This window comes from Dendropsophus ebraccatus, chromosome 2, assembly GCF_027789765.1.
Source record: "Dendropsophus ebraccatus isolate aDenEbr1 chromosome 2, aDenEbr1.pat, whole genome shotgun sequence".
Lineage (NCBI taxonomy): Eukaryota > Metazoa > Chordata > Amphibia > Anura > Hylidae > Dendropsophus > Dendropsophus ebraccatus.
The window spans coordinates 97,144,648-97,216,736 of record NC_091455.1 but is presented as its reverse complement, the minus strand read 5'-3'; the positions used below and the strand labels follow the sequence as shown (position 1 = coordinate 97,216,736).

General features: G+C 43.0%; 1 protein-coding gene across 3 annotated transcripts; it reads right to left on the bottom strand.

Annotated features, from left to right (window-relative positions):
• Positions 1-20,251: 20,251 nt before the first annotated feature.
• Positions 20,252-69,662, bottom strand: SLC35B3 (solute carrier family 35 member B3). 3 transcript variants are annotated; one of them, XM_069958040.1, is made up of 10 exons: positions 69,532-69,662; positions 47,566-47,821; positions 43,013-43,134; positions 41,213-41,367; positions 40,252-40,359; positions 34,768-34,865; positions 32,143-32,235; positions 31,491-31,602; positions 22,013-22,082; positions 20,252-21,764 (listed from the first exon to the last, which is right to left on the bottom strand). In XM_069958040.1, the coding sequence occupies exons 1-10, from the start codon at positions 69,603-69,605 to the stop codon at positions 21,614-21,616; spliced, it is 1,239 nt and encodes a 412-aa protein (XP_069814141.1). In that variant the 5' UTR covers positions 69,606-69,662; the 3' UTR covers positions 20,252-21,613. The 3 variants fall into 3 exon arrangements, with proteins under 3 accessions (XP_069814141.1, XP_069814142.1, XP_069814143.1); XM_069958041.1 differs by lacking the exon at positions 69,532-69,662 and adding an exon at positions 49,308-49,569; XM_069958042.1 differs by lacking the exon at positions 69,532-69,662 and adding an exon at positions 49,328-49,569.
• Between the last annotated feature and the right edge of the window lie 2,427 nt (positions 69,663-72,089).

Genomic DNA, 72,089 nt, shown 5'->3' with positions numbered 1-72,089 from the left:
GGCCTATTGCTTTTTGTAATGTGTATATCAACTCAAAACAGAACGGCACAACATTTTGTAAAGAATCAAAGGGTAAAAATTCATAATACATGAATACAATTGATAGTATGAGAAACTGGTCACCACTCCATGGATTTGAACTACAGTACTTGATCATTCTAAAAAAATGAACTGGTGATTTGACACAGTATAATACATATTGCAGGAGTAAATTTTTGATGCATTTAACCGTTTTTTTTGCAATGACTATTCAGACATCTTGGACAATTTACATACTTATGCAATTTACATTTATTCTGCTTCTACAGGGCCCCAGGATGCGCCATAAGTGTGGTCCCAGTGTGAGTGGTGGCTTGTCCAGAGAACAAGACCGATGCTATGCACCACGCCAAGATGCAGTCAGCAGGCCAGGTTGCGAACAGAAAAAATCCGAATGGTACCAGGCAGACAGGGGCGTTTTTAAAATATGTGGATGTGTGTTTGTTTGCAAATTTGGTAATTGTAGTGACCCAAAGAAAATATTTATTATGTTATGTTAACCACATGTTAAGTAGCATACATTTAGAGCGACTCTGTACCCACAATCTGACCCCCCCAAACCACTTGTACCTTCAGATGGCTGCTTTTAATCCAAGATCTATCCTGTGGTCCATTCAATAGGTGATGCAGTTATTGTCCTAAAAAACTACTTTTAAACTTGCAGCCCCGTGCCAAACGGGAGTATCTGTGCCCTAACTTTGCACCACCCCTCCGTACCTCCTCCCCACCCTCTTTATCATTAGGAATGCCACTGAAACATTTACTCTTGTCTGAACATTGCACAGGTGATTAACGATCCAGCCCATGTTCAGTATTCATACAGCTGATGAATAGGAGACAATCTGCCTGAAGCATTCCTAATGAATAAGAGGGTGGGGAGGAGGGAAAGAGAGGTTGTGGCAGCCTAATGCATACACAATCTAGGCCACACCTGTTGGGCACAGGGCTGCCAGTTTGTTCTTTTAGGACAATGACTGTATCACCTGCCGAACGGACCCAAGGAGAGATCTTGGATTAAAAGCAGCTGAAGGGACAAGTAGTTTGTGGGGGTCAGATTGTGGGTACAGAGTTGCTTTAATATGGCGGAAAAAAAGGCTATTTTTTTTCTATTTATCGCCCTAAAAAGGTTCATAAAAATAAATATTAAATTATGGACTGTGCTTCCATAATCTAGAAAAATGACTTTATTCTCTGGTGCAAAGTGTCAAAGAAGCATTCCCAAACTCCTAAAGTGCTAAAAGCTGTAACGCCTCCTCGCTCCCCATCCCAATCCAGGGTTGAGAGGGGGACTAAGCAACACCAGAGAATAAAACTTTTTTGTTACACGATAAAAGCATAGAAGAATATATGAAAGGTACAGTACCATGTATCTCTTTGACCTACTATGAGACACAGTTGATCCAGCAATCCAGTAAACTGAATAATTTTTATTCCAAATTAATCCAGATTAAATACAGACATAGCACACCACAAGGGTACACGCAACGCATTTCGAATGCACACATAGCTAATTCCAAAAGGTATTTAAGTATGTGTTCCGATTACAAATTATAAATCATGAACTGCTGGTGTGTTGCACGTTAAAAACTGGCACAATAAAAACTTTGTCTGGTATAGACATAGCAAGTTTTTAATGTGCAACACAACAGTAGTTTATTTAACAGCTGAGATTCACATTAAACCCACTCCCAGGACAACAATTCATACATGGTGTGTGGCCTTGGTCATGTTAACAAATTTTTAAAATGTTTGATAGACACTAAAAATATCAGCAGGACTGCTATTTTGTTTCACTGAGAACAATAAAACTAATCATTCTGCCATACATTTTGTGTTATCCCTTACTTTCTCCTAATAAGTCTTGCTGAAAAATGTCTAGATACAGTATGTTACAGATAAGGGACCTACGGAAGGGAGTAAGGCTGCAGCATGAGACTACACAATTTGTACATAATAACTAGACAACTCAGAACACAATACAAAATATTAAAGTTCAAGTCAAAATGCTTTTTTTTTTGCGCTTCATTGAAGCAATACAATATACTAGATATGGAGATGCATTGCAATAAAAATATATACACTGGGTGCTACAACACCATATAATCCTCCACGAGTTATGTGCACTTATTTGTAACCCCCCCTCTTATATGTAAACCTGCTGACAAGCTACTAGCAGTGAGCTAGCATCGATGGTCACATACACAGCTCTGTGCAAAGTCGCTATAATAACGTGAAAGATTTGGCGCTGGTTATATCTGGTGTATGTTGGGTGGGCCCCTAGAATCAAATTCCCTGGTGGGCCTAAGGTAACCCAGTCCGACACTGAATGTATGTTAAGAAGGCATTGACACACAAAAAAACAATATTCAAAATTGACACAAAATATGACACAAAAAGAAAATAATCAGATCAAAAACATTTAAAAAATATCCAACACAGAACCAAAGAATGGTATCAGTGGTCCCTGAGCCTGCACTGAAATAATCTTCACAATGCCAACCTCTCCTATATTGTGTACACAAAGAAATATATATACTGTATATATCATATATGGTATGGTACAGCAGTGCACAGAATAAATAACTACAGAAAAACTTAAAGTACAGATGCCAATGTAAAAAAATCACACAAACCATACACAGTGTGCAAAGTGATAAATAAGATCACAAACACAATGCACAAAATAACAGGCTGTTACAAAATATAAAGTGAAAGTGCAAAGTTGAACTATATATGCATTATGCCCAATGTGCATGTAAGTATAAGTAAACCAAATACATAACAGGGTAAATGGTAGCATGGAGAGGAAAAAGGGGAGAAGGGGGGAATGAAGTGCGGCCCTAGAGTGTGTGGCCTTTAATAACTTTTTTGCACTTACATATTGGTGACATTGTGCAGAATTGAATGGTGCCCCTCATTACGAAATTTGTCCCCCGTTCCTAACATATTTCCATCTTTTGAGCCAGTCTGGTGCACTGGAAATAGGCCAATTGACCCTATTGCAACCATTTCTCCTCCCGTTGCTGACATGCCTCATTGTTAATCATGTATGTAAACCTTTCAGGTCCTAGCCTGGGCGTACATGAATAATGAGGTGTGTCAGCAATGGGAGGGGAAATTGGTGTACTGGGGATGCTAGGCCCGTCTCCAGTGCACTAGACCTACTTATTAGCGTATACACAATGGGAATATCTTAGGGACGGGGGGGGGGCAGATTTCATAATAAGTGGTACCATTTAATTCAGCATGACGCTGTTGATCTGAAAGTGTAAGAAAGTTATTTGAGCAATTCTAAATTGACAACTGGGTGTACCGAAACACTTTCTATTGAGTGCAGACAATGTAAAAACACACACTTTTCACAAGGACAATGGTAACATCCTGCTGGTTATGTAGTTCTGAAAAATAAGATTGACAAAGAATTATGTTAGGAAAAAAAAAAAATTCTTGACAAGTCACATGCTTAAATGTAATTAATCTTTTATTACATAAATCATAATCAGTACGATTCACAATGTGCAAGAAACAACTATACTATATAATTTAAGGAAGACTCTGATAGTCCATCTGTAATCTTCATTCACCAAGCAGCAATAACAAGTAAGACCATGAGCATCTAACCAGTATAAATACGGACTGCTTGAAACACAGAGGACAAAGGTAATGGATGTGCTGCCAGTACTTCCCTGCTGTAGCAATTTTAAGAGGTTGATTCTTTCCATACAATTCTATTTGCTGTGGAGATGAGCTTTAGACACTCGCCATTATTTATTGCACAAGTTATAGGATGTAATACAGAGGTCACCGGCAGCTCCAGTAAATTAGATTATTCTGATGTAACAGGGAAGCTAAATAGGTAATAAACATTTCATTTTGTTCTCCATCCTGCTATTTTATTAATGTATGTATTCCTATCACGTTAGTAAAGACTGAAATAATGAAAAAAATTTCATGTACCCTGTGTGCAATGTGCAGCTCAACCATGGTTCAAATGATATGGACTTAACTATTCTTTCCTTTAAAGGGATATTTCTTTAAAGGGATATTGCAATGACTAGGGAATCGTTTGTACTGATCCAGTTCTATATGAAGACATGAAAAAACAAAACAAAACAAAAAAAAAAAAAAAATCCATATTCGGGACAGGACCCCTTGTTTCCTAGAAAGTAAGAAGCTTATGCCAGATGCTTGGCTAAATATAAATAGCATATTTTAAAGGGGTAGTGCGGCGGTAAGCTATTATTCACTAAATAACACACATTACAAAGTTATACAACTTTTGTTTTGTTAGTGAATGGCCCCCTTCCCCATATTTCCCCCCACCCACGCCACCCCCGGAAGTGTAGTGCTCTATACTCACCTGATTAGTGTTGACCCCTGTCCGCCATCTTGTGACAATGATGTCATCTTCAGGCGGCCAGCCGAACCGCTCCGACCGTCCCTCGTGCCGTCCGGCCGCCCTCTGCCGCGTCATCAGCTGCTCAGCCGCGATTGCTTGAGCATAACTGCTCAAAGCAGCAGTGCAATATATAGGCTGAGGCTAATATACAGTGGTGCCTTGGATTACCAGCATAATTCGTTCTAGGACTGTGCTTGTAATCTAAATCCACTCTTATACCAAAGCAAACTTTCCCATAAGAAATCATTGAAATGCAAAATTGGTTCCACACCCCGAAAATAATGATTTTATATTCTGAATAACAGGTTAGACAAATGAAATAAACATTTATAAAGAGCTGAATACATTATAAGTTACTGTACAGTATAGCAATCAGCATGTGGAGTAAAATATAAGTGCATAAACCTGAAAAACAGTAGCAGTTTGTATATACAGGATGGAACTGCAGATCTGCATAATGCCGTAGCGTAGTACAACAGGCTAGAATAGAGAAGCAGGGCTGCTGTTAGAGGTCTGTGTGGTCACATGACAGCAATGGAGAAGGGGTGTGTATTCAGCATGGACCAATTAGGACTGATAGAGACTGCAGGGAGCATGAAGGAATGAGCAGGGCAGATGTGGGCACATACATGCAGCACTCTCTGTCTGGGGAGAGAGGGGTTACAGCTATGGAGAGGTTACCTCCACAGTCCTGTCCTTTGATGCAAGCCCCAGCCCCAAGTGGATCTGCTGTGATTTGGAAGGTGGGGGAGACTTCCTGGGTCAGAGTACAGAGCTGTAGACCACCCTGTGCAGACCATGCCCCTCCCCAACTCACCTTTCCACCCAGTACAGGGAACTCTTAAACCAAAACAATGCTCTTAAACCAAGTCCCAATTTTGAAAAACTGTGAGCTCTTCTCCCAAAACGCTCTTAAACCAAGGTACCACTGTATATACCAAAAACCTTGCATTATTGTTTAGTAGGCGCTACACTGGATCCGATAGATGCAGCAAAGATTGATTTGGACATTTGTATTTGCATTTCCAAAGAACATTTTCTGATATATTTAAAAAAAGCTAGGGATTACCGGTAAAGTTTTCCAAAAAAAAGGAAAAAAAAAGGAAAAGGGGGATAATAATAGACAACAGAAAGGGTATATGCACACTGAGGAAAAGGTGAGGAATTAGGCGAGGAATTGAAGAGGAATCCGCTCTTATTTCAGCTTGAAATTCCTCCCGTAAAAATATGTACTGAGCAATGTCCTATTGTGTTTAATGGGATTTCCGTTCTTTTGTTCACACTGCAGAATTTCCAAGCAGAATTTTCTGCTGCTGATCCGTTTTCTGCCCAAAGAATTGACATGTCAATTCTTTGGGCAGATTCTGCTAGAGGAATCCTATAGAAGTCAATGGGGGCTTAAATTCTGCCAGAGCTGAATAGGCGAGGAAATTCAAGCAGAAAATTTTCCTCTACAATTCCTTAGTGTGAACCTACCCTAAAACAGTCACCCTGAAAATGCACCCTGTCCATAAAGGAATAGTGTACTATTAGGATTAACCCCTTCACGTCAGCCAAACGGCTATATACATTCCTGCTGCAAATACCCTGTGCAGCAGGATTGTATATAAATGTTCTTGACTCTAAAGGGGTTTTAATTAGAGCTGAGCGAAACAAAGCGCTTCGCTGGATCAGCGCTCCGCTCATCGCGCCGCCGGGCTTCCCGCACTGCTCCACTTCCTGCCACACCACTCTGGGTGCCAGGGAAATGCTGTATCCATTCCTGGGAAACTGGCAGAAGTTTCCCAGGATTGAATCCTGCTTTTTCCCGCATCCTGGGAGGAGTGGCAGGGAGCGGAGCAGTGCGGGAAGCCAGGCGGCATGATCAGCAGAGGGCCGATCAAATGAAGCGATTTGCTTTGCTTCGGTGAGCACTTTGGCTCATCTCTAGTTTGAATGTGTGCAGGGCCATTTCAATGCAATCGGCCCTGCACACCTTACTGTCCATAGACCAGGCATAATGACAGGAAGCTGCAGTCCCGCAGCTGCCTGTCATTAACCCGCTTAAACGCTATGACGCACACCAATTGCAACGTTTAAGGTAGTCTGTGACAGGACAAGGGCCTGTCACTGACTAATCGGGACCCCTGCAGCATGGCTGCGGGAGTCCCGATCACTTGTACCAGCAGGCGGGGTAAGACACTTACCTACATCCTGTTGGATCTTCAATCTGTAGATAGTCTCCTCAAAGACAGACTCTATGTAGACAATATGGCATAATATGCATGCAATGCAAAATGTGTAAAAAAATAGATAAATAAAAGTTTAATAAAATGCCCCAGTAAACATTTATATTACAGTGGTTGATTTAAGAGTAACTTGGATTAAGAACGCTTTTCAAGAAGAGCTCAGTTTTTCAAAATTGTAACTTGGTTTAAGAGCATTGCTTTGGTTTAAGAGCTCAAAGTACTGGGTGGGAGGGAGAAAGGGGGAGGGGTATATGTCTGCATATCGCGGTCTACAGCCTTGTAGTCTGACCCAGGAAGTCCCCCTCAACTTCCAAAACATGGCAGATCCACTTCAGGCTGGGGCTTGCATCAGGGGACAGGACTGCGCAGGTAATCTCTTCATAGCTGTAACCCCTCTATGTGCCCACATCTGCCCTGCTCATTCCTTCATGCTCCCTGCAATCTCTGTGAGCCCTTGTGTTTCCCATCCTCTTACACTCAGCCATTCACACTGTGTATAGAGCATTTTCTGGTCACTGTCCTCCTTAACAGCTATGTAATTTTTACTTCCTGTTTGGTTCATGCTGAACACCCCCCCCCCCTTCCCTATTGCTTTCATGTGACCACACAGACCCCTGACAGCAGCCCTGCCTCTCTATTCTAGCCTGTTGTACTACGCTACTGCATTATGGGGATCTGCTGCTGTTTTTTAAGGTTTATGCAGTAACAATACGTTATACACCACATACTGATTGTTATATTGTACAGTAACGTATAATATCACATGTTCAGCTGTTTCTAAATGTTTGTTTCATTTGTTTTTCATGTTATTTAGAATAAAAAAGTAATTATTTTTTGGGTGTGGAACCAATTGTCTGCATTTCAACTATTTCTTATGGAAAAAATTGCTTTAGTTTAAGAGTGATTTGGATTACAAGCACAGTCCTGGAACGAATTATGCTCGTAATCCAAGGCACCACTGTACTCCCTTTCCCATTATACAAATGAAAACATTAAACACATTAAAAAAATTACACATCGTAGCGTGGGGAATTGTCCGATCTATTAAACTATATCAATATTATTCAGTAAACAGCGGAAATGAAGACCGAAAAAAAAAATTACTAGCATTGCTTATTTTTTAGAATTATATTAGAAAAAAAATAAATAAAAAAAAAAATCAACTTTTTTCTCTTACACTAATATGTGTCCAATAAAAAAAAGAGAGATCATGGCGCAAAAAAATTATAACTAAACCAGCCCTGTCGGTGGAAACATAAAAGCGCTATGCTTCAATTTAACCCGGACATCCTGGCATCAATGACCTCGATCATGAAGGGGTTAATATTATCCCAACTTATTATTCCCCCCCCCCCCCCATTAAAAATTTTAAACCATGAAACCCCAAACAAATCTGTGACTTTTCATTATCCCCCTAGCTGATGAAATTGCACAATAAATTGTGGAAAGCTTTTTAGTGTTTGGACATATGGCAGAGTTTAAATAAGGTGGAGAAGGACATTTGTTTTTCGTTTATACCAGAAATTGCAAATGAGACATTCAAGTCACCTCATGTTATGTGCTTCACATGGATTTTTTTTTTGTCTTTTTTTTTTTTACCGATTACCTGTAAAACGACAAAAAAAAACCCTTTATGTTTCCAGTGTGACTTTAGCCCAGAAGGTTTCATTTTGTACAAGGACTACTAGGATAAAAAGCATGCCACAATTAAAAATGGTTTAGGCTACAATAAAACATTACTGTTTAATGTTTAAAGGGGTATTCTTTTTTATAAATCACTTAAATAAAGATATACAATTTTGCAATGTAACATTTTATATAAAAAATAAGCAAATGCCAGCAAAAATTGTGCACTTCATAGCAATGTGCTAAATCTTTTCCCTAGAATATCCTTTTTGTACTTCCTTAGGTAAGCACTGAAGAAAAAAAGAAGGGAAATTAATGTTGTTCTTTACTTACAAATACCTATGGTGCGTTCCACTGGGCTGCAAGAGCCCAGAAAAGCCTATGCCGCTCAGTGGAACATCCTGTGGGCTCATAAGGTTAATTTGCATATCACTTAAAAGCATGATATCTCTGTGTTACAGGATCAAAAATGTAAATAAATAGGTATACATGGATTTAGGTTAGAAGCCCTCTACAGACATGGCCTTAAGGCCCTATCACATCAAACAATTATTGACCGTACTTGGCCGATTAGCGACCCATAATCGTTTGGTGTAGTAGGTCATGTTTAAAGAGGACCAATCACTTAAATTTAACTGTCCCTGTTGTAAAAGTTTTCTCTCTCCCTAAGTCTATCTCTGAAGATACAGACTGTCTTTGCAGTCTGTATCTTTCAAATTTACCTAATCCATCCTAGCGGCGCAGGATATATTTACAAAAATTGATTAAAAATTAAATCTTATTAACCCTTTAAGGACCAGGGCAATTTTTATTTTTGCGATTTTGTTTTTTCCTCCTAGTGCATAAAAGGCCATAGCAGTTGCATTTTTTCACCTAGAAACCCACATGAGCCCTTATTTTTTGCGCCACTAATTGTACTTTGCAATGACAGGCTGAATTCTCGCATAAAGTACACTGCAAAAGCAAGAAAAAATTCAATGTGTGGTGAAATTGAAAAAAAACAACACATTTTGTGTTTTTAGTGGATGTGTGTTTTTACACCGTTCGCCCTGGGGTAAAACTGACTTGTTATATATGTTCCACAAGTCGTTACGATTAAAACGATATGTAACATGTATAACTTTTCTTGTATCTAATGGCCTGTAAAAAATTAAAACCATTGTTTACAAATATACGTTCCTTAACCCCTTAAGGACAGAGCCTGAAATGGAGACAAATTTTATGAATATGACCAGTGTCACTTTATTCATTAATAACTTCGGGATGCTTTTACCTATCCGGCTGATTCTGAGATTGTTTTCTCGTGACATATTGTACTTTACATTTCTGGTAAATTGGAGTCGATACTCATAACAAATCTTTATGAAAAAAAACCAAATAATGTGAAAAAATGTGAAAAAAAGCATTTTTCCAACTTTGAAACTTTTTTGCGTATACAGAAAGTGGTTATACCACATAAATTATATATTAAATAGCATTAGCAACATGTCTACTTTATGTTGGCGGCATTTATTAAACTATCTTTCATTTTTTTTAGACAATAGGGAGCTTAAAACATTAGCAGCAAATTTCCAAATTTTCTGTAAAATTTCAAAATCAGATATTTTTAGGGACCTGTTCAGGTTTAGGCTGGGTTCACACTACGTATATTTGAGGCTGTATGTTTGAGGCTGTATAGCAACCAAAACAAGGAGTGGATTGAAAACACAGAAAGGCTATGTTCACATAATGTTGTAATTGAGTGGATGGCCGTCATTTAATGGCAAATATGTGCTGTTATTTTAAAACAACGGCTGTTATATTGAAATAATGGCCGTTATTTACAGTTATATGGCGGTCATCCACTCAATTTCAACATTGTGTGATCAGATCCTTTCTGTGTTTTCAATCCACTCCTGGTTTTGGTTGCTATGAGGACCTGACATGAGGACCAAATACAGCCTCAAATATATACATAGTGTGAACCCAGCCTTAAAGTGTATTTGAGGGGCCTGTATGTTAGAAAGCCCCACAAAGCACCCCATTTCAGAAACTGCACCCCCCACACTCTGCAAAAGCATATCCAGAAAGTGTTTTAACCCTTTAGGGGAGTCACAGAAATAAAAGCCAAGTGTGTAAGAAATTTGAAAATTTTAATTTTCTGTGCAGAGATTTTATTGTAATCCAATATTTTTCATAATTATAAACCTATTACCAGAGAAATGCACCCCAATAATTATTGTCCCGTTTCTGCAGTTTATAGAAATACCCCATATGTGACCCTATTGCGCTATTTGACGCAACCACAAGCCTCAGATATAAGGGAGCGCCTAGTGAATTTCAACGCCTCCGTTATATTTGGTCATTTTTGACTGTACCACTTCAGGTTGGCAGAGGCTCTGGGGTGCCAAAACCTAAAAAACACCCCTAAAGGCACACCATTTAGAAAACTACACCCCTCAAGGAATGTAACAAGGGGTGCGGTGAGGATCTGGACCCCACAGGTGCGCCACAGATTTTCAGAACAATATGGCTTGAAAAAAGAAAATTTTTTTTTTTACACTAAAATGTTGTTCTAGCCTTCAATTTTTCATTTTCTTAAAGGGATAAGAGGGAAAAAAAGACAAAAAATGTGTAGCGCAGTTTCTCCCGAGTACGGAAATACCCCACATGTGGCGATAAAGTGCCAAGGGGGCGCAGGACGAGCCTCCAAAGGGAAGGAGCGCCAATTGGCTTTTGGAAGCTGAATTTCACTGAAAAGGATTTCAAGGGCCATGTCACATTTACAGAGCCCTCGTGCTGCCAAGACACTGGAAACCCCCCACAAGTGACCCCATTCTGGAAACTACACCCCTCAAGGAATCTAACAAGGGGTGCAGTGAGCATATGGACCCCACTGGTGACGGGCACAAATGTGGAACAATGTGACGTGAAAGGGAAAAATTTCATTTTTTCACTTTCATGGCACAAATGTGCCCGTCATCAAGGGGTCCATATCCTCACTGCACCCCTTGTTAGATTCCCTGAGGGGTGCAGTTTCCAGAATGGGGTCACTTGTGGGGGGTTTCCAGTGTTTTGGCAGCACGAAGGCTCTGTAAATGCGACATGGCGTTCATCATCCATTCTAGCCAAATCCAACCTCCAAAATCCAAATGGCGCTCCTTCCCTTCGGAGGCTTGCCCTGCGCCCACATGGCGCTTTATGTCCACATGTGGGGTATTTACGGACTCGGGGGGAAATTGCTCTAAACATTTTGTGTGTTTTTTTCTCTTTTAACCCCTTGTGAAAATGATAAATTCAAGGCTAAACCAACATTATAGTGTAAAAAATTTAATATTTCATTTTCACGCCACATTGTTCCACATTTGTGTCCGTCACCAGTGGGGTCCATATGCTCACTACACCCCTTGTTACATTCCTTGAGGGGTGCAGTTTCCATAATGGGGTCACTTGTGGGGGGTTTCAACTGTCTTGGCAACACAGGGGCCTTTTGAATGCAACATGGCCCCTCGAAATCCATTCCATCCAAATCCAGCCTTCAAAAACGAAATGGCGCTCCTTCTCTTTGGAGGCTTACCCTGCACCCGCATGGCGCTTTATGTCCACATGTGGGGTATTTCCGTACTCAGGGGAAATTGCGCTACACATTAAATTTTTTTTTTTTCTTTTAACCCCTTGTGAAAATGAAAAAATCATGACAAGATTAATGATTTAGAGTAAAAATTTTACAAAAATTACACTAAATGTTGGTCTAGCCTTGATTTTTTTCCATTTCCACAAGGGGTTAAAAAAGAAAATGAACACAAAACGTGTAGGGTAGTTTCCCCTGATTACGTAAATACCCCACATGTGGGCATAATGTGCTATATGGGCACAGGGCAAGCCACCAAAGGGACAGAGCGCCATTTAGAGGCTGGAATGGAGGATGGAGGCCATGTCGCAATTACAAAGCTCCTGTGCTGCCAGGTCAGTAGAAACCCCCGACAAGTGACCCCATTCTGGAAATTACACCCCATAAGGAATCTAACGAGGGGTGCAGTGAGCATATGGACCCCACTGGTGACGGGCACTTACGTAGAACATGTGCCGAGAAAATAAAAAATACCATTTTTTTCATTTTCAGGTCCCAAATGTGGCCGTCACCAGGGGGCCATATCCCCTCTGCCCCCCTTGTTAGATTCCTTATGGGGTGTAGTTTCCAGAATGGGGTCACTTGTGGGGGGTTTCTACTGTCCTGGCCGCACAGAGGCTTTGTAATTGCATCATGGCATCCTCTAATGGGAATGGTGGCCATACCTACTTAGCTGGGGAAAAGGGACAATTCTAATTTATTTGGGGGTATTAGGCCAATTATTAGTTTATAAGGTTGAAAATGACAGGTGTCCATCAAACTCAACCTGTGTTGATCCAGAGGAAGGCAAAAAAACCCTCGTGAGGCAGACGACAGTAGCCTCATCACAGGGAAAAATTCCTTCCCGACTCCATAATGGCGATCAGAATAATCCCTGGATCAACGTGACCCTTGAAATAGGAATAAGGGACAGAATTTAGATAATGTAGAACCCCAATGACGTGTAGTGCGCCTGGAAGCGATCCAGTATGCAGAGGCTGGGGCGATCAGGACAGGTGTCACACTGGAAAATGGTGTCCTTCCTGATCCCCCTGTTACGCCACACTCTGCACTTCTTCTGGGGTCTCCCTTTCTCCAGTGTGGGGGACGTCACCTGGAAAATGTTTCCCTGGTGAGATACGGGGTCCCTCATATCCAGAAGCGCTGGGTCCGCTCCATGGCTGCTAAATATTAGGGCGCTATTACTACTTCTGATATGTTCGGATCGTGCCGCAAGCTACAGTAGCTCGGGCAGCGAGGGACCGGAAGAGGGGGTGCTGGTATAAAAGTTATCCCCGTACAGGTGGTGACCTTTATCCAGCAGTGGGAAGATCAGTTCCCGGACGATCTTCCCACTTGTTCCGAGGATGGGGGGGCATCTGGGGCTGGATTCGTGTGTCCCTTCCTACATACACTCTAAGGGTACGTGCACACTGCGGAATGGTGAAGGATAACCCTTTGTGCATTCCGCAGTTGGCACCCGCCGGCGGACTGATGCAGGCGCACGTCTCCATCCGTGTCATAGACTCCATTCTATGCACGGGCGGATTCCGCTCTCCGTCCAACGTATTCATTCTTTGGACGGACGATGGAATCCACCCGTGCATAACATGGAGTCTATGACACGGGTGGAGACATGCGCCTGCATCAGTCCGCCGGCGGGTGCCAGCTGCGGAATGCACGAAGGGTTATCCTTCGCCATTGCGCAGTGTGCACGTACCCTATATCTGTAAGTGTACCCTGAGGTACGCTCACAGAGTTTGTAGAATTTCACGCCATACCGTCATCTCTTATTGGGACAGTACTGGCGGAAAAGACGTGTCTGGGGGGCAGCGTACGCTATGCTACCCCCAGACACGTCACTGGATGATGAGGATGAATGGAGGAAAGAAGGATCCCCCGAGGGGGCGTGGCCTGAGCGCGATGTGAGCAGCAGCACTGACCCAGAGCTCCCGCATCCCATCTCCTGATTAGCATCCTCCCCGTGGCGCTATTACAGCAGAAACTAACTGGTGAGGTGCTTAATATCTGCTGCAACCCACAAAGCACCCCGAAAACGAATATGGTGCTCGGACAGAGACGGGGGACTAGAGAGAAGAGCGGCGGCGCCGCTACACTGCGAAAGCAAGATGGCGCCGGGAGCACACGCGGCGCCAAGGGACAAGCCGCCAGCCGTTGCAACCTCGCCAGCACGGAGGAGTGGGCAGGCGAGGAACCGCAGGACGGGGACTCTGACTCCTCACAACAAGAGGTGGACACCGGGCGAGATGGCGGGGAGGAGAATGAGCCCGGTCAGAGCACCACAGGCCTGGAGAGACAGGCAGCGCCGCAAGTGTGGGGAACCATACCTGCCACACAGCTTCCACCTCCGGCCGATAACCCCACCATCAAAGATGTGTATGCCGCCCTAACACAGGTCAGTGCCTCCCTGCACACACATATAGGGAGTGTGAAGGAAGATGTTAATCTTGTGCGGCAAGACATGAGGAAAGTGAAAGAGCGTATTTGTGAAGTAGAGGGACGGGTCAGTGAGCTGGAGGACCAACTACAACCTGTGAAGCGTGACCTAAAGAGAGTTGTGCATAATGTGTCCCTACTTATCAATAAGTCTGACGACTTGGAGAATAGACTGAGACGCAATAACGTGCGTTTGCTGGGAGTCCCTGAAAAAGCTGAGGGCAAGGATGCTGTCACGTATTTCGAATCCTGGTTTAAGGACAAAATGGGACCTGATAAACTGTCCAGCCTCTTTGCCATTGAAAGGGCACACAGAGTGCCGTTCCGAGCTCCTCCGCCAGGGGCACCCCCGCGCCCTGTCATCATGCGTATTCTCCACTTCCGGGACCGGGATACCATACTCCGTCTTGCCAGAGATCATGCTGACCTAACCATAGAAGGAGCAAAAATTGCCATATACCCTGATTTCTCCGCTGAGGTCCAAAAACGCAGGGCACAGTTTGTGGATATACGGAGACGTCTGAGGGCGCTGCAAGTCCCCTACTCCACAATTTACCCTGCAAAGCTGAGAGTTGCTGCACTAGGAACTACACACATTTTTGATTCTCCCAAAGAAGCCCTGCATTGGCTGGATCGCAATGAGCGCAATCTTAGACAGGAGGGGTGAAGCTATCTATCCGGCTGCCAACAGTTTGCCTCTTTCTATAGTTGGAACTGAAGTTATACTCTGTTTAAGCTGCCTGCCTAACCTTCCAGGTTATGATGTTCTTCAGTTTTGCCACGGGGACACATTCAGTATGCTTATCTTATGCGAGGCGGGAGGCGGGATTTGGTCATGGTATTTTACATCGACATGATCTGTCTGCTTTGCACAGGGCTCAGAGTTTTTTCTAAAGCCTCACTGATTCTCTGGAAAGGGAATCCCGTCTTTGCTGTTTTCTTATCTTTTTTGTATCTTTTCTTTTTCTATGTTTTTCTCCGCGCAGTTGCGGACAATCTCCAATACCGGTACCATGTGGGAGGGGGAGGGAATTACATTATGATGAATCAGTGTGTACGTCTATATTTCCTTACTGTTATGCCATGGCTGTGTCACCGATAACTGTAAATGTGGTTGCGTGGAATATTAGAGGGCTAAAAGATGCCACGAAAAGGTGTGCTATATTCTCCTATCTCCAGCAATTCCAACCAGCGATAATATGTTTATCAGAGACACACTTGACCAAGGAGGATGTGCGACTGCTTCAGAAACCCTGGGTCCAGTGTGCAATTCACTCAACATACTCCACGCATGCTAGGGGAGTCAGTGTTTTGGTACACCGACGGATCCCATTTGTCTGCCACGCTTCCAAGGTGGACAGTGGGGGACGTTTTGTCTGCCTTCACTGTGATATACGTGGGACGGCTATGATTATAGTGGCTATCTACATTCCGCCCCCATATAACGCTGAGGTTCTTAAAATGGTCCTGGCTTACATTGCCACTTTGCCCGATCTCCCTGTGCTTATCATAGGAGACTACAATAATGTCCTCCTACCACAGTTAGACCGGCTCTCTGCAGGAGCTGTACAATCAGATGGGCGGCCAACGGCCCTGTCGCGCCTGCTGGAGGAGTGTGGCCTGAGCGACCTATGGAGAATTCGTAATCCTATAGCTCAACAGTTTTCCTGTTACTCCGGCTCGCACCGCACCCTCTCGCGGATAGACATGGCGATTGGTACGCCCTCACTACTGTCCCATATTGTGGATATCCAATACTTACCTAGGGGTGTATCTGACCATTCTCCGCTTCGGGTGTGCCTTTCAGTGGGTGTTGGGAGATGTGGGGGCCCCTTGCCATGGAGACTTCACCCGTTCTGGATGCAGCTGGTGGATGTGGACCCCTCTGTGGACATGGCCATTACTGAATTCTTCAGCACAAACGCGGGCTCTGCCCCGGTCTCTTGTGTCTGGGACACTCTGAAGGCCTACCTCAGGGGGGTTTACATACAAAAAATTAGTGCCCACAAGACCAGGAGTAGACGCCTCACAGAGGCACTCAGGGATCGGGTGCAAAAAACAGAGTGCATAATGATAACGTCTCCCAGTGATACAAATAGAAGTAGACGGGAGGAGGCGCAAAAACTGTACAATGACCACCTACTTAAAATTGCAGAGGACAAGCGTTTCTTTCAGAAACAGAGATTTTTCCAAGAGGGGGAGAGTGCTGGGCATTTACTAGCAACCATTGTCAAATCCCAAGAAGGACCTAACCATATTGTAGAGCTTAAAGGGGACGGGGGGCGACTGGTGACGGAAGACAGCGCAATCTTAAACGTATTATATGACTTTTACGCCTCCACCTACTCTTCCACCCTAACTCTGTCTGAGGAAGAGATTGATCACTACCTTGATCCTATTCCACTCCCTCAGCTGACAGCCACACAACGAGACTTGCTGGAGGGACCTCTAACGGTTGAGGAACTGGAAGACGCGCTCCAGTCCTTTTCTAATGAGAAGGCTCCTGGATGCGACGGGCTTCCAGCGGAATTTTATAAGAAACATCAATCTCTTCTACTTCCTCGGCTGCTGGAGGTCTACCAGGAATCCTTGAGGGAGGGCCTCCTACCCCCGTCCATGAGGGAAGCCATAATTGTGGTGATTAAGAAACCGGGCAAAAACCCTGCAGAGCCGGGTTCCTATCGACCCATCTCTTTGCTCACTAATGACGTTAAATTACTGGCTCGGGCCCTGACAAACAGACTGACGCAGGTAATCACATCCTTAATCCACAGTGACCAATCGGGCTTTATGCCAGATAGATCAACCTCCCTTAATTTACGTCGTCTCCAGATGAATTTACAACTAGGGGCCGATGGGGAGAGCTGTCCTGCGGTGGTCTCACTGGACGCTGCCTTCTTATGGGCGGTCATGAAACGTATGGGCTTCGGGCCGACTTACCTGCAGTGGGTCCAATTATTGTACACACAGCCGAGGGCACGTATTCGGGCTAATGGGGGCATGTCGGAAGTAAACGAGTGCCGAGCCGGGGACGGCGCCATCTTGGAGCGGTCCCCGGCCGGCTTCAGTTACGGAGATCGCTCCTCCGGGATAACATCCCGGAGGAGCGATCTCCCCACTAGACACCAGGGATGACGCTGCGTCCGGTAATCGGATGCAGCTGTCAAATTTGACAGCTGCATCCGATTACTGTATTAGCGGGTACGGCGATCGGACCGTGCCCGCTAATACCTGCGGTCCCGGGCTACAAGCGGCACCCGGGACCGCCGCGGTTCAGAGCGCGGCCGCCGCGTGGCCCCGCTCTGAACGTCCTTACCGACCGCAGGGCGTAAATATACGCCCGCGGTCGTTAAGGGGTTAAATAGAGCAATAAAAAAAAAACAACATTTGGCCGTGATTGGTTCTCTTTAACCCCTAGACGACCCAGGGCGTATAGTTACGCCATGGAAGTCTGTCCCCAGACGACCTAGGGCGTAACTGTAACGGCGGAGCGCGCTTCATAGGAGGTGGAAGCCGGCTGCAGTGAGCAGCAGGGACCTCCCCGGTAATGACACGCTGCAGCGATCGCGCTGCCGCGTGTCATTAACTCCTTAAACGCCGCGATCGTGGCGTGACCGCGGCGTTTAAGTGTAAGTGACAGGGGGAGTCCCCTGTCACTTACCGATCGGGAACCCCAGCAGTGTGACTGCGGGGGTCCCGATCGGTAAAACGGACTGCCGGAGGTCTCTTACCTGCCTCCGTGTGGTCCGATCGGCGATCTGCTGCACTAAGCCTGCACAGGCAGGCTCAATGAGCAGATCACCGATAACACTGATCAATGCTATGCCTATGGCATAGCAATGATCAGTGTAAAAATCCAAGTACTGTATGTAAAAGTCCCCCAAAGGGACTTCAAATGTGTAAAGAAAAAAAAGTTAAAACCACTTAACACACAACCCCAAAACCCCTCCCCCAATAAAAGTTGAAATCACCCCCCTTTCCCATTATATAAATAAAACATATAAAAATAAATAAACAAATTAACATAATATACCGTAGGGTGCGTAATTGTCCGATCTATTAAAATATAACAAGCGTCATTGCGAACGGTAAACGGCGTAGACGAAAAGAGGGAAAAAAGTGTGCGGATTACCGATTTTATGTTACATTATATAAAAAAAAAATTAATAAAAAGTGATCAAAACGTCCGATCTTCACAAATATGGTATTAATAAAAACTAGAGATCATGGCGGAAAATATTACACCACATACAGCCCCATAGGTGAAAAAATAAAACCGTTATAAGCGTCACAATAGTCCCATTTTATTTATAATTAATTGCCAAAAAAAAAGGATTTCATTTTAAAAAAATATATAACATTAGAGAATCTGTGTAAACCTGCATATGGTTGTGTTCGGGCTGACCTATAGAATAATGGTATCATGTCGCTTTTACCATATAGTACATTACGTAGACACAGGAACCCCATAAACGTTACCATATTGCATTCTTTTTTGCGATTTCGCCAATTTATATCTTCATAAATAATATATTTGGGATTCCATCATACATGTTATGGTAAAATGAATGACGCCATTACACAGTACAACTATTCCTGTAACAAATAAGCCCTTACATGGCCTTGTAGATAAAAAACTGAAAGTGCTAGAGCTCTTAGAAGGGGAGGAGGGAAAAACGGAAACACTAAGATTAAAATTTGCGCGGTCCACTGGGTCATTTTGGGCCTGGTCCTCAAAGGGTTAAAAGGAAAAACAAAAGGCAAAAATATCACTACAGTGATGGCCTGCTGCCCCTGCTCCTATTTCACGGAGTGACGAGCAGTAACAAGCCACTCTCTTCAATGGGGCACTCAGATAATCTAAGGATCGTCTGGGTAGCCCCTCCCACTCGTAGTCTATAAGTGTAAGAGCACAGACAGCGAGCAGGGAATAAGGAGGAAGCGAGCACCGACCTGACAGGTCGGCACTCACTTCCTCCTGACATCGTGCTGTGTAATACAGCCTTTAGTTTTTACACAAAAACCTGCAGTACAGGGCTCAGCTTTTAGCACTAGACTAACACTGGTCAGATAAGATGATTCGTTGAGCGAGATTGATGCTTGCTTACATAGATCAATGAATCATGAGGCTGGGACTCACAAATAGTGGTTGGAAAATGTAAGTGACCTATTGACGTATCAGTAGCCCATCCTGTTTAGATTATGTCTGATAATCGGCCCATGTAAAAAGGCCTTAAACCGATTGTACCATCAGGTACATTCACTTTAATTTGACCCACGGATAAAATCGGCGCCGGTGTAGGGAAGCTGGCTTTTTGAACCGCAGCCCGGTTCTATCCATGAGTACCGGGCCGGGGCTGAAGCACTGGAGGCGGGCCGGGAAATCCCCTCACCTCTACGACGCGGCTCCATTATAATCAATGGAGCCGCATCACAGAGGGGTGGGGGATACCGGCCAGGCCGCCTCCAGTGCATCAGCCCTGGCCCGGCTAGAACGGCACCGCACACGGGAACCGGGCCGCGGTTTAAAAAATGGACCGCGGCACCGGCTTCCCGGCACCGATTTATCCGTGGGTCAAATTAAAGCAAATGTACCTTATGGTACATTCGCTTTAAAGCACTGGACCCTGTGCAACAGTCAGTCAGCTCCAACCATGATGGAAAGCTGACAGGTGCCTTTTAACACTAACAAAATACAGTGTGTCACAAAAACCCCTCAGAATCACTTGGATAAGTAAACATATTCCCCCAAAGTGACATCAGTGCAATGGGAAGTTGTTCTGAGCCACACCAGGGATCCTTGTTACAGTATGTACACCCTCTTTAACCATTGTATTGGGGTAAAAAATATCTATAGCGTTAAAATGGGCTACATTAATTTAGGTGGATACACACATTACCACAATTCACTGGTGTTGTAGGTAATTTAGGTCGCTGTATTTTTACTGTAGTCTCCAGATGAAAATTTCATAAAATTCTCACATTACAATCATTTAACACACTGCTTTTACGCATGTGGGAAACCAATTGCTCCACAAGAACACATAGCAACAAAAATGGAACATGTATGAAATGCAAAAGCAGTTTTCTCTTTCATCTGTAGGTGGCTGTTACAATCTAATGTCAATAAGGCTTGGTCTTTGTTCACTGCATGTGGCAGTATAGTATAAATCACAAGAATTTAAAGGGAATTAAAGTATTAAAAGTAAAGGGAAGCAAATAAAAAAGTTGCAAAACTTACAAACTCCAATTCATCATTAAGATCTACAGATGAAAACATTTATTGGTTAAAGAGACCCCATGCACTAAACAAATACGTTCTATACCCATTGTGATTGAGGCTAACAATATGATCTGTGCATCATATACACCTATGAATAATATGGTGTTTGACAACTCCTTTTTGCAACATTGATTTAAAGCGTACCTGTCACAAAGTATGCAGACTCGGCGCATCTGAAATCCATTTGGACACTGGACGTTTTATTATCCATGAATACGATTACACCGGGTAAGTACTGTGCACAAGCCTAACTGGATAAGCAAGGGGGTTGTGCACAGTACCGACCCGGAGTGGTTATGTCCTTGAATACCCAAACTTCCAGCAGCCAAAGGGAATCCAAAAGTGGCGGGTCTGTGTGCTTGGTATACTCATCTGGGAGCAATCTAGCTTATCCACAGGATATGCCTTAAGTGTCCCCTAGATGTGGGTCCCACCTTTGGGACCCATACCTATTCTTCAGATCAAGGGCTTCACAAATGCCTCTGGCCTCTTTGCTACCGCTGTAGTTGGTCAGAAATCCAAAAACAAACTAATCTGGCAATTTCTTTAATTTGTGTAACTGGCATTGACTTTAATGGGAGTTGTGTAAATACCATAGCCCTCAGGGTAGGACCTGCATCTGGGAAACACATATAGCATATCCTGTGAATATGTCAAAATTGTCCTAGATGGGTATACCCCTTTAAGAACAGTAAAAATGAAAATGTCATAAAAAAGTCATGGTCCACTAGTGTGTAGGCCTCTAGCAGAGAGGTAATAGGTTCCCGAGTACGGTACATCATTTGAAGACACCATGCAGAGCCATGTCCAGTATAATGCTCATTTGTGAGCACAGTGGTGAATTCACCTCCTTGGCTTACACTTCAGCAGCAACAAAGCAGACAATATGCCTTCACCTTCTTGTTAGAGTATCAGATTCCCTTTGGAAAAATATAATCATTTAATGATTGTTAAGGAAAAAAATAAAAATAAAGTTAAAAAAGAAAGTCCTTCTATACAGTCTGTGAGAACGTCCTTGATTTTCCTTCTGTGCCTTTTTTCATCAAAAAATTGTACAGGTGAGGCAGTTTCATTTTGTCCATGTTTTTACTGTAGACATTTAAGAATATTCCAAGTACGACTAATAATCCGGACCATATATATCTGCAAAACAAAAGTTTATTACATTAGTTTATCTAAGCAAACTAATATCTTGAACAAATTACGAGGAAGTGAAATAGTATATTAAAAACATGCACAATCTTATAGAGTGACTGCAAATTATTAACATAAAACTAGAAAAACAACTAAAATAACATCCTACTGAATGAGTATATTACAATTGAATGCCTTAACCCTTCATGACCAAACAGGATAAAATTACTACATATGTATTTCTTTGTGGCACTTACTGGATGGTGAATGGTTTTGCAAAAAACAGGAAGGATAGCACAATGGTCATGGCCTTTCTTCCAGTTGTTACTGCAGAAATAAAAGTAAAAAGAGAATATTATTTTAGACTATAGTGCCCATACTGTAAATGAAAGCTTATAATCTGGGAACATTAACTGATAGATTTACATAAATTGATTACTGATTGGTTCGATATCAAGGTAGTCATCTGGATATTAGAGGTATCGTATTTCCTTACAAATAAATTAGGAAAACTGTTCTCAACCTGAAAGTCCTGCATACATTGGGTTTCATTTATGCACTATTTTAGAGTGAACTGCCAACTTTTTACAGGTTAGATAGTACAACAAAATCTATTCAATGTGGTTCTTCCACAAGCAAAGGATAAATGATATTACATTGTTATGTTTCCCACCACTAAATAACAGGGCAGGATGTGACAGTGATGGGTCCACTTTTATACAAGGCCAAATGGATCACAAAAAGACTGTATACACATTAGTGATGTCACAATACCAGAATTTTGAGTTCAATACCAATACCAACTTTTTTATTTCAATACTCGATACCATTTCGATACCTAATAACTTATAAAAAAAAACATAAAAATACAAATTTTGAGGGAGATTTATCAAACATGGTGTAAAGTGACACTGGCTTAGTTGCCCCTAGCAACCAATCAGATTCCACCTTTCATTCCTCACAGACTCTTTGGAAAGTGAAAGGTGAAATCTGATTGGTTGCTAGGGGCAACTGAGCCAGTTTCACTTTACACCATGTCTGATAAATCTCCTCCCTAAACTGCAGCTATAATTTTAATCTAACATGTTATCTATATTATTCAGCTCCTACTATTACAGTGATACAATTTCTGTTCTTTTTATTTTACAACTTTTACAACAATTGCTGTGCTCTGACTCCCATAGCTTTCTTATCTTTTGGCCTGTAGGGCTGTGTGAGGGTAATTTTTATACGCCATGATCTAAAGCTTTGATTGGTACCATCTTTGTGTATGTTTGTATATCTTTGTATATTTGTTACATTTTGATTACTTTTAATTACATTTTATTTCTGGGATGCTTAGTTGCCGTATCTAAATCTGCCTGACCATACAGTCTGCTGAGATTCTGTTTGATCCTACCATGGATGTAATCTCTAATGTATCTAAGCCTTTCTGCTGGGAAGGGGCTGCCTGTGTCATTTCTAATGTGTGGTGTGCTGTCCAGGTCCTCAATATAAGCGGGCTGCTGTACTATATGGGATGCAGGCACCATAAAAAAAATAGGGGGCTATATATAAAAATATAGCCAGTACATAACATATAGGGCAGAGGGAATAGCTTTGCCAAATTAAAAATGTAAAACCTCAAAGATTCTCAGGTACCAGCTTATTAGGAAAGTAGCAAAGACCAAGAATTAGACATGGAGCATTATTACTGGATAACAATAACCTGTTATCACTTGGAGGCTGCAGGATTCAAGTGCTGCTTCCCCATTGACAAGTTGGATTAGCCATGCTGATAATGTGTAAGCCAAGAGTAATATCCAAGTCCATATTGCAACTGTAAGTCCCATCCAACCAGGATCACAGGGCCATAAGATGGAGTCACTGTGACTTATTAGATCTGTGGTGAATGGGACCGGCAGCTGTAACAAAAACACAAATGCTAGAGACAAAAAAGTCCATTATAGCCATTGAAGAGACTCATCTCCAGCATTGTTTGTGACTCACTACTGTAGAAAGACTAGTGATGTGAATAAGTAAGAATCCATTATGTACTTTTATCTTTGAGCTCCGGTGTCCTGCTATGTCAATGGGTCGTGAGGGGGTTAACCCTCGGCCGTGCTGAGCTCCGGTGTCCTGCTATGTCAGTGGGTCGTGAGGGGTTAACCCTCAGCCGTGCTGAGCTCCAGTGTGAGGCGTCCATGTGTATCGCTGAGCATTATTCACCAGGTTATCTGGCAGTTACATGGACATGCTGGTGAACTCTGACCTGCTGTGCTGCGGCCCCAGCCCGGCTACTGCTCTGACAATAAGACAGATTCACTACGAAACACCTCCCCAGCACAGCGGGGAGAGGACGACAACGGGACCGGGCAGCATGGAGCAGCAGCTGATGACCCGGGAGGTAAAGGTTCTGCACAGCAGGGGGCAGCACACAGAACATGGCCGGCGCTCAGCTAGCCGTGTTCTGTGTGCTATACTTTATGTTAAGCTGCTCTATTGCACAGTTTAACATAAAGTATCGAATACCAGGAAATCCTGGTACCGAACTGTTTTTGCACCTGGAATACCGATAGTAGTATCGATATTTCGGTGCATCGTGCATCCCTAATACACATTGGCTGTCAATCACTTTTAAGTAAAGCCTTACTGTTGAGGTCTCTATTGCATGAGGTAATACTATTAGTTTATTGGCTCTGCAATATTTTTTTCACTAGGTGCTTTACAGAAAGACCTATGGTCAGCATTTTCTACATACACATTAGAAATAGAGACATATCCAGCAGGGCCTAACAATTTTAAATCTAAGCATCTCTTAAAGGGGTCCTCTTATCTGAAGAAGTTATCCTCTATCCTTAGGATAAGGGATAACAAGCTCATTGTTAACTGGACTACTGTTAGGACCCACACAAATCCTAAAAACGGGGACACAACTGTCCCTGGAAAGAATGATGACCTCTGCACGTGCACGACCAGTGCTCTTTATTTTCTATGGAGCTGCCAAATACTGCCGAGTGCTGAACTCAGAAACGTTTGGCGTCTCTCTTGAATGTGTAAATGCTGAGTGGGCTCTTTGCGTTCTTGGGACAATTTTGTCTTTGTGATCAGACTCCCACTGAATTAATAACTCCTTCAGAAGCAAATACCTTAACCCTTTGAGGACCAGGCCCAAAATGACCCAGTGGACCGCGCAAATTTTGATCTTAGTGTTTCGTTTTCCCTCCTCCCCTTCTAAGAGCTCCAGCACTCTCAGTTTTCTATCTACAAGCCATGTAAGTGCTTGTTTTTTACAGGAATAGTTGTACTGTGTAATGGCGTCATTCATTTTACCATAACATGTACGATGGAATTCCAAATATATTATTTATGAAGATATAAATAGGTGAAATCGTAAAAAAGAATGCAATATGGTAACGTTTGGGGGGTTCCTGTGTCTACGTAATGCACTATATGGTAACAGCGACATGACACTATTATTCTATAGGTCAGTCCGAACACAACCATATGCAGGTTACACAGATTCTCTAATGTTATATATATTTTTTTTTATGAAATCCTTTTTTTTGCCAATTAAATATTAATAAAATGGGCTTATTGTGACGCTTATAACTGTTTTATTTTTTCACCTACGGGGCTGTATGGGGTGTCATTTTTTCCGCCATGATCTCTAGTTTTTATTAATACCATATTTGTGAAGATCGGACGTTTTGATCACTTTTTATTGATTTTTTTTAATATATAATGTAACATAAAATCGGTAATCTGCGCACTTTTTCCCCTCTTTTCGTGTACGCCGTTTACCGGTCACAATGACGCTTGTTATATTTTAATAGATCGGACAATTCCGCACGCTACGGTATATTATATGTTTATCTATTTATTCATTTTTATATGTTTTATTTATATAATGGGAAAGGGGGGTGATTTAGACTTTTATTGGGGGAGGGGTTTTGGGGTAGTGTGTTAGTGTTTTGAACTTTTTTTTTTTACACTTTTGAAGTCCCTTTGGGGGACTTGTACATACAATACTTAGATTTCTACACTGATGAATGCTATGCCATAGGCATAGCATTGATCAGTGTTATCGGCGATCTGCTCATTGAGCCTGCCTGTGCAGGCTCAGTGTAGCAGATCGCCGATCGGACCGCACGGAGGCAGGTGAGAGACCTCCGGCAGTCCGTTTCAACGATCGGGACCCCCGCAGTCACACTGCGGGGGTCCCGATCGGTAAGTGACAGGGGACTCCCCCTGTCACTTACACTTAAACGCTGCGGTCACGCCGTGATCGCGGCGTTTAAGGGGCTAATGACACGCGGCAGCGCGATCGCTGCAGCGTGTCATTACCGGTGAGGTCCCGGCTGCTGATTGCAGCCGTCCCCCACCTGCTATGAAGCGCGCTCCGCTCCGGAGCGCGCTTCATAGCGGGAAAAACACCCGGGACGTAAGGTTACGTCATGGGTCGTCTGGGGACAGACTTCCATGATGTAACCCTACGTCCAGGGTCGTCTAAGGGTTAAAGGGACTCTGTACCCACAATCTGTCCCCCCAAAACCACTTGTACCTTCAGGTAGCTGCATCTGTCCTGGGGTCCATTTGGCAGGTGATGCAGTTATTGTCCTAAAAACAACTTTTAATCCTGCAGCGCTGTGTCTAACAGGCCGGGGCTTACATTTGTATATGCATTAGGCTGGCACCACCCTCCTCATCATTAGGAATGCTCCAGGAACATTTACTGCTGTTTGAGCTTTGCACAGGTGTATTAATGATCCAGCCCATGTTCATTATGCACACAGGTGGAGAATAGGAAGCAATCTGCCTGGAGCATTCCTGATGATGAGGAGGGTGGGGAGGAAGGACAGAGAGGGTGTGCCAGCCTAATGCATATACAAATGTAAGCCCCGGCTGTTAGACACAGTGCTGCAGGATTAAAAGTTGTTTTTATGACAATAACTGCATCCCCTGTCAAACGGACCCCAGGACAGATCTTGGATTAAAAACAGCTATCCAAAGATACAAGTGGTTTGGGGGGGGTCAGATTGTGGGTACAGAGTCGCGTTAAGGGTGGGTTCACATGTATCGAAATTCTGCATACCGAGTTCTGCAGCGAGATCTGTTTGCGATTCCTGGCAGTGTCAGTTTGAATAGGTTTATATACTTGCAGATTATTCATTCCACTGCCAATATGTAAAGCATCATCCCCCTTAGCCTGCCGCGACACAGTGAATACTTTACTTTGCCGGGAGCCACAGAAGCAGGCTGTAATGTGGACGGTAAAGTATTCACTGGGATGCAGCGGGTTAAGGGGGATGGTGCTCTACATACTCGCAACGTAATGAAAATTCTGCTGCAAGTATGTAAAACTATTCAAACTGACAGAGCTGAGAACCGCAGTGGATCTCGCCGCATGAGATCGCCTGCAATTCCGGTACATGTGAACCAACCCTAAAGGTAAACTATCAGCAGATTAGATGCCAATATTCATACATTGATCCTCAGCGCCTTTTTAGGAACTTTGGAGTTTAGCAGATATGTAAATGAGGTGGTTTAATGCTCTGGGGACAGGACTACCACCCTCAGTACACCGATCCGCCCAGGCCATCTCACCCCCTCTAATGAATATTGGAGTGGCACACTGCATGGACGTCACCTCACCACTCATCACTGCATATCGGCGGATAAATATTCGGAGGGTGGGCCAGCTGGGGGCGGATTGGTGCATAGAAGGGAGAGCGGTAAGGCTGACTTGAGCACATGGCCGCAAGATCTCCCCCTCCCCTCTCTCCCCTGCCGCTGTTACAAGCTTCTAACAGCGGCAGAGGACAAAAGGGGGAGGGGAGATAGGGACTTCAGCTTATGGAATTATTATGATCCCATATACTTGTCTCACTTAAAGGGGTAGTGCGGCGCTAAGAAATTATTTACAAAATAACACACATTACAAAGTTATACAACTTTCCCGTGTTCCCCGACCCCACCCGTGGACCCGGAAGTGTATTGCATTATATATACCTGATTCGTGTCGACCGCCGTCCGTATTTCTTCTGACAGTAATGTAATCTTAGGGAGGCCAGCAGACCCGCTCCTGCCGTCCCCCCTCTGCCGCGTCATAACTATGCTCAGCCGCGATTGGCTGAGCACAGTTATGCTCAGCCAATCGCGGCTGAGCACAGTTATGACGCGGCAGAGGGGGGGGGGGGGCGGCAGGAGCGGGGGTCGACACGAATCAGGTATGTATAATGCACTACACTTCCGGGTCCACGGGCAGGGGTCGGGGAACACGGGAAAGGGGGCCATTCACATACATAACAAAGTTGTATAACTTTGTAATGTGTGTTATTTTGTGAATAATTTCTTAGCGCCGCACTACCCCTTTAAGATGGTAATAGTTTTGGCGTGCTTTTACTTATCCAAATGATTCTGAGACAGTTTCTTTGTGACATATTCTACTTTATGCTAGTTGAAGATTTTAATCGATACATTCAATGTTTTTGGGTGAAACAACTTCAAAATTCTCTAAAAAAAAAAAAAGCATTTTTCTTAATTCTCTGCTTGTAAGAGTCATGCCACAAGTTAGTTATTAAATTTACATCAAAGAAACCTCTTCTTTACATTGGCATCATTTAATAAACATTTTTTTTTACATTTTAGAACATTGCTCAGGTTAGAAATTTAGCAGTAATGTACCAAAGTTTCAAGAAAATTTCAAAATCATATTGTTAGAGGCCACTTCAGTTTTTCAGTGGATCTGATGGGCCTGTATGTAAAAAATCCCCACAATGGTTTAAGTACAGCCATATTCTGAGAGCTGTATTTTATATAATGCTATTGTTTTATTGTTTTTTTTTTAAGTCTTCTTTTTTGTGTCAATAACTGTGATCCCCCCCCCCCTGCAGAGTCCAATCCAGCATGGTTGTTGTTTTCTTTCATCTACCCCTTAAACAGTCACATACAGTAAATGTATCCCACCTGTGCCACCGATATTCCGGATAAGTGATTGACGATCGGCGTTTGCTTACAGTGCCTAATACACGGCTCCATAATTGTGCAGCAAGGGCTGTATAGATATCATTAGCCATATTTGTGTAACCATTGCCTTAAGTGTAAAATAATAAACTGTATACGTACCTGTCCACGCTCCCTGGTCTTCTTCTCGCTTCTGTCTGCTTGTTGCAGCCACCCCTGGCACCTCTGAGCTGGTCTCTGAAGTGATAGGCTGCTCAGCCAATCACTGACCGAGATGGTACAGCGCTGTGGCCAGTGATTGGCTGAGCGGCCTCTCACTTCACAGACCGGCTAAGAATTTCCAGCAGCGGCTGTGGGGAGCAGGCAGAGGTGAGAGGGACACTACGGAGCGTGGACAGGTACGTATAATGTTTATTTATTTATTTTTACACAGTCATCAGCAGTGGGACACACATTACTATTAAACACAGCGATACACAGTCCCCGCCAATGATTTTTTAACATGTTGGAAGACAAAGATTAGCCTCTTTTCTCATGCAGTGTCAACACTTTTTCAGAGGCCATGCTACCTTGTATTCATGTATAGAGCCCCTACCATGTTGAACGCTCTCCCTCCCTCTACTGCTTAGCCCTTGCCACATTTTGACAAGCGCCCCCACTTCCCCTAAACAGATTGCCCCCCTTGTTGTGCTTGCACCATCAAGTAGTTGCAATTGTAGCTAAAGTTGTCTATACAGCTTACGCTAATGTCAGCTAAACATGCTAGCAGGTTTAGCCTATAGTATAAGGAGTATGGCATTAGAGATAAGGGTTGGGAGTGCTTGATTTTGCCCCCCCTCCCACACACACACTCTTATTTAGATAGATAGAAGATCAAATAGATGCATATACACAAAACAAACTACCTATAAAAAGTACAGATTATGGCATGAAACATTACGTCTTATTACATTTAGTTTTTTTTAAGGGCCTTCTAAACCCAAGGAGGAAAAAACAGAAACGCAAAAATAAAACTTGGCCTGGTCCTTAAGAAGTTACAGTGAATCTGTCAGCTTCAATTCACATTCTAAACTGCTGATACTGTGACAGCTGTTAGGGCAAGGATACATGGCATCTTTCATATATCCGTCTGTGCTCCTGTAACATAGAAAAATGCTTCCCCACCCCTGTATTGCTGCAAGCTGGAAAGCCTCCTTGCATCCCCAATCACCTCTGATTGACAGTCAGCTGGAATCTAATGATCCATTTACACAGAAAGATTATCTGATAGATTATCTGCCAAAGATTTGAAGCCAAAGCTAGGAACAGACTATAAACAGAGATCAGGCCATAAAGGAATGCCTGAGATTTCTCCTATTTTCAAATCCATTCCTGGCTTTGGCTTCAAATCTTTGGAAGATTATCTGACAAATAATCTTTCTGTGTAAATGGACCCTAAACCTTGCTTTCAAATCTTTCACCTGTGCACAATCTTTATGCTCAGTTTAGGGATGAGATTCAAAAACAAGGCTCAGCTTCCAGCTGGCTATCAAGCAACGATAGGGATTGGGGGGGGGGGGGGGGGGGGGGGGGGGGGAGGATGCTTTACTGCACTCAGCACGGGAAAGCCTCTTTGACACTTAATCTAAGAAAAATAAAGCATTTTAACATGTTCTGGAAGCACAGATAAATATATATGTAAGGTACCATGTGGGTCTGCTTGATCTGACAGCTAACTACCAGTCAGCACACAAATTGCAGATGACAGATTCTCTTTATTACTTTATTATCTCTTGCCAGGGACAGCACTACGGTCATGAGGAGGGACTTTGAGTAGGTGCCACGATCTAGGAACCTGGATTACTAAACTAACACAGAGTTCTGCTGGTGGTCATTTTCCTCCCACTCCTCAGCAGGCAGCAGTCCACACAGGTGTGAGCTCACATCACAGGGGATTTACTGCTGTTTGTGGGAGTATCTGACATACAAGTCAGCTGGGAGAGGGGATTTATTGGCATGGGAAAGGCTTCATACACTAGCCGAAACAGGCCTTACCTGTAACCCACTCGTTACAATTTGTTAAAGGTGAACTATCAGAACGTTTGTGTAAACGAAGCTGCCGATATCCCTCAGCAGCTCTTTGGCAGTGTTGTTATTCATTTTTGCGTGCGTCCTGGCAGAGCCAATATGAGGTGAAGGGCTGAGGTGAATCAGCAGGTTTGTTTACACCATAAAAAAACTTTTGAAATGTCAAAAGCTTTGATTGATCAGGGTCTGAATCTTCAGACTGCAACCGCTCGGTAGAATGAGGTGAGAGAAAGCTGTGCTCAAGGCATTCTTCTTCTTACTCTGCGTCAAGTGATCAGACAGACGCATAATGAAAGTCTATAGGGAATGCCTCTTCACACTGACACAGAGCGGGCAGCGGTAGGAAGCAGGGCTCCACTCCTTGAAAGATTGATCAGGGTTTGATAAAGTTTTTTTGGTGACAGAACTTCAATGACCTTGATGCTGCTCTCCTCTATTCCCTGAATTGCCTCAGATCATAAAGGAACAAATGGCATGGTAGATATTGGTAATATGCCATTTTCTTAATACAATAAAATAGTTATAATTCCATTCTATCAAATCTACTATTTTCCAGGAAACATTACTTTGGGTCTCTCTCCATTATAAACTATATAAATCTATTGCTGACAATGTGCCATTCATCATTCTCTTTACCTAAAATGGTTCTATCTACACCGAAACATATTCATATGTATGCTCGCAACACACCATAGTATAGGGATATTTCATTAAGAAAATTACCTGTCACAGCAACAAGAGCTCCAAACAATTTAATCAATGCGAGAACAAAAGAAATCCCAAAATAGCCAGTCAGGGAAAAAAAGAAGGCATAACCGTAGGTCTTAAATGGATACTAAAAAGGAAGAAAAAAAGTTACAGAAAAAAAGAAAATATAAAAAATATATTGTAATATATTTCAAAAAACGTAAGCGAGTAAATCCATTCTGCAGTGATATATTTTTTGTAATATCACAAACTCTCAAATTTGTTAATGTGAAATCTAGTTTTTTAAAGTGCATTTATCTTACATTTCCAGATAATCTAGACAAGGTTAAGATATTTCAAAGGATATAAGGTCTGGTGCATTCTGGTATATGTTTAAAACGAAAAAGGTGACATTCGAAAATGAATGCACACAGTAAATATACAACCTGACTGATGTGTTAATTCTCAATAAATAAAACATGCCATTACAGTGTTATTTTTTTTATGAAGGAAAAAAATTATTTGCAGAGCGAGTATACGGCTTGAAGGTAGTGCCTATTCAGCAGCCTCTGCATAACATGACATGTATATTTTATGCTGTCATGCACTATTGCCTTGCATTAATACAGTTCTCAGTCGTATACCAGCCATTTCCTTTTTTAATCAAGCTCCTCTATTCCACACTCACCTTGGAACAGAATGATACGGCGGGAGCCAATCCACTGGTAATGGCCAAGCCCAGTAAGATGTAAACAAATCCTATGGAATATGAATACAGAACCTAAAAATGATAATAGGAAATACAATATTCAAAATGAGAGACCCTTTAATTGAATCAGACTGGTAATACTAAGCAATAATAGCAATATGGGGAGGGGGAAAAAAGCGTGTGTATGTTTAAAAACACATAAATTTATATATATTTATACAATATAGATAAAGACATACACACAATATATGTATATGGAAATATTTAAATGGAAATATTTATAAAGGTTGTATTGTCTCTTAAGTAATGTTCCATGCCCCTGGAAAACGTCTAATGCATACACTAGACACACAGTGACCTAATAAAGTAAAGTGGCAAAAGGGTAATAAATACCATTTTGCACTTTGGTTTTTCAATGCAAGTCTAGGTATATGTCAAGAAATAGGTTTGTATATATATATATTTTTAACCCTAAAAATCCTGTGCGCACAGCAGGAAACCTACGGCATCTCAGAGCTGGAGTAAGTTTCCTGCTTATATTTACAGCAAAAAAAATTATGAATTAAGCGGACCTCGAGTCCGCCCCCCCCCCCCTCCCTGCCCCCTGGCGTACCTGTTGGAAAATGGCCCGCTGCGCAAAATTTATTCGCAAAACGGCCATTTGCGAAAAAATTTATTCGCATAGGGCCCATTTCCGACAAAAAATATGTGTTTTTGCCTTGATACATCTCCCACCAGTGTTAAAGGGGTATCCTCATTTTCAAAATGTTTTATATGTTATAGATAATTCAAAATATAAGCAATTTGGCCAATGCATTTCATTAGCAAAGTGTTTTACTTTGGCCTTCTTCTTCTCCTGTAGAGTTAACAGCTTATTGCCTAGGTTCCTGATGACTGCATTCTTCTCTGTGAGTGGTGTTTTTACTTCTTCTATTTCTCCTTCTAAGATGCCACAAATTTACAAGGCTTGGATTTTCCCTGGAGGCGTGTGTAATGTCAGAGGGAGACACAGCGATGAAGAGCTGATATATACATATCACCACTCTGTGTAAGGTGTTAGGCTGTATGTCTGTCAGATGTTGGAGGACTCCCAATGTATACCTATGACAAACGCTAATTAATGTCATTCTTCTTACATAGAGCCCTATCTTAAAAAAGGTACAATGTGTGGATCAAGCTCAACGGAAAAGTGAGGAAGTCTGTGCTAGTCCATCCAGCAAACCATGATGGATATGACCTGAAGGATGCAATTTTGGAGCATGTGGGTTAATGTGGTCTATGGATCAAATTTACATACGTGCCAGGACCTCTTCCAGCACTTAAAGCGTAACTGTCATTTCAGTTATATCAACAGTTCAAGCGATTTTAAGAAACTTTGTAATAGGTTTTATAAACCAAAAGAGTTTCCCTCTGTACTGAAAAAGCAATCTCCCAGCCTCCCCCCTCACTTCAGAAGAAGCAGGATTTCTGTGTCCATTATGTGGCTATGGAGAGGGAGGGGCTGTTAGGAGTGACTGAGCATGGAGGAGTCCTGCACAGCACAACACCCTGCAATCTTCTCTCAGTAAGTTCATAGATTAGCACTGACCTTTCTGACCCCTGAATCCAGCATTTTAGGTGCCCAGAGAGTCTACAAACAGCTGACCTTCATGTCACCTCTTCCTGCTCCCTCATCTCCCTCGGCCCCTCCCCCCTCCATAAGGATAGAATGGAGAGAGCAGAACCCGTCTTCACTGGCTTCTCTGTAATGAAGACGTGTTTGCCTGATAATGCACAGATAAGAAGTCAGGGGGGGGAGGCTGCGAAATTGCTTTTTGAGTACAGAAGGAGGCTTTTTTGGCTGATAAAACCTATTACAGTGTTTCTTAAAATCGCTTATACTACTGATTTCTGCAATTAAAAAAAAAAATATGACAGTTACGCTTTAAGTTAAAGGACACTGCTAAATGCCATCTGAGATGAGCCTTACACAGTCATATATACTGCTCTGTGCAATACAGAGGTAAGAAAGCAGATGCGGGGGCAGCAGAGGTACAGACATCAGACTGTCATTTTTACTAATAAAGTTCTGTCCATTCTTTTGGTGTGGGCATAAGTATTATTGGTGTTTTTCAAATACATATTAATAACATAGGATTAGATTATTATCTGGTTAGTAGGATTCTGACTGTTGGGACATAAGAATTCCTGTGTTACCACTTATAGATGGGTAACAGCATGTCCAAAGACTTCATTCTATGAGAGGGGAATGCAGGACGTTGAATGGCCCGTGTATGGATTTAGGAGTCGCACCTAAGAGCCCCAATAATGTTTTAGGGCAGGGGTGCGCAGCCCTCCAGCTTTTGCAAAACTACAATTACCATCATGTTTGGACAGCTTAAGCTCTGGATGTACAATCATCATGGGGATTGTAGTTTTGCAACAGCTAGAGGGCTGCGGATTCAATAGCCTAGCTCTAGGGAAAGTGGAGCATTATATAGCCTCAACATCCTCCAACTTTGTATGGGCCCACCTTAATAAAGAAGAGAAATGTCAGGAAAGAAAACATTGATAGGTGGCAAAATCTGGACTAGAGTCCAGACATCTTGAAGAATTTACCCGTACCATTTCTGAATTCGATCCATTGTGTAACTTCATAGCTTTTTCTTGCACATTTCCTATCACAGCATCAGCACATAGTGCAAGGGAAATAAGCAACACACCTTAAAAAAAAAAAAACAAAAAAAACAAACAAACCACATGAAACACCCCAGAAAAACTAAAACCTAACATTATCTATCAACTATTAATACAAACAGGAAAAGCATTCAGTAGTAAACACATTATCTTCCATAGCACTGCTGTGCTTACCCAAAGATAGTGGTATATGTTCTTAGATAAGGCCAAATTGATTAGCTACTAATTGATGACAACGGCCATATAAAAGCAGCATCTACAAACTAAAATTCTTAGAGCAATCTCTGCCTAAGCGCAAGGAAGCAGCGGAAACCCTCATCCAAGCAGGGGTTTATGATAGGAATATTTTTACGAGACAGCATAAGAGTATGCTTTGTTTATACTAGCTGAATAGTTTTGCTCCCTTTAGGCAAAAATGTCATCTGAATAGATTTGTCCCTCACAATGTTCAAAGGAATCTGATTAAATTATGTAAGTAGAGCTTCAGCTGGAATCAGACTAGTTTATGTATCAATGTTTCTGAGAAATTTATGAGTAAAAGTCAAGTGAAGTCAATTTGGCATTTAGTAACTAGCATCCAAACTGCTACCCTTAGGCAACTGAATCCTTAAGAATTTTTCATTTGAAAGTTAATATAAAATAGAGAAAGTAGTATGTTTTCTGAAAGCCTCTATGCCTGCAAGACTTTTGCTGGTTTATGCATTTATCCATGCATATGCTAGTGTCAATACTCATTTAACATATGTTACCTAATACACCGCCTTTGCAAAGAATAATATGTTGTAATAAACTCCAGTTCATAGCCTCCTTTTTTTCCCTCTTATTGTCTGTTCCGCTCCACTTTTATATACAAAGAGAAACACTACTGTGACTACAGTTTCTTTTGTTAAAACAGCATAGTGAGCAAATCCAATTACTGATATTTGCATACTGCATACACACACACACCCAACATTTCCTCTCAAATCTCATTTCAAGTAAAGTAATAGCTTTCAATTGCATAAAAGACAAGTACAGTAAAATAACTTCAGCCATACATTTTTTGCAACTAAACTTTAGAAAGTCAGAGCTGGCATAAAGTCAAGTGGCGTAACACCACACAGATAATCGGAAGAATCAGCTCAATTGTACAACATTGCACAAAGGAAATCATGGTTTTCTAAAGGAGTGCATATAGATTTAGTACAGGTATAGATTTAAGGCCCTGTTACACCAAACGATTATTGTCCGTACTTGGCCGATTACCGGCAATTCCAGCTAATAATTGTTTGGTGTAATACCACATGTTAAAAGGCCATGATCAGCCGACATGCACAGTGTCGGCTGATCATGGTCTTTCAACATGTTGAAAGACGCAGATCACGTCAGTGACAGTATGCTGCTCATGGCTCCGTGTAATCGGAGCGGCAGCAGCAGACCACCACTGACTTTAATAGGGATCTAAGAATTGTCCGGCCTACTCCTCCCGCTGTCCCCCACTCGCTATCTGTGCGTGTAATAGCAGGTCGTGCTTCCTTCCCCCTCATTATCTTGCCATGTAATATGGCCTTTAGTTATCATCATAATGCACAGAAAGCTAGGTGATGGGAAATAGAGACAGATCATATAAGACACCAACCTACATGTACTCAAGGAGTCTAGATATAGGATATCTGCAATTTTTAGATAAAAACAAGACTGCAACAGCTTTTTCACTGAATAATGAAAAGTGATGTAAGTGAAAGGCCCTATTACACAGGAATATTATCTACCAAATCAGGAAGAAATTCTGCTGTGTAATAGGGCCAGCGATCAGCCCATGAACAAGCTAATGCTCACTCGTTTGCTGATAGCTCAAAAAATAATCTGTTGTCGACTATGTATCTCCCTGTGTAATAAGAGATGTGTGGCCGATGGCTCACTACCCCATTGCCTCTACAGCCTGTTTTGGCTTAAAGGGGTTATCCAGCGCTACAAAAACATGGCCACTTTTCCCCTCTCTCTTGTCTCCAGTTCAGGTGCGGTTTGCAATTAAGCTCCACGTACTTCAATGGAACTGAGTTTGAAACCCCACCCAATCTTGGTAAACTTTTGTAGATACATTTAATTTTTTTTAATTCAAAATTCTTTTTTTCAAAGGTAGATAGTCATGCCACATGTAGTAATTATTACTGCAACATCTACAACATGTCTACTTTATGTTGACATAATTTACTTTTTTACCTTTTTAGGATGTTAGAGACCTTCAAAATCCAGCAGCAATTTTTCAAAATTTCTGGAATTTAAATTCTAATCTAATCTAAGAGACCAGTTCAGTTCTGAAGTGGATTTGTAGGGCCTGTATGTTAGTTACCCCCATAAATCCCTCACGTCTACGAGGAGTGACGAAGGGAGCTGATGTACTGCCATAGAAGGCTGTGGTGGCGCAGACTTTGGGCACTATGAGGTTAATTGACTGGGTAGGAGCGTGGCTCCTCTTCAGGCAGCTGCAGTGGAGTAAAGCAATGTGCAGCGGCCTCCCAATTGCTGGCCCACAAAGCAGGGGGAAGGAAGCTATGACTAGCCAGCTCATCATAATGCAAGAACTACCTGCATTCAATGACGAGCCAGTTCGTCATTATGTGGTAAAGGGTTAATGCAAGAGGCTGCACAAACAGCCCAATCTTGGGACTGTTCTTGCAGCCCTGGCCACACGAACATCGAGCCATGTAATATAGCAGATCAGTGCTTGTTTAGGCTACGTTCACACAGAGCAAAAGGAGCGGATTACGCAAGGAAATATTTCCGCCTGAAATCAACTGACGCTGAATTCCAAGCAGAATATAAGCAGAATGTAAGCAGAATCCCTGCGTATTCTGCTAGGAAAGTGTTCAGCTCGTAATCAGCTCTTGACAAATTCAGCGCGGAATACTCGAGGAATCCGCGCTGAATCTGCATGCATTCAGCACTGAAATTCAGCGAGTATTTGGTGAGTAAACTAGACTATACCAGAACATATACTAGAATTCTCCTCCCCCCCCTTTTCCCCATTTCTGCGCTGATTCAGCGAGTAATTTCCGCTTGTATTACGCTTGTATTCCGCGCTGAATACGCTTGTATTCCGCGCTGAAACAGAAAATCAGAGCCCCATTGATTTGTATAGGCTTCCGCTAGCGGAAGAATGAACATGTTCATTCTTCTGGCGGAAAGCGGATTAGTTCAGTGCGGAAATTCCACTGTGTGAACTGCAGAGCAGAATTTCCATTCAACACAATGGAAATTAGCTCTGCACCTATTTTTAGGCTACGTTCACACAGAGCAAAAGGAGCGGATTACGCAAGGAAATATTTCCGCCTGAAATCAACTGACGCTGAATTCCGAGCAGAATATAAGCAGAATGCAAGCAGAATCCCTGCGTATTCTGCTAGGAAAGTGTTCAGCTCGTAATCAGCTCTTGACAAATTCAGCGCGGAATACTCGAGGAATCCGCGCTGAATCCGCATGCATTCAGCGCTGAAATTCAGCGAGTATTTGGTGAGTAAACTAGACTATACCAGAACATATACTAGAATCCTCCTCCCCCCCCTTTTCCCCATTTCCGCGCTGATTCAGCGAGTAATTTCCGCTTGTATTACGCTTGTATTCCGCGCTGAATCCGCGCTGAATCCGCGCTGAAACAGAAAATCAGAGCCCCATTGATTTGTATAGGCTTCCGCTAGCGGAAGAATGAACATGTTCATTCTTCTGGCGGAAAGCGGATTAGTTCAGTGCGGAAATTCCACTGTGTGAACTGCAGAGCAGAATTTCCATTCAACACAATGGAAATTAGCTCTGCACCTATTTTAACGGCTGAAATTTCAGCGCTGATTCAGCGCAGAAATTCAGCTGCTTTTGCTCAGTGGGAACGAGCCCTAACGGCTGCAATTTCAGCGCTGATTCAGCGCAGAAATTCAGCTGCTTTTGCTCAGTGGGAACGAGCCCTTACAGTGCAGCTTGGCCTTATAGGGGTATGTCAGGCATACTTTTTATTATATATACTGCTAGGGCTGCACAGAAATAATAAACAGCTTATTCGCAGCTATCACGCTCCCTGGGGTTCCTAGTGTGACAATGTCAGACAGACTTGTCATGGCAGTGACAGCCCACTCGTTCAATTACTAACTAAAGCGGGACAGCACCCCAGCTACTGATTGGCCGAGTGGGCTGTCAGTGGCAAGATGAGTTTAGTGTGAACCAGGACATCAGAAGAGAAGGATTTAAAGGGGGTTGTACGGACAGAACATTTTATAGATTTATGCTCAGTGAGGGGGTAATAAAAACACACTCCTATCTACCCAGTTACTGCTGATACCATGGCAGTCCGGTCCTTGCCGTGCGGTGCTTCCAGGTTATTGGGCTATTACAATTATTCAGCGAGCAGGGCTACACGACTGATTGCTTACATCAGTGTCATCAGCACATTGCTTGCTTAAATAGGTCAATGTATGTGCCTGTACGAGGCACGATTAATCACAGGGTTGGGCCGCATGAACAATCATTTTATTGTTATGTGGCTAGTAAATGAGGATTGGCTGCACAGCCCCCATTTAGACAAAGATGTGGGGCTGATGACGATGATTTTGACAACCACACAAAAGATCAAATCAGCCAATGAGAGCATTTTCTGGCCCATCAGGTAAATGAGCATTCCTAGGAATGCTTATAATAGGTCAGTTTAAAAGGGCCTTTAGGTGTATGGCAGCCTGATCTGTGGTTTGAGAAAAGTGTCAGGTGTGCTGGATTTTCGCTGCCCGACCCCTTGTGTGTTAACCCTCCCCTCCTTAACCAGAATACATGAACATTCAGCACTACTGGATTATGATGTGTATGGGGGGGAACAGGAGAGTTAACTGTTGGCCAAACTATCGTTTGGCCAACAGTTATTAAAAACTTATGGCCACTTTAAGTCTTAGGAGTATGTCTATATTGTGCATGTGATGACGATGATTTTACCAACCGCAAAAACGATCAAAACAAAGCCAACGAGAGCCAAACTTACTTTTAAGCATAGCACTGTATGATTTCCCACCACCTGACACTTAAATAGTATAATTCACTTAACATCTCATACAGAAAAGTAATTTCTATAAGAACATTTTATCTGCTGGTTAGAATTCTCATGAACGTCAAGCGTACCTGTCACCAGCATTTTGATATAAAACTCCTGGCACCAAGTTGCAAATCATAAGCATATATTCCAGACATTCTGATGCTATGGCTATTTAAATAAAGTTTCTCCTTACACAATGTTTGTGGTGTGAGTATGTAAATACTTGTAAATTAGCTGCTAAGCCACTGCGCCTCTGCTCTCAGAGCACCTGTATTGCTAAGGGGGATTGGGATGAACTTCAATTTCAATCTGTTTTTTTTTTTTCCTGTTGACCAGAGGTGTGCATTTACAAAAAAAAACCTTACCTGTCAGGTTGAAGTTTGGTGCAACTGTACTGTCAGCCAATGTAAACCATATGAGACCAGCACTCATGCACAAAGCTGCACCTACATCCACAGCATTATACCGCTTTCCTTTAGACACAAAAAGATGATGAACAAAAACATCAGATTAGACCTTGTAGAGTTATGTTTGCACCCACATTTTGTATTTTATTTACAGTGGATGACACAATGCCCTTCCAGATCCATGCAACATAAGAAACTTTTATACAAAATATTGTTAGCATTGTAAGCTATAAGAAGGTAACACAATAGGATGGGCTGTCTTATCCCCTGTAAACTATTATTGACCTGCTACAACTCATTTACACAACTAGATTTTGCATATCTTTAATTGGAAATAATTTTATGATAATCGGAGACAGTATTATACACAGGGCAAATCTAAAAGGAGTGGCACGTAACTCACAAATAACCTGTTTACAACTGGCAAAACTAAAAAGACTGGAAATATGGCCTCAATATCAGATGTGATCTTTAAAGGGGAACTATCAACAGGTTAGACTAATCTAACCAGTTGATAGTTCCCCAGTGAGCACAGGGTGCTGAGGATAAAGTTATGTCTCTTATCTTCATCCTCAGCACAGTTTCTGTGCCGTTAGTTGGAAAATCATCTGCTTGGTAAGCCCGAGCACCGATGCAGCTCAACCATGTGGGGGCTGGGGCAACAGTCCCTGGCCGTCCCCTCCCTTCAAATGATTATCAATAGAGGGGGCAAGCTGGATCGGTGCTCGTGGGGCAGTAGCCCTGCCATTAGTGCTCCCAACAGCTTACCGGGCAGAGGATTTCACAACTGACAGCACGGGAACTGCTCTGAAGATGAATATAATAAACATACCTTCATCCACACCACCCTGTGCCCACTAGGGAGCTATCAGCAGGTTAGGTTTGTCGATAGTTCCACTTTAAAACCTTGAATTCCTACCTTGAATAAAGATGCCTCCAATCATGACTGGAATGAGCTTACAGCATTTAAAGATAACCTGAGTAGGATAATTCAGATAACCGAGGGAGGTGTTTGAAAGGCCCATGGTGCCCACTGTAAGGAAAGCTATCATCATGTAGGTTTTGGCAGGTATTCTGAAAGGATAAAATGAAGACAAAATTACTTAGGAGGATTTTAACCACTTAATATCTACAGAGTGTAGAGGATATGGACACTGTTGACTTGATTTTTTTGTGAGATGCTTCCTAAATGTAAAATGAAGAAACTTTCATTAAGACACCTTATCATTTTTTACTGTGGAGTCTGTGCAACTCCAGCACATAGCTGGCTGTGCTGCTGCTTCTGAAAACAGATCAAATGGCCCACTGCCCCAGCTACAGTCCTATTAATGTATTACAGGCCCAATTCTGGGGGTATCCTGGTTACGGTGCCATCTGTTTGGGTAGCCTCTTGTCCTCTGACCATACCCCACTAGCCAGTGGATGACGTCTGGTTTATTTGAGTACTCCACCTATTCAAGGGGGTCATATGCACAAAGCCCAAGGCGCTTCAAGCAAGGAGTCCTCTACTGCTTATTCCACTCTGGTTTTCCTCAGTCTTCAGGGCTGACCCTATATGCTCTCCCTTCTATCAGTGACAGGGATAAAATCTTTCACTCCCTTCAGGATCAACTCTCAGGAGGCCAATTGATCTCGCTGAACTACTCAAATCTGCATTTGTTCTTGACTTAGGACTGTATTACACTACACGATAGCGAGCACTGACCTGTCAGATCAGAACTCGCTTCCTCCTTGTTTCCTGCTTGCTGTCTGTGATATTACATGCAGATAGCGAGCAGGGAGGAGCGTGGATTGTGCATGTCAGTTGATCGCTGCCTTTTAACATGACCTATTACAATGAAAGATTATCGTCCAGAACGGCCGGTAGTCGGCCAAATACAACTGATAATCGCTTGGTGTAATAGGTCCCTTCCTGCTTTGTTGGTTTGTAACTCCCCACACCCTATACTTTAGTTTCTGAGCTCTGTTACCTTGCATCTGATCATGAGGAGTACATCAATATCTGCTATACAGATCCATGCATTTGCCTAAGTGTCTGTGTACATTTTACAGAACAGTTGCTGTCACAGTTCTGGGTACCCAGTGTTCCTCAAGACCCTGCCTTGACCCGCCTTGTTCCAAGTCAAGTTTGTTTCTAGTCTTTCTGGTACTAGTAGTACTGCTAAATTGTGTTGTTCTACTGATGTTCTTTTGCTCTTGTTCTAGGCCACGCTCCACATTTCTGTAACCTAAACCAAGCTTCCGGCCAGGTTTCTGGTTAATTCCTGGTATCTGTGTTTCTGTTCCACAGTTTTATCGCACCCTACGGGATAACCCCATTTAAGATCTAAACTACTGTTAAACCAAAGACGGAAAGGCAGGAAAACACTTCGCTTTATTAAAAAAACAAAACAAAAGCTGCCTACGTTATTAAAAAGTCAAACAAAGAAGACAATACTTTGGGAATTATAAAAAAACAGTATGAGGAATGAACATAGGAAAGGCTCACAATCCAAAGCAGGAATGATCAATGAAAGTGGTTCAGCGAGTCTCAGCCAGGGACAGGAACAGAAATTTCCACAATTTAAGCACCAATAACTAAAATGAAATGCATTTCTATTTTAATAATGCAGTTTAGTAACGGGCCTAATGATACGTGTTTTCATAGGAGTGCTTCTTTAAAGGAAACTAGTAAATACTGTAAAGCTCACAAATAGAATAAAAGCCCCATAAATCTTACCTTCTGCGTTTGTCTTGGGTTAGCTGAAGTTCTATTAATCCAAAAATAGAATAAAATCCAAACTGCACTAATGTCAAGTACCAACCAAATGGTTTAAAACCTTCAACGGAGAATATCAGCTCCTGTAAGAGAACCATCATCCATTTTCCTGTTAGATGCGGTGCAAATACAATGAGGTAAACATATGAACTATACAAAAAATAAGTGAACAATCAACACAAAACTGTAGTGTTATCAGCACCTAAAATGCTATTAACAGATTTTTTTTGTCCTGTAAAAACATGTGAGTCTATGGCTTCACAGTGACTAGAATCTGAAATCACACTGTAATTTCAATTATAATGCATTGGAAAACAATTGTAGGTAACTTTGTGACTATCACACAAGTTGTAATAAAGCTTACAGATTTTTTTTTTCTATAAGAAATAACTGGAAGTTACATTGTGGTCAGAATTTCAGGGTGACTTTCTGTAGAGTAGCGCTAGGGCAAAAAATCTTTTCTTTAATAAACAGGAATTAAATAACAGGACTTATGCCAACGTTACTACAGAGGCGAAATCCCTCTAAGAGCATACTTCTTCATTTAGTATGATTTATTACTTAAAGGGGTATTCCCCCCAAGAGCTAAAAAAATGAAATGCTCCCAAACCTAGCTGGCCTTACTCACCAAGTCCCCCTGAGTATTTTGAGACATCTCCCATCTTTCTAGCTGCTGCCGTTCCTGAGTTACAACTTTTTCTAAAACATGGTCTATATCCAAGATAGGAAACTACATTTCCCATCATGCAATGCTTCTGCCTGATGATGGTGAAGTAGCAGAGCTGAGACAATGAAGGAGATGATGACAGTGTAGCAGAACTGAGATGGCTGTGTCAGTGTAGCAAAGCTGAGTTGGAAGTGACGTCGTAGCAGAGCTGAATTGGCGGGGGCGCCGGTGTAGCAGAGCTGAGTTGGCGGGGACGCCGGTGTAGCAGAGCTGAGTTGGCGGGGACGCCGGTGTAGCAGAGCGGAGTTGGCGGGGACGCCGGTGTAGCAGAGCTGAGTTGGCGGGGACGCCGGTGTAGCAGAGCTGAGTTGGCGAGGACGCCGGTGCAGCAGAGCTGAGTTGGCGGGGACGCCGGTGCAGCAGAGCTGAGTTGGCGGGGACGCCGGTGCAGCAGAGCTGAGTTGGCGGGGACGCCGATGCAGCAGAGCTGAGTTGGCGGGGACGCCGGTGTAGCAGAGCTGAGTTGGGGACGCCGGTGTAGCAGAGCTGAGTTGGGGACGCCGATGTAGCAGAGCTGAGTTGGGGATGCCGGTGTAGCAGAGCTGAGTTGGCGGTGATGCGGGCGATTGTGAGGGGCGGAGCTTGTCGCGGGGGCGGAGCTAGTCGCGGGCGATTGCGGGGGGCGGAGCTAGTCGCGGGCGATTGCAGGGGGGCGGAGCTAGTCGCGGGCGATTGCGTGGGCGGAGCTAGTCGCGGGCGATTGCAGGGGGCGGAGCTAGTCGCGGGCGATTGCGGGGGGCGAGTGCGGAGGCTATGCTGCGGGCGAGTGAGGGATGCCACGGGTGATTGGGGGGGGGGGGGGGGGGGGGGTCGTTTGTGTGTGTGTGGGGGGGGGGGGGGGGGGGCGTGTGCTGCGGGTGAGTGCTGGACGGTGCCGGGAGGCTCTGGACACGGGGTGACCGGGTGGCTGCTGTTAGGGAGGGAGACAGTGATAGCTGCGCTGATCACTGTCTCCCTCTTTAACAGCAGCCAGTGTTCTCAGTCACTTCACTGTGCTGGGACTGAGGACACGTGATGCCAACACGGCGGGTGGGGGCCAGGAGCAGGGAGCGAGTCGGTGTGGACTGAGGTCTGATGATTCTCTGCAATCCCTGGGGGTGAATGCAGCTGGATAACAGCAAAACTGTGCAGAATCCATACTAACTTTATATTGGAAAGATGGAAAGCTACGGGTGGGCAGCGTATTAATGCAAAAATAATTTTGGGGGGAATACCCCTTTAATAGGTACCTATCATTTAAACAATCTTTTCACATGTCAGAGATCTGTATCGGTGGGGTCCGGGTGCTGAGTCCCCCATTGATCGCTAGAACGAACAGGCAGAATCGATAAGAAGCGCATGCTCTTCCCCTTCATCTCCACTTTCACTTCTAAAGTAACAGTGGACGGAATTATAATGGAGCCTATGAAACATGTGGCTATCACGTCTACTAGAAGTTCCATAGGCTGCCATTATAATTCCATCTACTGTTACTTTAGCAGTGACAGCAGAGATGAAGGGGCAGAGTGAGCGATGATGAGCATTTCTGCCCCTTCATTTTAGCGATGGTCAGTGATCTCAGCAACTGGACCCTGACCGATATAAACATCTGACATGTTGCTATGATATGTCAGAAGTTTGTTTAAATGTTAGGTACGCTTTAAAGAGAACCTGTCACCAAGAAGTACAGTACCACAGTGTTGACAGTGTTACATAGGTGTTGGGAAAAGGATACATATATTATGTTTCCTTTACCAGTATGTAACTTTAATGTACTAAAGAAAATGCTTTTCTATGCGGCAATGAAGTGCCACAGTGGTGTTACCCAGGTAGTTTAGAGCTCAGAACTGTCTGGGTTACACCTCTTTGGCACTTCACTGAACTTCACCCGCTGCGGATTCCGCAGCTCGCCCCCGCTGGTCCCATAGGCTTCATTCTATGGTTTGCCAGATTCCGCTGTCCGCCGGAAGAATGAACCCACTCATTCTTCAGGGGGAATCTGGCAAACCATAGAATGAAGCTTATGGGACCAGTGGAGATGTGTGCGTCCGCGAGCAGGGGTGAGCTGCGGAATCCGCAGCAGATGATTCGCTGGGATTCTGTAGTGTGCACACACTAAAAAGTACTGTTTTAGGGTAACAGAGAGCTAAAAGAATGTTATCTGTTTACACTTTCCCCAAGAACTATGTAACATTAGCACTTTAGTACTCAATTTCCAGGTGACAGGTTCACTTTAAAGTGGATGTCTGAGACAACTTTAAAACACTGTGCTTATTCTGATACCACCGAGTATTAAAATATAATAGAAGAAAAAAAAAAATAAACAAAAGCATCAATTTGTTTCCTTTGCATCCTGTTTGAAAAATGGAAATAAATAAAAATTTCAGCAGGATGAACTGCTAAAAGGAAATGATGATCTGCTAATCGCCAATGCATCTGAATGAGCGCCCCGTACTTATCCATTTCCCCCAGTGATATCAGCTAAATGGTTAGAGTTTCAGCAGCATCAATGGGCAAGGGTGGCATAATTTAAAATGGTTTTCCGGACAAAACGTACTAATGGTCTACTAATGGGCAGGATAGCTGAACAGTAGTTGATCGTCAGGGTTCCGACTCCAGGCACCCACGCCGGTCAGCACCTATTCATTGTGTAGTGCGGTGCTGGTCACCTAAACCTGAGCTGCAGTTACACATCACCACCGCTACACAATGAACGGAGACAAACAGTTCACTGTGTAGTGTGGCACCAAACAGCTGATCAAGGCCAGTGTTTATACCCTGCTAATCAGTAAATGTTTCACAGAAAATGCCTTTAAAGATGGGACATTCTTTAAAAAAAAAAAAAAAAAAAAAACACTTTTACATCTTATTTTCATTAACACTTCCTTTCCTGCCTTACAACTGTGTCTGAGCTCTGAATGAAAATGAACTGTCATATCTATGTCCTAGAGCAATAAAACATAAAATAAGGAATATCAGTATGGTACATATTTATCTTCTACTACACAATAGAAACATATGAGAAGTTCATACTAGTAAAGCCTTTGGCAAATTTCAGAGTGCAAAAAACAGCAATCTCTGGGGGTGCCAAAAGTTTCTATAGAGCTCTTTCTTTCTGGAAATCGGTGGTAGTCTGACATCACAAACTATAACATATTGATATTTGAGCCCTTAAAAATATGATCCTTTTACATGAGCTGAGCCCAAAATGTCAGTAATGCGGAGCAGGGAGGGAATGGGGAGTCAGGAGGAAAGCAATGCTATGGCACTTCAGCAGCCTTACCTGCCTCCTTGACACTTGCACCAACAATAAAAATTGGATTTTAAAACTTACAAAAATGCCATCAGTAATAAACAAATCATTTAAAGGGATTTTATGGCCAGGACCACTTTTTCAGAATGCCCGGAAAGGGGGTGGGGAAAAAAACATCCACTTACCTCCCTGGCTCCCATGCTGCCAACCACATTTTGCCGGTGTGGTCTTCGATATGCGGCCGCTTTCGAGTTCGGAGATGTGGTGTTGCAGGCCGCTCAGCCATTTTTCGGCTGTAGCAGTGTCTCACCTCTACTGCTGAATAGCTGAGTGGGCCTGCAACGTCACCTCTTAGAGCCTGTAAGCAGTCACCCACCGGGTACCAAAGTGGCAGAGTACGGTGGGAGCACGGGAGGTAAGTGGATGTTATTTTTTTCATCCACCCCCTCCCCAGGCATTCTGAAAAAAGATGTCCTGGCCGGACAACATCTTTAACAACTTCCATAACAATAAATTCTTAAACCACATTTAAATATTATTTCAACACAATTTTACCTGCAGATATCCATATATTAAATAGAAAACAAAAACTCCAGTAACACAAATGAAAAACTGCACAGGCTTCTGGAATTGGCTGAGATTGATGCCAAGAACCCGGATGTCATCGACAGACTTGATGTGAGGTGACATGGTGTCGGTCTTTGAAGGAATACTGATGGATATATACTTCCTTGAGTTGTTGAATTTCAGATCCATGGCGATATGTTCAGTGACAGGATCGTCTGGCTGCTTCTCTTCACCATTGGAGTCACTGAAACAAAAGAATCAATAGAAAATCCATTTTTGTTGATTAAATGTATACTACTAACTAGTCAGATGTACAATGACACCGAGGCGGGATAGTGCAGGACCATACCCGTTTGTCATACCCGCTTGTCATACCCGTTTCATAATATCCTTTTTATTCTATCAAAGGGCTTTGATGGCAAGGATACTGACCCTACCTTCTACCCTTTAGATTCCATTATGCAGAAATGTTTGACATAAATACCTTAAGGCTGTCATGGTATGAAACATATGTTTTAAATGGCTCATGACGAAAAAATATGAAATACAAGAAATAAAAAAATCTAACTTACAATGTTACACAGAGGAGCAAGTTAGGCCCAAAACTAGCATAAAACCATATAATGCTTATAATGGAGGCTCCAGTGAATTATAGATTGTTGGGTGTTGGGCTGAAACACAGCAGTAAAAGACCACCAGGTCCATCTAGTCTGCCCTTATATCATTTCCCTTATTATCTTATCTTAGGATAGACATTTGGTTATCCCAGGCATGTTTACATTCATTTATTGGATTTACCTACCACATCTGCTGGAAGTTTGTTCCAGGTATCTACTGCTCGTTCAGCAGAATATTTTCGCAAGTGATAGTTCCCTCGCCTAACCTTTGATTGTGACCCCTTGTTCCCCAAAGCCATATCCAGAACTTTCTTCTTATGAAAAGTTATGCACTATGTGACACTGCTTTGGATGCTGCCATTATAGGTGACATTCCTTTGTGACACTGCATAGGTGGCATTGCATAATGTGACACTGTATAGTCGGCACTGCATCATGTGACACTGTATAGTCGGCATTGCATCATAAGACATGCACCATATGACACCATACTGGGTGCCACTGCATCACAAACTGCAACACTGAACTGGGTGCCACTGTCATCGGTGGCATTGCACCATGTGACACTACACTTGGCACCACTGTTCTAAATGGCATTGCATCATGTGACACTGAATAGTTGGTACTGCACCATGTGACACTGTATGGGTGGCATCGCACCATGTGACACTGTATGGGTGGCACTGCACCATGTGACACTGTACAGGTGGCACTGCACCATGTGACACTATATAGGTGGTACTGCACCATGTGACACTGTATAGGTGGCATCGCACCATGTGACACTGTATGGGTGGCACTGCACCATGTGACACTGTACAGGTGGCACTGCACCATGTGACACTGTATAGGTGGCACTGCACCATGTGACACTGTACAGGTGGCACTGCACCATGTGACACTATATAGGTGGTACTGCACCATGTGACACTGTATAGGTGGCATCGCACCATGTGACACTGTATGGGTGGCACTGCACCATGTGACACTGTATAGGTGGCACTGCACTATGTGACACTGTACAGGTGGCACTGCACCATGTGACACCGTTATAGAAGACACTATGCACAGCTCGGTATACCGGGCAGAGATGTATGTAGCAGTAATACATGCCTGGCGGGGGTCACACGTACAGGAGGGTTAGCCGGGCACTGGGTCAGAGCAGGCGGTGAGCTGGCACGATCTCCCCGGGCACATCCCTTCTTCTCCCCAGCAGTCACTGGTCAGGAGCAGCCGAGCAGCCCCGAAAGCCGCATAGTGGAACACTCAGGGCCGGGACCACACACAGCAGGTCCGGTACCGGCCGGTAATAAGTGAGCACCATCCAGCCTGCACCGCTGACAGCCGCCGTTTCCGCGTTGTGACGTCATGCCGTGCTGACGTGTTACCTCACGGGACCAGGGCGGTTCCTCCGCTGTAGCGAGGAGTATTCAGCGCAGGTTGTGGAGCTTGGACTCTGCTCCCGGTGTCCGGGAATCTGCGGGCGGGGGAAATGGCGGGTCCCCAGGCTGTTCCCTATACAGGGGTCTCTACCACCATGAATCTCTGGCATCTGCCTATAATTGCTCTGAGAAGGTGGAAATCTGCCTGAGCCGGTGTAGCAGAAAGTGCTGCAGGCCGCGCTCATACACACTGTGCGGCCCGCACTGCCAAACCGCACACCATATACCAAACGTTGCTGCTGCGGCTCAGCGGATTATTGTGCCTGCGGGTCAGCCATGGCCCCTTCTTCTCAGCCCAATACAGTTCTGCAACCTGGAGGTGCTGGCGGTGTATGCCCTCCATCCAGCTGGATAACCGACTGCGTAGGTGTATTCCCGGGGTCAGTACAGTGGCTACAAGATATAGTTTGTTGTTGTGCGACCTTTCACCTCCTTAAAGGGAACCAATCACTGGAAAAACGCATATAGAGCTTTTGAAATGTGCTGTTAGAGCACACAGCACACTTGCCACACGTGTTTCCATAGCCTCCCTGCCTCCCCCCTGTAAGCCGCAAAGTAACTTTATAAAACTGGCGCCCTGTATGCTAATTACCTGAGGTAGTCACCTGGGCGGTGTTCGGCTAGCAGGTAGTCACGGTCCCCTGGGCGTTCTTCCGCTGTAATCACGCCCCTCTGGGCGTGATTCAAATGGCAGAGTGGCTGTGGCGTCATTCGGGAGCGCGCCGTGCCCAACGTCTGCGCGCTTACGCACTGATGCCGGACGCCGCCGCTCATGCGCAGTGCAGCCGCTTCCATTCCGGTTGGACTGCGCCTGTGCAGAATAGCCTCGAACTCCGGCTAACAGGCTATTCGAGGCTATTCTGCACAGGCGCAGTACCGCCGGAATGGAAGCAGCTGCACTGCGCATGTGCGGCGGCGTCCGGCATCAGAATGTCACAGCTACTCAGCCATTTGAATCACGCCCAGAGGGGCGTGATTACAGCGGAAGAACGCCTAGGGGACAGTGACTACCTGCTAGCCGAACACCGCCCAGGTGACTACCTCAGGTAATTAGCATACAGGGCGCCAGTTTTATAAAGTTACTTTGCGGCTTACACGGGGAAGGCACGGAGGCTATGGAAACACGTGTGGCAAGTGTGCTGTGTGCTCTAACAGCACATTTCAAAAGCTCTATATGCGTTTTTCCGGTGATTGGTTCCCTTTAACCCCATAAGGACGGAGCCCAAAATGGCCTTAAAGAGAACAAATCACTGCAATTTTTTATTTATTTTTATTTTATTTTATTCTCTCATTAGATCAGTAATTATGTAATTTTATGGTGCGTTTACACAGAAAGATTTATCTGACAGATTTTGGAAGCCAAAGCCAGTAATGGATTTGAAAAGAGGATAGGTCTCAGTCTTTCCTTTATGACCCGTTCCCTGTTCATAGTCTTCCTGGCTTTGGCTTCAAAGATCTGTCAGATAAATCTGTCTGTGTAAACGCACCATAAGTTTTAGCTATGGGCTTGCGCCGGCTCTTTTCCAAAGGGTCGGCGAGGGCCTGGATCTTTCCAGCATGCAGAGCGGCGGAATAGGATCCCATGATCCTTTTCCCGCCGATCTGTTAATTCACTGTGATGTTGCGCTATCCAGCTGTGTATTACTGTGTCCCTAATGTGTCTATAAGTGTCCCCAAATCTAACTATAAAGATACAGACTGCCTTTCCAGTCTGTACCTGATACTTTACCCGATCCTCTGTTCCCTGGCTGTTCCGATGGGCGCCGCCATCTTGTTGACATCACTGCGTTCCAGTGGTGGAACGCAGTGACGTCATCAAGATGGCGGCGCCCGCCAATACAGCCAGTTAGATTTAGGCACACTTATAGAGACACATTAGGGACAGTAGATAGCGACCCATGACATAACTGGTACGTCATGGTGCCGCGGGGGGTGTTCACAGCGTGGTCCTGCCGGGACCCCGCGCTGAACGGCGCCGCTCCCGGGTGTGATCTGGGGGGACTTCTAGTTCATGTGAAAAAAAGTAAAAAAGTGTTTTTATTGATAAAAAAAATCCCCTTCCTAATAAAATCCTAAATCCCCCCCCCCCTTTCCCCATTTTACAAATATAAATTAATAAATAAACAAATAAAGATATTTGGTATCGCCGCGCACGTAATCGCCCGAACTATTAAATTATCAAATTCCTGATCTCGCACGGTAAACGGCATCAGCGCAAAAAAATTCCAAAGTGCAAAATTGCGCATTTTTGGTCGCATCAAATCCAGAAAAAATGTAATAAGTGATCAAAAAGTCACATATGCGCAACCAAGGTACTGATAGAAAGTACAGATCATGGCGCAAAAAATGACAGCTCACACAAAGACCAAAGGATAAAAGCGCTATAAGCCTGGGAATAGGGCGATTTTAAGGAACATATATTTGTTAACAATGGTTTGAATTTTTTACAAGCCATCAGATAATATAAAAGTTATATATGTTATATATCGTTGTAATCGTAACGACTTGAGGAACATGCATAACAAGTCAGTTTTACCATAGGGCGAACGGCGTAAATGCTAAACTCTCTAAAATCAAAACCAATTCCTTTTTCTTTTCAATTTGACAGCGAAAATGATTTTTTCCCGGTTTCGCTGCATATTTTATGGAAAAATAATGCCTGTAGTTGCAAAGTACAATTGGTTTCGCAAAAAATAAGCGCTCATATAAGTCTAGGTGAAAAAATGCAAGCGCTATGGACTTTTAAACATAAAATGGAAAAAGCAAAAGCACCTTAAGGGGTTAAGGACCGCACCAATTTTCAGTTTTTCCTCCTCACTTTTATGAGCTATAACTCGTGTTCTTCCATCTACAGGGCCATGTAAGGTCTTTTTCAGGAACAGGTGTACTTTGTAATGGCGCATTTCAATCTACCATAAAATTAAAGGAGAAATCCGGCAAAATTTTTTTGTTAAAGTATTGTTTTGCCCCTCCAAAAGGTATACAAATCACCACCACACTTATTACGGGAAATGCTTATAAAGTTCTTTTTTCCCTGCACTTACTACTGCATCAAGGCTTCACTTCCTGGATAAAATGGTGATGTCACGACCCGACTCCCTGACTTGTGCGGGCTGTGGCTGCTGGAGAGGATGATGGCAGAGGGACACTGAGGGACACAGGGCACTGGGGAGACACTGAGCATCCCTCTGCCATCCTCCTCTCCAGCAGCCACAGCCCGCACAGCTCTGGTAGTCGGGTCGTGACATCACCATGTTATCCAGGAAGTGAAGCCTTGATGCAGTAGGAAGTGCAGGGAAAAAGCACTTTATAAGCTTTTCACGTAATAAGTGTATATTGGGGATTTGTATAACTTTTAGGGGGCAATACAATACTTCATTAAAATTTTCGCCTGACTTCTCCTTTAATGATAAAACCCCAAAATATCATTTATAGGGTTAAATTGGGGGGAAAAGATGCAATTTCCCAAATTTTGTAGTGTTTATATTGCTTTTCTAATGTCTTCCCTGATTTTTTTATTTTTTTTTGCAAGTAAGTATGATTAAAATGACCCTATTGTGACTCCTATAACAATTTTTTTTTTCACCTATGGGGCATCATTGTTTGCGCCATGATCTCCAGTTTTCATTAGTACCATATTTGTGTAGATTGGATGTATTGATCACTTTTTATAAATTTTTTAAAATATAAAATGTAATATAAAAATCATAAATCCCGGTGTTTTTAGTGCTTTTTGTTTACACCGTTCACCTGCGGGAATAATATTGTTTTATTTTAATAGATTGGACAGTTACGCATGCTATAGTATATAATATATTATCATCTCAGGTTATGGTCAGCTCACTGGCTGTATCTGCAATCGGTGCACGGCAAAGCCCGGAGCCAGGGCAACACATGCAAAAACAGAAAATCCAGCACCAGGATTGGCAGATAAAAGCAATGAAATCTTCTTTATTATAAACTTTACATCACAGGAAAAAACATGCGATTGTTGACGCATTTCGGCGTCTCTCACTGAGTCACCAGTGCAACCAGGCGGTAGGGAAAGCAAATTGTATGCTGGGGTGTATAGCTAGAGGTATAACCAGTAGGAAGAGGGAGATTGGGATCCCACTGTATAGAGCTCTGGTGAGGCCACATCTGGAATACTGTGTCCAGTTCTGGAGACCTCACCTTAAAAAGGACATTGATAAAATAGAACGGGTCAAAAGACGGGCTACAAAAATGGTGGAGGGTGTGAGGCATAAACCATATCAGGAAAGACTTAAGGATTTGAATCTGTATAGTCTGGAGGAAAGACGGGAAAGGGGGGACATGATTGAAACCTTTAAGTATGTTAAGGGACTAAATAAGGTTCAAGAGGGGAGTGTTTTTAGTAAAAAACTAAGCTCAAGAACAAGAGGACACAGTGAGAGGTTAGTTGGGGGAAAGATCAGAAGCAATGTAAGAAAATATTATTTTACTGAAAGAGTAGTAGATACCTGGAACAAACTTCCAGCAGAGGTGGTTGGTAAATCTACAATAACAGAATTTAAACACGCCTGGGATAGACATATATCTATCCTAAGATAATAAGAAAGGAAATACTAAAAGGGCAGACTAGATGGACCCAGTGGTCTTTTTCTGACGACAATCTTCTATGTTTCTTGTTCACAACATATGTTGCTATGTTGTGAACAAGGTGTGAGAGACGCCGAAGCGCATTAACAATCGCATGTTTTTTCCTGTGATGTGAAGTTTATAATAAGGAAGATTTCATTGCTTTTATCTGCCAGTCCTGGTGCTGGATTTTCTGTTTTTGCATTTATTTTTATATGTTTTATTTATAAAATGGGAAAGGGGGTTATTTAAACTTTTATTGGGGGAGGGGCTATGGCATGTTTTTTTTTAAACTTTTTAATTTTATATATTACTCTTCTTAGGTCCCCCTAGGGGACTTTAAATTTTCTTTTCTTCCGCATTGTGTAGATATTCCCTAATTGCCCCTATGCTAATCGGGTTTAGAAGCATTTGGAGAGTCACCCATCGGCCCTGGGCACCCGTTTGTTCCACCCAGCTCGCCCCCTCCTGTCCCACCCAATATGCATATCCATATATGCATAGTGACCTCTATTCACTGCGCATGTTCAGAGAAGACGTATCGTTGGAGATGGGTTGCTTCCCACACACATGCGGTAAGTAGAGGTCTTTATGTATGTATGAATATGCATAGTGGACGGGAGGGGGTGGGCTGGGCGAAACAAATGGGTGCTCCAGGCTGACAAGCGATTCCCCAAATGCTCCTAAGCCCCAGATTAGCATAGGGGCAAACTGAATATCTACACAATGTAAAGAAAAATAAAATAATTAACAGTGATAAAGTTAGAAGGTAAAGAGCTTTTGGGGCATATCAGCAGGTTCATTGGGCAGAACCTTCTGATAGTGCCCCTTTTTTAATCTCCTCTGCTTGGCTCTCTTCTCTTCTATATACAGTGGTGCCTTGGATTACGAGCATTATCTGTTCTGAGACTGTGATTGTAATCCAATTCCACTCTTATACCAAAGCAAATTTTCTTATAAGAAATAATTTTAATGCAGACAAATGGTTCCACGCCCCAAATATAATGATTTAACAGGTAAAACAAATGAAACAAACATTTAGAAACAGCTGAATATGTGATATTATAAGTTACTGCACAGTATAGTAATCAGTATGTGGAGTTTAAAGGGGTAGTGCGACGGTAAAGAATTATTCACAGAATAACACACATTACAAAGTTATACAACTTTGGGCTGTGTTCACACTACGTATATTTCAGTCAGTATATTTCAGTCAGTATTGCAACCAAAACCAGGAGTGGATTAAAAACACAGAAAGGATCTGTTCACACAATGTTGAAATTGAGTGGATGGCCATCATATAACAGTAAATAACGGCCATTATTTCAATGTAACAGCCGTTGTTCTAAAATAACAGCAAATATTTGCCATTAAATGGCGACCATCCACTCAATTTCAACATTGTGTGAACAGATCCTTTCTGTGTTTTTAATCCACTCCTGGTTTTGGTTGCAATACTGCCTGAAATATACTTTATGTAGTGTGAACCCAGCCTTGTAATGTATGTTATGTCTGTGAATAGCCCCCTTCCCCGTGTCCCACCACCCCCACCCGTGTACCCGGAAGTGTGGTGCGCTATACATACCTGTCACGTGCCGACACCCGTCTCCGATCTTCAGTCAGTGACGTCTTCTTCGGCCAGATGGCGAACAGCTCCGGCTGTTCTGAATGCCGGCCGCCCTCTGCAGCGTCATCCGATGCTCAGCCGCGATTGGCTGAGCATAACTGTGCTCAGCCAATCGCGGCTGAGTACAGTTGTGATGCGGCGGAGGGGCGGCGGCGGCAGGGATTCGGCCGGCCGTCCGAAGATGACGTTTGGCACAAAATGGCAGACGGCCCTCGACACGGATCAGGTACTGTATAATGCACCACACACTTCCGGGTACACGGGTGGGGGTGGTGGGAAGGGGGCGATTCACAGACATAACATACATTACAAAGTTGTATAACTTTGTAATGTGTGTTATTCTGTGAATAATTCTTTACCGCCGCACTTCCCCTTTAATGTATAGTAAGTGCATAAACCTGATAACCCAGTAGCAGCTTGAAGATACAGGATGGAGCTGCAGATCCCCATAATGTAACAGCGTAGTACAACAGGCTAGAATAGAGAAGCAGGGCTGCTGTCAGAGGTCTGTGTGGTCACATGAGAGCAATGGGGAAGGGGTGTGTGTTCAGCATGGACCAATCAGGAAGTGAGAATCACAGGAGGACAGTGACAGAAACTTTTCTATACAGCAGTGTAAATGGCTGAGTGTAAGTGCAGGCACATTATAGCAGTAGTAAGTATACCTGAGTGTAAGTGCAGGCACATTACAGGAAGAGTGGAGAGGATGGGAAATTCAAATGCTGACGGAGACTGTAGGGAGAAGGAAGGGATGAGCAGGACATATGTGGGCACATACATGCGGCACTCTCCGGGGAGAGAGGGGTTATAGCTCTGAAAAGATTACCTCCACAGTCCTGTCCCCTGATGCAATCCTAGCCTGAAGTGGATCTGCTATGATTTGGAAGGTGAGGGAGACTTCCTGGGTCAGAGTACAGTGTTGTAGACCAGTGCTTCTCAATTCCAGTCCTCAGGCCTCACCAACAGGTCATGTTTTGAGGATTTCCTTAGTATTGCACTGGTGATACAATTATACTCAGTGCATCAGGTATTATCACAGGTGTGCTTTGTATGGGATATCCTCAAAACATGACCTGGTGGTGAGGCCTGAGGACTGGAATTGAGAAGCACTGCTGTAGACCCTGCTATGCATGCCATGCCCCTCCTCCACTCGCGCTCCCACCCAGGGCCGTTTCTTGTGCCGGGCGACGGCACGGGGCGCCGCCAGCTAGGGGACGCTAGTGGCGCTCCCCGGGACCTCACCCAGCCGGCTTGGATAGTGTGCCACGCGCCCCGCACCTCCGACCCGACCACCGACACACGCCGCCCTACACTGCGCTCTGAGCGCCATTCCCCTGTTCAGGGTGCCCTCTGTCCGTATCCTGGCTGCAGCCCGCCCCCTCCCCCGCACATCACCTGGTCAGGCCGCTCTACATCCTGTCCGTCCCGCAGCCGCCATCCGCATTCCCTGCCCCTGCACTTAGCTGAGCCCACATTACATCCAGGCTGCCGCCTGCCATTCCCTGGCCTAGACGTGATCTCCCCCTCCAGCAGCCGCACTGCTGGAGGCTCCGTCCCCGCGGTGACAAGAGAGAAGATCCGGAGACAGAGGGACCCGCTCCATGCCTGGATTAGGTGAGTATATGTACTTTTTTTTGTGCTGGGGACAGTGGGGCAGTGTTACAGTGAGGACAGCACAGGGGGACAGCGTTACAGTGAGGACAGCACAGGGGGACAGTGTTACAGTGAGGACAGCACAGGGGGACAGTGTTACAATGGGGACAGCACAGGGGGGCAGTGTTACAATGGGGACAGCACAGGGGGGCAGTGTTACAGTAAAGACAGCACAGGGGGACAGTGTTACAGTGAGGACAGCACAGGTGAACAATGTTACAATGGGGACAGCACGGGGGGGCAGTGTTACAGTGAGGACAGCACAGGAGGACAGTATTACAATGGGGACAGCACAGGGGGACAGTATTACAATGGGGACAGCACAGGGGGACAGTATTACAATGAGGACAGCAAAGGGGGACAGTGTTGCAATGGGGACAGTACAGGGGCACAGTGTTACAATGGGGACATTACAGGGGGACAATGTTACAATGGGGACAGTGTTACAATGCAGACAGAGCATGGGGGGACACTGTTACAATGGGGAAAGCATAGTGGGACAGCGTAACAATAGGGACAGCACAGGGGGACAGCGTAACAATAGGGACAGCACAGGGGGACAGTGTTACCAGGGGGACAGCTTTACAATGGGGACAGCACAGGGGGACAGTTACAATGGGGACAACACAGGGGGACAGTGTTACAATGGGGACAGCACATGGGGACAGTATTACAATGGGGACGGCACATGGGGACAGTATTACAATGGGGACACCACACGGGGACAGTATTACAATGGGGACAGAGCACAGGGGACAGTATTTCAATGGGGACACCACACGGGGACAGTATTACCATAAGGACAGAGCACAGGGGGATGTTATTACTGTATGGAGGGCACAGCAGTAGGCATTATTCCTATATGGGGCATTATTCCTATATGGGGGCACAGCAGGGGATCCTATATACAGGGGGCAACACACATACCCACTGACTAGTGCACATGACACAAAATGTGGAAGGAAGTTGTATATATATATATCCCTTCTCCTATGAAGGCTATGTGCACATGTTGTACAATATGTTGTACAATATGGCCGTTCCACCATGAATGACCATTGTTTAACACTACCTACCATGTGTACAGTGTGTAAACATAGCTTACGGGTACAAACACACACACCGTATACACAGCGTATTTTCTGCTGCGATACGCAGCAGATTAGATCTAAATAACTGAACACAGCATCAAATCTGCTGCGTATACGGTGTGTGTGTTTGTACCCTTAAAGTTTAAGCAAGAGGCGCCAGTAACCAAACAACACCATGAAGACCAAAAAGATCTCCAAACAAGTCAGGGACAAAGTTGTTGAGAAGTACAAGTCGGTTGGGTTGTACCAAAATATCAAAATCTCTTATGATTCCCCAGAGCACCATCACCATTGTCACTAGAGATGAGTCAGCCGCCTGAGGTTTGGGTTAGTATGAACCTGAACTGTTGGCTTCTGATTCCCACTCTCTGCCCGCTCTGTGGAGAAAGTTGGATACAGCATGAGGACCACCTGAAAAACTGGCATACAGTCATAGGTCATAGACTGTTTCTTCGTTTTCCAGGCGGTTCTCAGGCTGTATCCATTCTCTCCACTGAGCGGAGAGACCGCGGCAATCAAAAGCTTCCAGTTCAGGTACGTATGAGCCTGAACTTCGGCCGTCTCGCTCATCTCTAATTATCAAATGGAATGAATGTGGTACCACAACAAACCTGCCAAGAGAGGGCCTCCCACCAAAACTGTCAGACCAGGCAAGGAGGGCATTAATCAGAGAGGCATAACAGAGACCTAAGGTAATACTGAAGGAGCTACAGAGTGCCCAAGCAGAGACTGGAGTATCTTGATATGAGCATAAGAGGCCATATACTCCATAGACCTGGGCTTTAGGGAAGAGTGCCCCCCAAAAAAAGCCTTCATTTGCCGGCAAAAATAAGAAGGCTTGTTTTGTGTTTGCCCCAAAAAATGTGGGAGACTCCCCAAACCATTTGGTGACACACCATCCTGAAAAACACCATCCTGAAAGTGAAATGAGGTGGCAGCATCGTGCTGTGGGGATGTGTTTCAGTAGCAGGCACTGAAAAATCAATGACCCAAAGCATACTGCTAAAGCAACACTCGAGTAGTTTAAGGGAAACATGTAAATGTATTGGAATGGAGTCAAAGCCCAGACCTTAACCCAATTGAAAATCTGTGGTAAGACTTAGTCACACTGTCACGCCCTTTTTTCATTATGACTTCTCTTTGGAGGGTTTAAGAGATTTTATACCATACATCATGGTGCTTGTTCCAGTAAAAAGTGATCTTTTATCATCTGGTGATTGTGCTATCTGGACGGGGCTTCACAGCCAAAGCACCACTTAGCCCCGCCCACAATGTCACAATTGGCCCTGCCCCCTAGGCAGCCATTGGTATGGACCGACCTAGAGGGGGTGGGGTCTAGACCTTTAGGCTGGCCTGTCCCAATGACAGTGTCACTTTAAAGAATGATGTTTTAGGCAGCAACTGTGCTGCTGGCTGTCATTATAGGGGGGAATACTGGCTGTCATAATAGGGGGCACTATGGTTGGCACTGTTATCGGAAAACTCCAGCTGGCTCCTTTATAGTCTAGCACAATGTACTTTTCACTCCATGTATATATTCTTCTTGATATAATTGTATTAGTAAGTCTATGCATCCCCAGGCCCTTCAGGCTACATATTTACTACAAATCCAGGCATGCCAAGCTACAAACCCCTATGTAACACTTCCTCTGTACTTAATACACTCACCTACATATAACAACATCATGACCTGCACATGTCACATCCTCAGTGCTGTATACACAAGCAATACCGGTTACCACTCTGTATGCAGAGCCCGCCAGTGTCCAACTACTATTCCATCTTCCGCCCTTTCTCATCACAGCTCATAGCTAAGATACGCTAGCACCACAGTAGTATCTTACATCATAGGTTTAGACTGAGACTGCGTTTTTTAGAAAAAAAAAAGTAGGCTTAGATATACTGGCTCAGTAGACAGCATCACACATAATGGGCATAATATAAATTAGTACTATCACACAGGACATGAATAAATACAGCTTCTCAGCTGACAGTATCACACAGGGTCAACTGGATCGGCTTAGATACATTTGCACTGCTGTTAATATAGTTCAAGATAGACTTAGATACACCAGATATGCAGACTGTGGGGGAGATTTATCAAACATGGTGTAAAGTGAAACTGTCTCAGTTGCCCCTAGCAACCAATCAGATTCCACCTTTCATTTTCCAAAGAGTCTGTGAGGAATGAAAGGTGGAATCTGATTGGTTGCTTGGGGCAACTGAGCCAGTTTCACTTTACACTATGTTTGATAAATCTCCCCCTGTATCATTAATTAAATATGTAAACACAGGCTTAGATAAGCTTAGATACTGCAGCTGAGCAGCTAATAAAACTGAATGGACAGTATCACTCATGAAAAGTCCTTCTCCTTCACCCTGTCTGTACTGCAAATTCACTTACATGCTGCAGCATACAAAGGGTTAAACATGCTGTTTAACCTTTTGTGTGCCGCAGTATGTAAGTGATACAGAGCTTAATCATGCTGCAGCACAGAAAGAGTAAAAGAGGAGAAAGACACTACAGTTGTGTCTCCGCACAGGATTCTACTCATTTATTTGTTTTTTTAAGTCTAATTTGCAATTTTCTAAAATAATCAAATCTTTGAATCAATTTGATTGGTAGCCCAGCCCTTCTTGCAGCTGTAATTTATGCAAAAGGTGGCTCTACAAAGTACTTAGGGAAGTGAATAATTATGCACACTGAAATTTTCTGTTATTTTGTCCTATTTGTTGTTTGCGTCACAATAAAAAGAAAACAATGTTTAACCCCTTGCTGCAATATGACGTTTGGGAAACGTCATGTAAAGCAGGTAGTTCCTGCATAATGACGTTCCCCCAACGTCATCCTTTTCCTGTGTCACACAGCCTTCTCCTGCTGCTAGAGCCACGCTCCCCCCGGGCAGGTAACCCCATAGGCGCCGCAGTCTATGGGGAATCCAGAGGAAGATCTGCTCCCCCCGGAGCCACGCAAATGATCACACGGCTCGTGGGGGGGAATTACCATAGCAACCCAGACGCTGCTTAATGCGTCTGGGCTGCTATGGTTAGAACGATCAGGACCCTATAATACATTATAGCACAGATCATGTCCTGTAATGTATTATATATGTACCTGCAAAAGTTAAAACACACAAATACATACATACATAAATAAATACACAAATAAATGAAATAAATTAGTAAATTAAATAAATATAAATAAATAAATATACACATTCCCCATCCACCTTTATAAATGACCCCCTATAAATGAGATACATATATTTGGTATCGCCGTGTCCGTAATGACCCTGTCTATTAACCCTTTACATTAATTATCCTGCCCGATTAATGCTGCAAAAAAATAAATAAAAAACTAAGCGTCAGCATCCCATTTTCACTGATTTCTGCCATGTAGCCCGACGTGCGGCTAAAAACGAGATATGAACATGCCCTTATGCCACAAAAAAAAAAAAAAAGCCCTCACATAACTCCATTGGCGAAAAAAATTAAAATATTACTGCTCTTACAATATGCAAGACACAAACAGTATTTATAGTATAAATGCCATAAACTATAACAAAAGCTATATAAAATGGATATCACTGTAATCGTACCGACCTAAAGAATGACAATACCATGTCATATGTGCCGTTTAGTAAACAGAGTCCCAAAAGAATGGTGAAAAACAGCTGCTAAATTGTGTTTTTTATTCACACCCCCTCATAAAAAATTTAATAAAAAATGATGAGGGTGTCACATGTCCCCCAGAATGGTACCGATGGAAACATCAACTTGTCTTACACAAATATTTTGGCACTGCAAGTCCTCTGTGACATGGTATAATGGCTAAAAAAAAACTGAAATAAAAAAAAAAAGGCCACATAATTCACTAGGTCTCTGTCATGTCTGCAGCCTGTGGTTGAGTCAGGTGATGCACTGCGGCAACATATGGGGGATTTCTAGAAACACTGGAATAAGGGGAATAAACAGGGAGTGGTATTTCTCAGTATTTGCTGTGTTAGAGGAAAAAATTAATTAAAATAGAATATTCCCCTCCAACTTGCTTAAATTTCAGCGAAACACCTAAAGGGTTAATAAACTTATGAAATGTTACTTTGAATACTTTGAGGGGTGCAGTTTTTACAGTGGAGAGATTTATGGGGGTAACTAACATTCATGCCCCACAAATCCACTTCAGAGCTAAACTGGTCCCTAATAAAATCAGAATTAAAATTTTCAAGAAAATTTAAAAAAATCGCTGCAAAATTTCGAAGTCCTCTAACATCCTAACAAGTTAAAGGACGTTCACCAAATGATGTCACCATAAAGTAGACATGTTGTAGATGTTGCAGTAATAATACGTTTATGTGGCATGACTATCTTTCTTAGGAAAAGAGAATTTTGAATGTAAAGAAATGTAGATTTTTCAAATTTTTGGGCAAATATGCTTTTTACAAAAAAACTACTGTGTGTATCAACCAAAGTATACCACAAACATAAAGAGCAATAAGTCATGAATAAACTATCTCGCGATAATTAAAAGCATCGCAGAGTTATCACTACATAAAGAGAGACAGGTAAGATTTGAAAAATAGGCCCCGGGCATTAAGGCCAAAACAGGCTGCGGAGGCAAGGGGTTAACAATATGTCTAAGACTTTTGTTTCAATAAATTGATATGAGGAAATCACCATTGCATGCATCTACTTAAATGCCCTACTTTCATGATATAATATCACAGTAGCGTGGACTTTTTGCGCTTTCCATAAACTTCCTCCTCAAGCCAAATATCCCTGACGTTTTGCCAGTAGTGTATGTATATTGTAAAGTCAACCACTTGAGCCTTTGTTAAGAAAGTAATCTAAAGAGTAGCTCTAGTTTTTATCATAGACCGAACACAAAGGCATTATATAACAATAAATAACAAATTAAGGTATAAAGTGTCATTAAAAAGATGCACAATGTTTAAGTGCTATACAGAAATAATCAAGTTTGTTCATTTTATATACTGTGAAAGTAAATAGCTGCTGTTAATGAATTAGACTTTAATGTCATTATAATGAGGCACATCAAGATTAATAAAAATCAAATAATGGTAAAAGTAATTTTTTCTTGCGGGGTAGAGTTCTTTAGGTGTATGATTATTCTGTAGTTGGCACTGTGTTTAAAGTGTACTTGTCATTATGCTCATGTTACAGGACATTTGGGTAAGTGGACACAGCACGCCTGGTCGGTTCCATGCAGGATCCCTACTAAATCAGAATGGGGTTAATGCACACAACCGACAAGTTACCTGAACTTATGGTGGTAGGAGCGACTGCTTGCTGATCAACAACCAGGCTTTGTAACTCATATAAACAGTTGATGAAAAGCTTAAAGGGGTTATCCAGTGCTACAAAAACATTGCCACTTTCCCCCTACTGTTATCTCTAGTTTGGGTGCGGTTTTGAAACTCAATTCCATTGAAGTAAATGGAGCTTAATTGCAAACCGCACCTGAACTGGAGACAACAGTAGGGGGGAAAGTGGCCATGTTTTTTTTAGCGCTGGATAACCCCTTTAACATGCAAGCATTTGTTAAAATGGGCATTAAATTCTGTATCCATACTAAATGTCTGCAACAATTAGCTGTCATGCTGCCTTAACCATGAGTCATTTGGGTGGTCTCCATTGGCTTCTGCCTTTCCCACTGACCTTGACTAATAAATTTGTTGCTTTACTCAGACAGGGACACGTCTATTAATCAAAGCTGATGGGGTGTGGAAAAGCTACCAGAGACCACCCAATGACTTGTAGTTCAGCCAGCATGAAAATTATGACAGGTTCCCTGTAATACACCCCTTGTTAATAAATCCTTTTTTTTAAATTTTATAGATTTTAAATGTACAAGTTCAAAAAAGGCAATGCATATATGCTTAACTACATGAGCCTCACATGTGTCGGATATTCCTTTCAAAAGCTACCCTCACTCCGTTCTCCGACATCTGGTTAACGCTGCCCGAGCCTGTATTCCCACTCTCTGGCGTCAACCTGACCCTCCTAGTATTTCCATGTGGATCAGGAAATTGAGGACATTAAACGCATGGAAGACCTCACTGCACAGCTGCATGGCCATTTCTCCCATTTCTTCTGGGCTTAGTTTTATTGGGATCGATAAAAAAGGCATCCTTAGTATTGACCATCAAAGTTGTGTTGAATTCATTTACTTATGGTGCGTTTACACAGACAGATTTATCTGACAGATTTTGGAAGCCATAGCCAGTAATGGATTTGAGAAGAGAAGAAATCTCAGTCTTTCCTTTATGATCTGTTCCCTTTGTATAGTCTGTTCCTGGTTTTGGCTTTAAAAATCTGTCAGATAAATCTGTCTGTGTAAACGCACCATTAGGTTGAATTCTTAGTGCATCATATAGTTTTCCTCAGAGGTATACCTCAGGGGACTCCCTGACTTGTACCTCCAATGTATTATCTTTGACAGATACCACTTTAAAGAAGACTGGAACAGCACAAACATTAATCCCTTAATGATCATACTAAGTAGATCTTTACGTTACTTAATGACCAAGGTCCATTTTTAAAATTTTATCCGTTAATTTTATGTACTAACAATTTTATGATGAGCTAAAAAATTCAATTCTCCAAAACCGAGCTGATCTTACTCCCCAAGTCGAGTATTTTGAGCCATCTTTCGTCTTTCTAGCTGCCGTCATTCCTGTGTTACAAGTTTTTCTAAAAGCCGATCTATATCCAAGATGGTCCTGCCAAGGAAACTACATTTTTTATCATGCAATGCACCTCAGGGCAAACTGCCAAGTATTTGCCTCATCTTGTAGTTTCTGCCCATCGCTGAATCACCCTGCTTTTGCTTTACACTGTAAACAAAATCTATCTACATAGATAGATTAGAAAGAGAGAAAGATAGAACAACTGTGTTTCCTTTCCCCTATTCTGCTTAGGTGGCTTTAACTGTTTTGTTGTGTCTCCTTCCCTTGACCAGGTGCTCACTGATTGGGGTGATGTCATTGGTTGGCGGGGTTACAGATGAGTTGTTACAGCTTGCTTGGAAACAGAAGAGACAGAGATGAAAAGGGAGGGGGAGGATGTATGAGCCCTAAGTGTGAGTTGTCTGCATCTTTAACTTGTCTACTTTATGTTGGCACCATTTGGTAAACATACCTTCCTTTTTTAATACACTTGAGGACTAATAATTAAAGCAACAAATTTTTAGGAAAATTTCCATAGGTTTTTCTTGAAGCGAATTTAAGAGACCTGTATGCTAGAAACTGACATAAATCACCCCATTTTAAACACTGCACCTCTCAAAGAACTCGCAATAAAACTTAGGAACTTTGGTAAATGGAAGTGAAATTTAGGTCGTAAAAACTAAAATAGACCTTTTTTTTAACATTAGTACATTTCTCTATAAATGACTCCCCTAGGAAACAGAGGGGAATTTGCAACCGAAAACTTGTTAGCAGTATCCCATATGTTACCAGAAACTGTCATTTAGGCACACAGCAGGGCTCAGAAGGGGAGGAGTGTCATTTTTGGTGCAGATGTACAGTAGCTGGATTGGTTTTAGGGCACCATGTGCATTTGCAAAGCTACATTGCATGACCACAGTGTAACCCCCCCCCCCCCCCACCCCACACACACACACACAAATGACCAATATTGGAAGCTACACTCCTTAACTAGGGTTGTAATGAGCTTTTAGACCCCACAGACATTGGAGGAAAGTTTGGCATTAGGCAACAAAAAGGAACATTTTCCCATATATGTACATTTAGCTCAAAATCACTTATTTTCACAGATGTGTTATGCAATTCTTCCTGAGTAAAACAGTACCCTATATATGACCATGAACTGCTGTTTGGGCAACACAGTAGAGCTTAGAAGAGGAGGAGTTTAATTTTAAGGGAGATTTTGATTCAATTGTTTTAAGGTTCCATATATTTAGAGCGTCATATTTGCACAAGCTCTAAGGTACCGGCAAAGTGAGGACCCCTAACAAGTGATTACATTTTGTAAACTACACCTCTCAAGAATTTTTTAGAGTTATAGTGAACATTTTAACCCCAAACCCACAGGTATGCCATTTCAGTGCATCAATAGATGCACACCCCAATAATTCAGTTCTCCAGGCACAAAAGTTATCAATCTCTGACTGTAATCCACTGCCTATGTTGGCAATTGTATTTTTTTTCATCGCCTCCTTATAAGAGCCATCATTTTCCCGATAATCTAGCCGTATGAACATTTGTTTTTTGTGGGGCAACTTGTATTTTTTAAAGTTATTATATAGTGTAATTTGGAGGACAAAAGGAAACGACTATTTTGAGGTTGTCTTTGTGCTATAACTTCATTTTGTTGGTGGATGGTGGATTCATTCTATAGTAGTACCACTTTTTAATTGGAATTACTACTTTTGCACAATGAAAAAACCTAAACGGGCTCAAGACTACAACTTACCACCCATCTACAGCATAGGTGATAAGTGGTTGTGGCGGTCTGACTGCTAGAACCCCACCAATTACAAGACCTGTGGGGGTCCAGAGTGCCCCTGTATTAGTTAAACGGCAGCCATGTGTGTGCACTCTCACTCTGTTTAAACTCTAGGGGTGTGATAAGAAAAGCCCAAATACAGTCCTCAGCTATCTAATGCAGTCCTAAAGTGTACGAATGAAGCTGTGGTCCAGTGTTCATACTGCTGCTCTATTCACTAAGGGGAACCCAGTAGCCCCATTTTTGTGGTCGGACCCCCACCAAGTACTTGGATTCTTTCCTTTTGACATGTAATATATTGTAATTTTGGAACAACCTTGTTAGGGTGCCTTCACACAGGGAAACTCGCAGCGAAAATCTCGCTGCAAGTTTTGCAGCGAGATCCTTTATGAGGTAAGGTCCTGGCAGGCCTCAAAGACTGCTGCGAGTATGTAATCACTCACCCCCTTAACCAAATCGGCTCCCGCTGTCTGTATACATTACCTGTCTCCTTGCTGCACAGGGTCCCGGCTTCCTGCTCTCCTGCCTAGCCAATCAGTGGTTAAGGGGGCGGGTGAAGGGGGTTAAGGGGGCGGCTGCATTACATACTCGCAGTAGTTTGAAAGTCACAGGGACCTGCCAGGACCTTACCTCTTAGCAGATCTGCTGGTGCGAGTCATCCTGTGTGAAGGCACCCTTTAAAAGTCCTTTGTTTTTGTATATATTGCCAACCATAACTTTTTTATTTATCGTATGGAGTTGTGTGAGGACCTGATTTTTTTGTAGGAAGAGCTGTAGCTTTTATTGGTAGCATTTTGTGGTACATTTTGATAAATTTTTATTACATTTTTCAGTGAGATAAAAAAAGGTAATTGTGTCATTTTTTCTTTTTCTGGCTTACATTGTGTGTTATAAATTATATGTTTATCTTACAGGCCAGTATAATTACAGCATTACCCAATTTACTCCCTTTGCACAATGAAAACAGTTTTTTTTTAATTTCTTGATGACAGAGAAGTGTCAAGACTTCTTTTTTTTTAGGGACGTGCTGTAGTTTTTTATTGGTATTATTTATGCAGTACGTGCAATGATTATTTTTCTTCTGCTTTTTTGGGTAAGGTGACCAAAAACAACAATTCAGATTTTCTGTTATGTGTATTGACTTTGTCGCGGAGGGGCGATCCTTGCTTGATGCTGCAGCAGCGGAAAGCAATCCAGTGCCGATCTCATTGATCTATGCAGTATAACTATACAGCATAGATCTCAATGAGAGATCAGTGCATATACTAGAAGTCCCCTAGGGGAAATAACCCTAACCCCAGGGGGGCTTCTAGTATAAGTGTAAAAAAAAAAAAGTGTTGTTAATAAAAAAAAACAAAACCCTCCCCTAATAAAAGTTTGAATCACCCCCCTTTTCCCATGTTATAAATAAAATTAAATAAATAAATAAACATGTTTTATATTGCCGCGTTTGCTGTAGTGTAGTAGACGCTCTGTGCTGGAGTTCTGTTGTTTTGGCCCACAGACCTCCAACACAGAATGTCTACTACACTACAGCAAATGTTTAATACCCGGTTACTGCTCCTGGCTGTGCAGGAACATCCTTCTCTGCATGTGGCCCCATACTTCTCTGTATGCGGCCACGTATCATCGAAAGTGGCTGTGCGTGTCAGTGCTCACACGCGCGTCATAGGTTCACGATCACTGGAGTAGGCGGATGTGGCAGGAGCTCAGCTGTCTATGCCAGCTGAGCTACTGTTGTGATCACGTGTATACTGGGCAGTATACATGCAATCTCAAAATGATTATGATGGGGGAATGTGCATCAGTCATTAAGGGGTTAAACATGCACAGCTAAGGGTCCATTTACACAGAAAGATTATCTGACAGATTATCTGCCAAAGATTTGAAGCCAAAACCAGGAACAGACCATAAACAGAGATCAGGTCATAAAGGAAAGCCTGAGATTTTTCCTCTTTTCAAATCCACTCCTGGCTTTGGCTTCAAATCTTTGGCAGATAATCTGTCAGATAATCTTTCTGTGTAAATGGACCCTACAATAAACAATGAAAAAAACAAGTTGCTAGCTCATTAGAATTACATTGTAGTTATTAGAGCAGTGTCTTGTCCTAGATATGTTTTCATTCTCTTATAGTAAGCAGTGAAGGTTCCTAATGACTGAAAACAGAGATCTTAAAAACAAACTGGAATTGAACTAAAAATTGTGATGGAAAAGTCAGTCTCCATTATTAAATGATTTCTTTTTGCTGAAATTGTAATATACCTTTAACTTTGAGCAAATCTTTTAAAATAATATTGACAAATCAGCATTTATGAAATTGCTATGTATGCCTTCCTTGTTGCTACATGTACTAAGTCTAAGTGCAGTGGTGCATTTTAAGTCTTCCCATATGTTAAATCCAATTATTTTTATGTTGACAATATATATTGGTGAGTACCTTTCATTATTGCTGTTTTGCTGTTGGTGGCTTCTGCTATTTGAAGATGGTTGTGTCTTGTTTGCAGTAAACATACCCTTATTAAAAAGAAAACAAAAAATGAAACCGAGCTGCTGTAGCTGATGTGTTGACTTCCTTGTTCTCTGATCTTGTTCTACTTGATAGACGCTGCTGGTTAACTAGGAAGTATTTAACACAAGTTATTTGACACCATTCACATCCTGTATACATATGGAAGAAAAGCCAAACAATACTGCAGCGAGCCTGTAGAATTAGTGACAATATTACTAGCATATAATCCTATATAGGTATATAATCGTATATATACATATAAAAAGAATGTATAAACATGATAAAATCTGTGACATCTAGAGTTTATCTAATTAACATTTATTCATAACTATATATAACTTGTTTCGCCCATTAGCCTATAAGACAACTGTTGTCTTGATATTGTGTGTTTTTGTGAAATTTATATTCTGTAAGAACTGTGTTTATTCTGCCTCATTCAAGTAAATGGACATGTTTTTTTTTACTTATTTTTATATTATTTTTACTTTGAAGGGTATAATTTTTTTTTATTGTAATACATTTATTCTCAAACTGCTCGCAACTCAAACTGTATTTTCAGGGAAAGTTTACTTTGGTTCTCAAACTCTTGCTCAGTTCTCACTTTTCGGGCACCCAGTCTTGAAGTACAGTAATACCATGGTATTCAAACAAAAATTTACCTGCAAGTAACGTTTAGGTATCTGAATGTTTTTACAAGTGTGGATCGTGGGTGGTACCTGGTGAGTTTAGCATGGTGAGGGTTCACATACAGTACTGCAAGATTGTTGGCATGCATATACAGTACAGTAGTAGTACAATCAGTGAACCACCATCTCCCATTTGTTACAGTGCTGGGATGGGGGGACTCTATACAGTAAAGGATGAGTGAGGAGTTGATGACTACTGTACTATAATTGCTGGTTTTGTTGAATGTTTCTTGTTTAAAATGTACTGTACAGTATATAGTGATGATCTGTACTGTAGTGATTATACTGGGAACTTTTTAATGTAATATATGGGTACTGTAGGTAATTATTGGTTGGTGCTGGAACCAATTAAACACATTTACATTATTACTGCTCGATTCTCAGACTGCTCGGATCTCAAACTGCCTTCCTGACCCAATTAAGTTGGCGAACAGTGGTACCACTGTGTATATGCGCTTAATAGCAGGACTTAATCAGAACAGGGGTCTGGGATCTTGTGTTCCCCACACAAATTGTTGCAGCAAAGGGGCTCATATCACCCCTACTGCTGCCATTCCACTTAGAAACATAGAGACATAGAAGATTGTCGGCAGGAAAAGACCACTGGGACCATCTAGTTTCCCTTTTAGTGTGTTTAAATTCTGTAATGTAGATTTACAAAGCAATCACATAACTAAGGTGTCCCTTTGCAGGTTAAGGCTATGTTCACACTACGTATATTTGAGGTTGTATTTGGTCCTCAAGTCAGATCCTCATAGCAACCAAAACCAGGAGTGGATTGAAAACACAAAAATCTCTGTTCACATAATGTTGTAATTGAGTGGATGGCCTTCATTTAATGGCAAACATTTGCTGTTATTTTAAAACAACGGCTGTTATATTGAAATAATGGCAGTTATTTACCATTATATGACGGCCATCCACTCAGTTTCAACATTGTGTAAACATAGCCTTTCTGTGTTTTCAATCCACTCCTGGTTTTGGTTGCTATGAGGCCTGAAATATACAGCCTCAAATATACGTAGTGTGAACCCAGCCTAAAAGAGTATTACAGTGACTAAAAATGTATGTCTTGTCCGCAAGTTAGGGGATAAGTGTCTGATCGCACCACAGTATAGGGCAATGATGTGCAACCTTTTCAGCTTGGTGTGTCAAAAAACAAACATAACTTGGGTATGGACAAAAAAAAAAACCAAAACATAATTTTGTGAAGTTTATAGTTTAACCCCTTAACGACATAGGGCGTATATTTACGCCCTGATGCCGTTAGGGACGTTCAGAGCGGGGCCGCGCGGCGGCCGCGCTCTGAACCGCGGCGGTCCCGGGTGCCACTTGTAGCCCGGGACCGCAGGTATTAGCGGGCACGGTCCGATCGCCGTGCCCTCTAATACAGTAATCAGATGCAGCTGTCAAAATTGACAGCTGTATCCGATTACCGGACGCAGCGTCATCCCTGGTGTCCAGTGGGGAGATCGGGATAACATCCCCGAGGAGCGATCTCCGTAACTGAAGCCGGCCGGGGACCGCTCCAAGATGGCGCCGTCCCCGGCTCGGCACTCGTTTACTTCCGGCTGCAGCAGCCGGAAGTAAACGAGTGCCTATGTCATGGATCTCTGCAGCATATCTATGCTGCAGAGATCTCTATGAGAGATCAATGCACTTATACTAGAAGTCCCCCAGGGGGGCTTCTAGTATAAGTATAAAAGTAAAAAAAAAAGTGTTGTTAATAGTAAAAAGCCCCCTCCCCTAATAAAAGTCTGAATCACCCCCCTTTTCCCAGGTTATTAATAAAAGTAAACA

Bases quoted from the DNA above. Each gene is read 5' to 3' on its own strand.
- SLC35B3 (XM_069958040.1), bottom strand. From the start codon at position 69,605: ATGTTTACTGCAAACAAGACACAACCATCTTCAAATAGCAGAAGCCAC. The intron at 34,866-40,251 runs GTAAGGTTTTTT...TTTTTTTTTAAG, and splicing joins ACCAAACTTCAACCTGACAG to GTGTGTTGCTTATTTCCCTT. The intron at 32,236-34,767 runs GTACGGGTAAAT...TATCATTTTTAG, and splicing joins ATGGATCGAATTCAGAAATG to GTTCTGTATTCATATTCCAT.